This window comes from Notolepis coatsorum (assembly GCF_963971535.1).
Source record: "Notolepis coatsorum genome assembly, chromosome: 18".
NCBI classification, from domain to species: Eukaryota; Metazoa; Chordata; class Actinopteri; order Aulopiformes; family Paralepididae; genus Notolepis; species Notolepis coatsorum.
Genome location: NC_140182.1, coordinates 30,902,949 through 30,975,037, shown reverse-complemented (window position 1 = coordinate 30,975,037; position 72,089 = coordinate 30,902,949). Strand labels below are relative to the sequence as shown.

General features: G+C 46.3%; 1 protein-coding gene across 1 annotated transcript; it reads right to left on the bottom strand.

Moving 5' to 3' along the window:
• Nucleotides 1-41,508: 41,508 nt before the first annotated feature.
• LOC311244858 (olfactomedin-4) lies at nt 41,509-64,744 on the bottom strand. The gene is made up of 8 exons (XM_084334544.1): nt 64,689-64,744; nt 63,953-64,114; nt 63,337-63,459; nt 57,236-57,454; nt 56,561-56,708; nt 52,926-53,153; nt 52,482-52,644; nt 41,509-42,863 (listed from the first exon to the last, which is right to left on the bottom strand). The coding sequence occupies exons 1-8, from the start codon at nt 64,740-64,742 to the stop codon at nt 42,422-42,424; spliced, it is 1,539 nt and encodes a 512-aa protein (XP_084190670.1). The 5' UTR covers nt 64,743-64,744; the 3' UTR covers nt 41,509-42,421.
• Nucleotides 64,745-72,089: the final 7,345 nt, after the last annotated feature.

Below are 72,089 nucleotides of genomic sequence, written 5' to 3'. Positions count from 1 at the left end.
GTCATGAAGGAACTTGTGCCTGTAAAGAATGTCACTGTGTTGTTTACGTGCCTCTGCCCTCTGGTCAGGGCTCTATTTCCGTCTGTTTTCTGACTGAGGGAGAGCAGGTGCGGCACAATGAGCAGCGCTCAAGTCACTCACACACTACTGACTCATATGGAGAAGCTCCCTGCTCCAGCTCCCATATCAGCCGCTCTTAAGCAGATTCACTCAACAAACTGAAAGAAGAGAGGGAATGGTAGCATGGAAATCCCAAGTACATTGAATGAATTAATGAAAACGTTTATTTTTCAACATGTATTCTCCATATTCCTCCAAACAAATCACAATATCAAGCTCCGTCAACCAAAACAATCATAATGAAAAAGAAATTATAAACAAATTCAACATTAAATTCCAACACTGTGACTGGAGCTTTGAAACATGCCACCCAATTCACAGCACATAATTACATATACGAGTGTGGATCTCAGAACGTGTAATGGATCACTAGGAGAAAAAAAAGACATTCAAAAGGCAATTCAGGACAAATTATTTTGTTATAATTTGTAATAATTTGTTGCTATAGGCAGTTCCAGGTTTAAAACATAGTGTTGGAGATGTGGTCTGGCAGGGAAAGACAAGGTCAAAATAGGTACATAACGATCATTAAAAAATAATCCCTTCTCTCGTCAAGCTCACTTCCAATAGAGAAGATAGATAGCTCACTTCCAATAGATAAGATATATAAGCTCACTTCCAATAGAGAAGATATATAAGCTCACTTCCTACTTAAAGTGAGGAAGGCGCTTGCGTGGAGGGCTCTGAACGGCATGACCAGTGTGTGGAAATCCAACCTCCCCCGTCAAATCAAGCTCAACTTCTTTCATGCAACAGTTGAGTCTGTCCTTTTGTATGGCAGTGAATGCTGGACCTTGAAGCCCACCCTGCAGAAGTCCTTGGATGGGTGCTACACCAGAATGATGCGCATGGTGCTCAACATCAACAGGGATGAGCATGTCACTAATGCAATCTTGTATGGGGGGGTGCTAAAGGTGAGCGATAAAGTGGCAGTCAGGAGAATGAGGCTGGCAGGTCACTGCCAGAGACACCATGAGATGCCAACCAGCAAACTTGTGCTGTGGGAACCAACACACGGGCATCGATCACGAGGACGTCCCACATTAACCTACGTGGACGTACTCAGGAGAGATGCGCGAACAGAAAGCACCGGCGAGCTAGCCAGATGCATGGAGGATCGGGATGACTGGAAGCACCGATGGAGGGCCCGTCCGAGGACGACCTAGATAGATCCAATACATATACATAAGCTCCCTTCCAATAGAGAAGATAAAAAACAATGTTTTTATCAGACACTTCTCCAAAACAAATGATAAATGAACACATTTGACTTTCAATGTCTTCAAACTGACTCTTTATATGAACTGGAAACTGAAGTGGAAATCAAACCAATGTTGAACCTCTAGGCGGCAGTCAAACTCCTACCTTGGCATCAAAGCTACTCACTTCCTTAGTGCAGCCTTTGTTCTCTGGCTATAATGAAAGAAGCCATTGTGTTTTGAAAGTACAGTGTAGGCCGTTCTGAGGACTGTGAGGGTTAAGGAGGAAGTCTTCAGGATTCTTTGGTTGGTTCTGCTAGTTCCACAAGTTCTGGAGAAGGTCACAGCTCTGGAGGCTAGTGGGACAGGGACTATGGGGACACAAAGCACGAGTGACGGGTCCCGAGGCATGGCAACCCCAACTCCCTCACCATCTCACCCCCCGTCAGGAGAGCATGTGTGCGGCAGCTACATCTGTAGAAGGCATACTGGTGGGCTGACAAATTTAGAACGGTGCTTTCCCACTGCAGACACGCCAGGCCAGATCAATCAATGGTGAGAGACAGGAGTAGTGGCCGTCTGAGAGCAGATCAAAGAGGGGAACCAATGATTGAGGGACATGGATAAGGATATGAAGATGCTATAGAGAAGGTTCCCAGGCATGCTGCAACACACACACACTACACTGGAAGCATGTTTAGAAAAAAAGAAAAAAATCACAAAATGTAATGGTACATGCAACACCATTAGCACCATAATGTTTCCGCTGGGTCGCTACTTGCTAAATTATAACACTACTAGAGGGTTTTACTGAGTACGGGTCCAACTTCCAGGATAAGACTAAATGTACCAATTTGGGAGTACAGAGTTGAAAAGCTGACAGTTTTTGGTATTCCTGGTAAGTAACCTTGTACCCGGTATTCCAAGTGCTACGTGGGTCCCAGGTAGGGCTGAACGATTAATCGATTTTAAATCGAAATCGCGATTTTAAATGATGCAATTAGCAAATTGCAACAAAAGAAAATACGCAAAATTTTTATTAAATTTTTTTCTTTTTTAAATTTGTAACCAGGAAGTCCCATTGAGATACAAGATCTCCTTTGCAAGTTGTTGTTATTGTTGTAGGAACAGTTTGGGAGAGGGAGGTAAGGGGTTTTAGACAATAAACCTCTGTGGGGCTGCTTAAAAAATGTATTATTATAATCGCAAATGTTATCACAATCGCAATATCTGTCAGAAAAATCGCAATTAGATTATTTCCCAAAATCGTGCAGCCCTAGTCCCAGGGTGTGCTCCTATATTCCTGCCCTCCCCACATGTACCTGGGGGTCCGAAATGGAGCCCCGGGCACTTTAGGGAAAGGTGGCCCAAATGGGAGCCCTGTGGGTAACTAGACCCGGCGTGCAGAGGCCATTTAAGGCCCAGGACACCAGCGCTTTGATAGCCCTCGATCCCCTCAAAATATCCCCCCTGCGATTCCTCAGTGGGATCAAAACAGCTGCCGGGCAGACAATCCCTCTACTATGTGTACAGTATGCAAAACAAGACACGGACATATCAAAGCACCGATTGTCATCTGCAGACAAATCTCGATTGTGCAACATGTATTCTTTGCCTAGTCCACGAGGCTGGCATGTTTATTTTCCATTGGCACGTTGGATAGTGGAGCAGAGGTGACAATACCTTGTTGTGGGTCAAGGTTTCGCCGACAAGTAAAAGCAAAGTTCACTAGGAGGCTATTCGATGAGCCCCGTCATCACAACAACAAACCATAGGCTTAGATAGTTCTGTGGGATACATTGATTGATTGAAAATTGTATTAACAGATTGCAGAATGGTACAGTACGGCTCAATACACACAATTATTAAGGGGATGGAGACCAGATAAAGACTTTAGTCTTGTTTATATCAGGGTCCCCCATTTTCAATTCATAATGAATATATAAACTGCATATATAGGCTGTAATGTGAGCTACGGGGGCAGTAAGCTGTTGATGTGGTTATATCTAGTGGCCGATGGCCGTGGGCGATATTGCTCGGTGATGAGGAGGTTGGCAGTGTGCCCCCGAGAGTGTGCCGGGGCTTCAGAGCTGAGGTCATAATGGCTTTAGAGTTTTGACAGGCGCAGATCAAACCACATAACGATAGGTTATGTATATAACCTAGTTATATTAGTATTGGCTGAGCGTCCCGCTCTAGCCTAATGAGATACCCCTTATCTCCTAGTACCTACTGTACACCACCACGAACAACTTAATGCACCCATACCTGACCGGGCCCCGCCCCTATGGAGGCGTAGCTTATAAGACCATGGTCACCAAACACTCTTCCTCGCCAAATCTCGTTCCAGTAAAAGATCCCTCAAAAGGGAACTCAGGGCCGCGTAGAGCGGGACGCTCAGCCAATACTAATATAACTAGGTTATATACATAACCTATCGTTATATATCGTATGGCTATCGCGTCCCGCTCTAGCCTAATGAGATATGGATTAGAGCGGACGCGAGACCCGACAGATGTACCCCCTGAGGACCCGTAAGCCCACATCAAGGGGTGCGGGGAGCCCTGTCACCCCATCCTTCCTAATGAAGGGGGGGCGCAGTCAACTCCACCTGAATGGTAACTAGAACCCCTTGAACACACCGCACAGGCGGAACCACGTGTGACTCAACACACTGTGGCCCATACCCACACACTCCTGCTACCCTACCAAAGGACGGGAAGCAGGAAAGGCCACAGACCCCAGAACCGCCTGAGAGACAGAACCCCCGGTCATGTCCATGAGGTAAAACCTTACAAAGGGGCCCGGGGAGGACCATGAAGCTGCAGCACAGATGTCCTCCACCGAGGCCCCACCCAGGAGAGCGGCAGAGGCAGCCACCCCACGAGTGGAGTGCGCCCTGACGCCCCCAGGGGAATCCTGCCCAGCCAACGTGTAGCAGAGGGCAATGCCCTCGCACAACCAATGGGACAGGCGTTGTTCGATAGTGCCTTACCGGCATGAGAACCACCGTGACAGACAAAAAGCCGAACGGTGACCCCAAGGTCCTTAGTACGGCTGAGGCAATTCCCAAAGCACGGACCGGACATGACAGGTGAAGGCCAGCATCTAACTCACCACCGTGAGGAGGCGGATGAAACGCCTGAACCACAATATCCCTGGAGCGGAAGAACTCCGGATATTTACAGGCACGAAGGCAGGATTAGGCCGCAGAGTGGCACCGCAATCGGAACGAAAGACAGGCACTCTGGTCGTACCGAGAGAGCACAAAGCACACCCACGTGTCAGCGGAGGTGACGGCCAGCAAGAACGCGGTCTTGAACGACAGCTGTTCCAACGGCGCCTGCTCGAGCGGCTCAAACGGGGCCAAGGACAACCAACGAGGACCAGTTGAAGATCCCAAGTCGGAGCCCAGGAGCGTTGCACCGGCTTAACGCGTCGAGCGCCAAGCAGGAAACGCTTCACAAGAGGGTGGCTGAACAAGACATCCCCTCAAACCCCTCATGATAGGAGGATATAGCTGCTGCATATACCCTCACCGTCGAAGCCGACAGTCTATCAAGGAGAGACTGGAGGTAACTAAGGACAGCATCCAGGGGGCAGGAGACTGAGTCCCGGCCCCCCGCCTTACACCACACTTGGAACATACGTCATCTGCCCGCGTAAGCGCGACAGTGGAGGGAGCATGCACATTCCGGATGGTAACACCATCAGGATCAAGAACCTGCGCCCCTCAACGTACCCGTCCCAACAACTGACCTAACAGATGTATGGGGAAGAATCCCAGGCGGCACGGCATCGGTCCCAGACCTGCCTGGCTATGTCCGGACGCAATCCCCACCCGTCAGGATGAGGACTGCCCCGCGACAGTACACCTGTACCCACATTCTCCCTGCCGGGGATGTGGGGAGCCCTCAGGCTGCCCAGATGGAGGACGCCCATAGCCAGCCGCCCGCCGCCTGGTGCAGACGGGAGGAGCGTACCCCTCCCGGTCTGTCGATACACGACACTGACGTCGTATCGTCCGTCCTGATCAACACCATTTGTGGACCAGAAGGACCGCTTTCAACACCAACACATTGAACGTAGCGCAGACCGGGCAGCATGGTTTGCCAGCTGCCCCCTACTGCGTTGGCCCGATGCGTCACCAGCGAGGGAGGCGTCTGTGAAAACGCGACGTGAGACAGTGCCGTAACCGTCCTAGGACGGAACCTCCAGAGCGTGTTGACAACACGCTCTGAGAGGGATGCCCATAGCCCTCCAACCGTTGACTGGGAAGAGGAGTACTCTACATCAAGTCTACAGCAACCCCAGGCTGGTAGAGACCTGCCTGGTACGAGACCTGACGATCCACCTTGACCGCGAAGGACCAGAACGTCGTCAGGGCAGAACACTCCGTAACCCCCGACGACGCAGAGGCCCCAGTGCGGCCTCCACGCACTTGGTGAAGATGCGGGGAGCCAGAGAAAACCGAACGGCAGCCTCTGGTACTCATACGCTAACCCTGCAAAGGAAGCGTAGGTAAGCCCTAGGATGGAAGATCGGAGATGCGCATACGCATCCTACAGGTCTATGGAGGAGAACCAGACCCCCACCTGACAGTGTTCAACAGGTAGGAGACGATCCAAAAAATGCTGAACCTTCCCATGGGACAGGTCCAGCCTGGGTCTGACACCCCCCCCTCCCGATTTCTCAGGCAGAGAACACCGGGAGGACGATGGCTTGCTTCGTCCACAGAGATTGGATCTCGTTGACCAGAGCTGTCACTGCTGGAGACCCTGACAATAGGGTCTGTACCAAACCTGAAAACGTGTGGGGTTGTGTAAACACAAGTCCCCGCCTCAGCGTTCTCTCCATCCACCTCGACATATGGTACTGCCGTAGTCATATGTGATGACACTCCCAACGCACCCGCCGCCATGTGGCGCAGGTCCGCCAGGAACTGTAGATAGTTGGCCCGGTCCCCCCGCTGTGCGTAGTCAACCCTGGAACCGTGCGAGCAGAGCGTTCCGTGTCGGGACATCTGACCCTGACACCACCCACGAGGCAATCGCACCCAAGGGGGGACCCAGACAGAAAGGGCCGGTTTGATACGGGGGGCTTCCTAGGTGAAAAAAGCCCCCCCACTGAACACCCCTCCAGAACATGCTGAGGAGTTGTTCTGCAGCCGGACATGCAAGGTGTAAGGACCCCATGGGTTCCTACACACCGTAGCCCTGCAGTGATATTACTACCACCCCAAATCACACGTGCCTGCGAGACCACTGCCAATTTTTCAGGAGTGGGAGGCACCAACATGCTACCTGGCCTGGCGAAGGCGAGGCCGGGGAAGCCCGCACTGTGTGCCTCAAAAGGTTTCGAGCCCCCCTGCTGACAACACTTAAGTTGACAGACGTAACACCAGGCTCAACCAACACAGCTTATGGTGTGGGAGCCGCTTGACAGCACAACATTCTCACGGACAGACCCAGGCTCAGCCATCAACTGGGTGTCAGCCCCTGTCCCCATGAGAAGCGAAAAGTGGGGCCACCCGCGCTTCAACGAAGGCACGCGGCCCGCAGCCAAAGGAAACAATCAGAGCCTACTTTTTCCGCTGGTGTTGGGGAAGGGAGTGATCGGAGAGCGGGCTGCTCGCGGCAGGACGGTGACGGCTTGTTTGTTCAAGCCGAACCCATCCAACATGGCCGATCCCTCGGCCGCCAAGGCTGTCTGCCTTGTGGACACCTGTCGAATCAACGCCCAGGATACCTCCGGCGGGGGAAAACATGGCCGCCTGTCGAGGGCCTCATCATCGCCGCTGATGAGGCCGTGCTCTCTATTCTTCTGGCTGCGCGGTGTGAGGCGGTGTGGGGCCTAGGACAATACCGCCCGCGCTCCAGCAGAAGACCAAAATCCCCTGCGGAGAGGGGAACCCTGAGCGGTTATAGCTTGCGGCTGGGTCAAAGCTAATAACGTCAACAACCTTGCGCGATGTGTCGACGTCGGCTGGCCCTCAAGGCCCCGCCACCAGACACCATTTTTTTAATAGAAAAAAACAGCAATTCGAACACAGTTCTAATCGCTGCCAATTCCATACCGTGGCGGTACAGGCTTTAGCAGCCCACAAGCCACTCGCCAGGCCGACCCACCCATGGCGTCGGCCGGGCGGGGCACTGTTTCAATATGTCAAAAACAAAGGACTGATGTTAACACGGAGCACCAGTGGTGGTTGCAAACAGCAACCTCCACTGTGGTGTGCACCATGAAAGGGTTAAATAAATAAAAGAACTAACCCACAAAATACTGTAGAATGAGCAAACCCATATACACAACGTTAAGGGGAGGCGGACCAGAGCGAACTAGTCCCGCCTTCATTCAAAATATTCACAATCAGCACACCAGCCCTAGCTTAGCCCATTTACCAAAAAAGGTAAACAAAGCCCCCCCCCGCACTACTCCCCCAGTAGACACCGATTGACCGTCAGCATAAATGGTTGAGAGGAGAGAAAGCTGTAGCAAAGACAGACCTTCTCATAGCAGAGTGACGGAACGAAACAGTAGCCCCCTACACTACTACAGCCTAGCGTGAGGCGATGTGGGACCCAGATCAACAACCGCCTGCGCACAGACACGCAACATGTTTACCATGTCGGCTGGACCCATAGCCCCACTACCTGACGCCAATGTGGATAGGAACTAGCCAGCTGAGCCATAACCCGCCGTTAAGTCCCATCCTGCAGTAGTATAGCTCTACTGCTACACCGCCGAGCTCACGCATCGGCCCCAGATGGGGACACCGTTCCACAGACCCCGCTGGAACACAAAGGTAACGTACCTGGCTAGGCTACCTAGCCACGGCCTACCCTGTTGTCAACCCATTTACCCGTAAAAAAGGTAAATAGGACTCAGCAAAACCCCCACAACAGCTACCGACTGACCTTCATTGATGAACCGGGCAAGAGGAGGGAGAAGTGACAACATCTCATGGCGGAGACATTAGAACAGCGTAGCAGTTAGCATGTAGCAGTAGTGTTAGCATGTAGCATTAGCATTAGCATGTAGCATAGCATTAGATGTTTAACAGCACGCCCAAGACCGTTTGGAAACCGTTCACTGCAGTGAAACGTTCACCAAACCATCCTGCCCCCGGCGCCAACACACAACATGGTTGTGTAACAAAACAAACCAGCATTACTAACACTAATACCCATGCCTGAAGACACAGGGCCTACCTGGGTACAAGCTGGCCCGACAGCCAATCTTGCACAGCTGAACCTTGGTCTGCTGCCATCAGACGAGGAAACATCAACATAGGCCCGTCGTGTCGCTGAAAACATGCTTCGAAGATGCCAGGGGCCAGCAACCTCCGCTTTCAACATTACACAATTCCTCCAATCTTTTTCATACTACTAGTTACATACGGTGCACGCAGCCGATATGATGGAACGAAAATAGAGGAAGAGTGTTTGGTGACCATGACCATGGTCTTATAGGCTACGCCTCCATAGGGGCGGGGCCCGGTCAGGTATGGGTGCATTAAGTTGTTTGTGGTGGTGTACAGTAGGTACTAGGAGATAAGGGGTATCTCATCAGGGCTGTACAGTGCGACGAGATTATCGCAAATTGCCCCTTTAATTGGCCGTTGCGATTGGTAAATAATATTTGGGGGCAGGCTTGCGAGTAGTGATTTCAAGCCTTGCATTCGCATTTCACTCCTAAATGATCCAAGGCGTGTGATGACGCTGAGCACTCAGGTATGATCAGCGGGGAAAATCAACTGAGCACTCACTCTGATAGACTGGCTGACTGTCTGATTTAGCTATGAAGAAAAGTAAAGTTAGTAGTAGGGATGGGAATCGATGGTTCCTAACTGGGTTTTGGTCATATGCTCCCGAAATTCTCCCGCTGTTTGGCTGCTTCTATGTGCAGTGAAAACTACTCGAAATGCTTTAGAACCTAGTCATTGATTTAGTTCAGGGTTAGCCGCGGAGCTAACGCTAGCTAACGTGAGCTAATCAAGCTCACAGAGAGAGATAAACAGCTGACAGCAGGTAGTACAGGTACAAATACAATAAAACAAGGGGTGGGGGCTGTTGTGTAAACCTTGTGTCGCGTCAATCTGGTCCACACGTTACTCGTTCATATCTCAGCCCGTGCTGAGATATGCCCATTCCGCGGTCTGTTAATAAAGTTTTCAATCAGACAGATGTATGGAAAGGCTTTTATTATAACATTCGTTGAGGTAAAATCATTATGCCTCATTTAGTCATCCTGCGGAGCACTGGTCTGTGGTCTCCTACTCGTCGGCCGCGGGGAGCTAATGTTAGTAGCTTTGATGTTGTCAGTCAGCACACAGGGCATTCAGGAAGTCAAAAACTAATAGCGCTTGCCGATTGGTGCTAAGAACAGCAGGGCGGGTGCAAGCGTGTGACGTAATTGGCAGACTCGACTGTCAATCAAAATTATTCTGTTTTCCGTCAGAGTGAATGAATGAAAACTTTATTAACAGATTGCATAATGGGTGCAATACAGTACAGGAGGATGAAGACCAGAAAAAGACTTTCGGCTTTTTTACATAAGGGTCCTCCATTTTCAATTCATCAAAACATTTAGAGACGTACAAATATACAGTAGTTTCATAAAAATGCTAAAATGCTATTGATTGATTGATTTATAACTTTATTAACATATTTCAGAATGGGTACAGTACAGCTCAATACATACAATTGTTAAGGGGATGCAGACCAGAGAAAGACTTTTGTCTTGTTTACATCAGGGTCCCCCATTTTCAATTCATCATATTTCATATCTAAATCATTATCTCATTGCTAAATATATGCAATATATAATCTAATAATCTAAATCTAATATAAAAATGCTAAATGCATGGGTATTTTATTTTGTCTTTAATGTTAGCTTGCAAACTCAAATACTGTCTTGGTAAGCCTCATAATGAATTGTTTGGGGTAAAAAAGAAAAACATTACAGTGATGTGTATCGCCGAAAGGTCAGAAAATATCATGATATCATATTTAGGCCATATCGCCCAGCCCTAGTTGGTTCATTATAAAAGATACAAACCTGACAACAAAAGCACTTAAATGTTAAATAAAATGACCACAGTAATGAGGCAGGAGGAACATATTTGTTTGCACTATAATGGTAAAATTGTTGTTTAAAAATTTGCCCCTAAAACATATTTTTTGCCCCTAAATTTCTAATTTCTAGTGAAAAAGCTTAGCGTACAGCCCTGCTCATTAGGCTAGAGCGGGACGCGATAGCCATACGATATATAACAGCCAAACACCTCATCACCTACTAGCTTAGAGATTGGAGACCAAATAACTGTTTACGAGGGGTGTGGATGTGCTGCCTGCTATTGTGCTGGTGGCAGATCATCGGAAAGGCCTTTCTGGGAGAACGAGGTGAACGGGGGGACATTTCTCACAGTATATTTGACTTCCGACTCTGAAGAAGGAGAACGAGGTTCACGGGGGGACATTTCTCACAGTATATCTGTGAAGGAGATACTTGAATAACGAGCAATCAGTTATCCTTGCAAACAAACCGCTCATTCATCATAGTGGTGCAACATTACAAAAAAGAAAAAGGCCCAAACTCTAGTGGAGGAGGAGAACAGCCAGACGGAGAGGAAGGAAGGGAATCGAACACGAACACGAACACACACACACACACACAAGGCTCTATTTCAGCTTGCCAAAGAACAAAGGACACACTGGTCATGAGGGAAGGCACTGAGAGGGACAGAAACGGTGTGGGGAGACGAGGGAAGCGAGTGCATTCATTTTATTTTCCTTGGGTGGGAGTTTGCCATCGAGTATGGGGTTTTGTGGACTGCATTCAATTATCAGTACTAGACCTACCACCCTACCTGCATTCAAGGCACAACAAACCACTGACGGCCTTTGGCTCTCCAGAGAGAGTTTCATAACAAATAGCACCCTCTTGTGCTGGCAAACGGACACAGCCACATAATCCACCCCCTCCTCGGAACAGACTAAACTCACCCGACTTCCAGGTCAAGCGAATTAAAGTCTTCACAGTCTCTTGTAATGCCATGACTCATCTGACACGTCACCCTGATCTGATTTGTTTATCGCCGTGTGGAAAAAAGTAAACCCCCAAAGTTGACTTACTGCTTTTTCGGCTGGGTGAGAATTGGAGCCCGGGCACGGGGCCAAGCTTTTGAGGTTCTTGAGTGGAGTCAAGGCAAAGGGGGTTCACGTTGTGCTTTTTGCCAACCGGGAGACGGGGAAGAGGGGGGGGGGGGGGGTGTGATTTCAATTCAGCCCCTTGTTAAGATGAGCGGTGAATGTTGATTGCTAACATGCCATGGGCCGCACTGTACTGTCAGCATGACTGAGAAAGCTAAGGGCAAAGCAACTCGCCTCCTGTTTTTCCATAAACAGCTGAAAATAGACTACAACAATGTCAACAATTCCAGGCAAAATGGAAATATTGGACTTTTAAACTCCCTTCCCCTCCTCACTTTGAAAGTCAGCCAAGCAGGCAATTTCACACTCGCGAGGTTGTTATATTGGAACATTCTATTAGGATTGAACAGAAAACGCTCCACTTGAAGTGTTCTTGAAGAGTCAAAAACTGTTCTCTTGGCTTTGTTTTGTTCATAGTAGTAACGCTCATGTCATGATAAATCTGGTTAGGTCAAAACTACAGGAATATAAATTAAAAAAAAATATATTATAATACAATAAATATATATATATATTATCGGTTATCGGTATCGACCTTGAGGAGCATAAAGTTATCGGTATCGATATCAAAAAATCTATATCGTGCACCCCTAGTTGTATTAGTTCGGTACACTACACAGCTGTTCGGTACGGTACACACTGAAACGGTTCGGTTCGGATACGTGTACCTTTACACCCCTACCGCGTCACATATCTCTTCAATCAAGGCCTGACACAGGTTGAAATAGCTTTATGCCTTGCTGTTACAGATAATATATATATATACACATTAGTGTGCGTCAAAGTGCAATCAAAGTGAGCTCTCAAAGAGCACCTGGCTACGGGAGGCTGCAACTCAAAACTGGCCCCCGTATGTCCAAACCCCTCCCACCCCCTCCCAATGTACAGTTTCCTCCCCCCTCGTATGTATATATTTTCTGTTAGGATCTGTTTTAACAGTACTGTATATTTGCATATCTTGTATGTCACAAATGTAACAGTACTGTGTATACCTGTATGTCATGTACCCCCCTGAAATAAATTAATCCGTTATCACGAGAAAACGGACTTAGTTTTCTCGAGATAAATTAATCCGTTATCACGAGAAAACGGACTTCGTTATGTCGAGATAACGAGAAAATTATCCCGTTATCACGAGAAAACAAATTAAATTAACTCGTTATCACGGGAAAACGGAGTAAATAAAATGTATGAATGTACGAGCTCTTAGGGCTTCCGTAGGTTACTAATAATTATTTAATAAATATTAATTAACCCAAATCTTATATATATTTTTTTAACAATATAACGAAACCAAAAACGATCTGTATCGGCAGTGTATCGGCCGATATGGCTCATAGACAATCGGTAATGTTTTGCACAAACCCTCATTTTTGGCTAAAGTGGATAGAAAACACAGTACTGTGCAAAAGTCTTAGGCACCAAAGAGTTTTTATCTAAATTGAAAATGCGGGGTACTCGCTCTGGGCCACGCTACCGCAGCCTCCCAGGCAGAACCAACAAGACCACAAATTTGGTTTCTTCCCCTCAGCTGTCAGACATCTGAATCAAAACTCTACTTAGCCCACTGCACCTCACTGTATACCTGTGTATATAGCCATAACTTATGTAGACTTTATTTGAATGATTATTTGAATGATTATTTTGTATTCTCACCATTGCACATTGTGCCATTGCACCTTACTGTACAGTTTTATTTATATGTCTTATATTGCAACCGACTGTTGATTGTCACATCCTGGTTAGACATACACAATCTCGTTGCACTGTCTTGTACTGTGTAATGAAAATAAAGTTAATCTAATCTAATCTAAAAAAATTCCCCCTTGTGTACTGATCCTGGACTGGACGACTACCCTGAATTGTGAACAATCCCTTTTTCTATCGGCGAGCCTGCTCTGTGTTTATTGACCCCCGGACCGGACCACTCTATTGCGTTTTCCCTCTGGATTCAACCTTAAATTCAATAAATACGTGTATTTATTGATATTGCTCGTGTGAACATTCGCATTTGTTTGTATTTGAACCGTGGCGAGCCTGTATCCTATCAGGTTCGTCACAACATATATATACTAGCGGTGTAACGATTCGACCTCACAACGATTAGATTCGATTACGATTCTTCAGGCAACGATTCAATGCATCATGAAATCTCTTCATTTGACCACGATTCGATTAGATTCATTTTCTATCAGTTAATTCCCCAAACATTTTCGAATACACAAATGTGGCTGGGGGAACTGATTCACTCAGCATGAATCAATAAAAACAATACACCAAAAAAAAAACATACGATTTTTTTTTTAATCTTTTTTATTTATTATTATTATTGTTTTATTCTAATCGATTCTAATAGATTCTAACATTTTCAAATCGATGCAGTTGAATCGTCACATTAGGATCGATGCATTTCGATGCATCACACCCCTAATATATACATCCTGCCAGTTATCAAACTCCGTCTTCATCTCTGTACCTCTGGAAAACCATTTGACTGTATTTTATTTGAAACCTTTTTATGTTTTGACATTGCTTTAACTCCACAATCAGACCGTTCCATATTTTTACTCCGCAGATTGAGATACAAAGACTTTTCATGGTCGTTCGGAAACAGTTTATTTTCTAATTAAATGTTCCCCTTAAATTGTAACCCCCATCTTGCACGTTGAATAATCTTTGAATATTTCCTGGGAGTTTATAATTTTTTGCTTTGTACATTATTTGTGCGGTTTGATACATTACAATATCAGTCAGTTTTAATAATTTTGACTGTAAGAATAGTGAATGAGTATGTTCCAGATATCGAACCTTGTGAATGATGCACACAGCTCTTTTTTGTAGGATGGTTAATGGGTGTAATGAGCATTTATAATTATTTCCCCAGACTTCAACGCAAGTTCAAGTTAAATATGGTGAAACTAGTGAACAGTGGAGAATGTGAAGTGATTTGTGATCCAGGACCTGCTTTGCTTTGTTTATTACTGAAATGCTCCTTGCCAATTTGGTTTGAATATGTTTAATATGTGATTTCCAATTTCTTTTTTCATCATATATGTTGACTTATATGTTTTTATTTGATCATTGATTGAGTGTCATATGTTGACTTACAGTATATGTTTTTATATAATCATTGATTTGAGTGTCTTTATGTTTTTCGTATCGCTTCTTAACACTTATTGTGCCGGAAATGTAGATCTACGTTTCTGTTTCGGTATTTCTTTTATTCGCTATTGCCATTCATAATTCATCGGGGCAGCCTGTGCATGCTGTACTTACTGTAATGTGTCTGAGATCGCAGATGGTCAATACCGCCGCCTACCGCCTTGAGGCCGCTATTGCACTCCATTTGAAACAATGTAGTTTATTTTCTCTACCGAGCTGCGGCGTGGGGGCGGGTCCTAAACACTCTGGCAAAACAAGCGCTTGTAGGGATGGCTTGGACAACTGACCCCGCCCGCCCGTTCATGTGCAATGCCGGATAATGTCGGAGACAGGATCGCTGTGGATATCTGGAATGGCGATCAGATAATTGGATTATTCTTTTTGCAGTACACCAGAGACCAGGTAAGGACTCTAATTACCAATATTGCGTTGATTCGATATATTCCCCCACCATCGCTCTGTGTCTGTGTGTATATGTGTGTGCAGTGTCCCGTTGGCAGTGATCACAGCACGGAGGTGCGCCCCGCTCCAACCCCCCTTTCATGTATAATGCACAAGGAAACATAATACCAATAATCTAGCGTTGATTTCAGGATGATTAGATAATCAGGCAAAAAATGGCAACGTGATAAGTGGATTTGACTAAAGGGCTGTTTTGACGGAGTTCCCTGGAATTACACAGGATCACTCTATCACTATACTCATATTCACCACGGTATAAAACGGAAATGTATAGATGAAAAAATTATCTGTTTTTTGCACGTTGACCGGAAGAAACCCACTGACAATCGACGGCGTTATTAGATCCATAGCTATAATATAAAATATAGGTTTAGCTAAACAAGGTGAGCGTTTACATGGGGTTAATGGGCGGCAAGGCCTATGCACTTCCTGGAAGGGGGCGGGGCACCCAATGTGTTAATTGTATTTAGATATTTTAGATTGAATATTTTATATGCAGATACATTTTAGTTTCTATTTGATCCTTTCTTGTTGCACTGCTCTAGGCTGAGAGGAATGACAATAAACTAAATCTTGATTTGTAATTCTAAATGCTAAAGCCAGACATTACAGGAAAAATGCCAATTTGTCCAAAAAACGAATGGCCTCTAACAGCTGGTTCCATACAGTAGATGATTTGTTTTTTTTTATAAAAAAAATTAGGAAGTAGCCCAGTATATACGCTTAGGCCACAATGTCTAACCACCTGCCAGAAGCACCATGACCTGCTTATTGTGTCAAGACATGTTGCTTATTGTGTCAAGAAGGCGGTGCGACCAGACGCAGCAGCTACCCTCTGTCCCGATAATGCGTTGTTTACATGTTTTAATTGTTATTACTCGTCGTGTGAGTGTTCGTCATGCTTATCCACCTCAAGGCAAACATACAGCCATGAGAGCCTGATCGACATCGGCAGTACGGTATTTAGTGAATTAAATCCGGCGTATGTTGTTGAGGAGCTACGAGGCATTGGACTACTTTGGCAGCCAACCACTCCACCACCCCCCACCACTGAGCCGTGCCCGCTGAGGACGCGCCGCAGGCGGTGCGAGAGGAAGCAGAAGCAGGGGCAAGCGTGGAGGTATCCGAGCTAGGCTAGCGGCTAACCCAAACACACCAGCTATACCATCTATTCTACTCAGCAGGCGGCGAGAGAATGTTGTGCTTTCGTTTTTACGGAATCCTGGCTTAGCGACAGCATCCCGGACTCCACCATCCAGCTTGATGAGCTAACATGCTACCGGGCGGACAGGGTCCTCACGGAAGGAGGCAAGACTAATGAAATGCATGAAACATCCACACTCTCCACACTTATGGTCGGAAGATCACCTGGTGGTGTTGTTGTCCAGCAGGGAGCACTCTGTCCTCTGGACCTGGTGGCGTTGTTGTCCAGCAGGGAGCACTCTGTCCTCTCGACCTGGTGGTGTTGTTGTCCAGCAGGGAGCACTCTGTCCTCTGGACCTGGTGGTGTTATTGTCCAGCAGGGAGCACTCTGTCCTCTGGACCTGGTGGTGTTGTTGTCCAGCAGGGAACACTCTGTCCTCTCAACCTGGTGGTGTTGTTGTCCAGCAGGGAGCACTCTGTCCTCTGGACCTGGTGGTGTTGTTGTCCAGCAGGGAGCACTCTGTCCTCTGGACCTGGTGGTGTTGTTGTCCAGCAGGGAGCACTCTGTCCTCTGGACCTGGTGGTGTTGTTGTCCAGCAGGGAGCACTCTGTCCTCTGGACCTGGTGGTGTTGTTATCCAGCAGGGAGCACTCTGTCCTCTGGACCTGGTGGTGTTGTTGTCCAGTAGGGGGCACTCTGTCCTCTAGATAGTAACAATGCCCCTGTTATGGTGATTGGGACACCGTAGAACTGAGAATGTCATTCTTCGGATGAGACGTTAAACCGAGGTCCCGACTGAATTTGGTCGTAAAGACGGCCCAATAAGGTCTCTGACATCAAGACCACCTTATCATCCCTTCCCCTTAACTGGCTGGTATCAATCCCCGATTCCAGGGCCTTTCAGCCACTGTGTAGTGTGATGTGTACCCCTCTGATTTTCTAATTCTCTCTGACACACACACACACACACACACACCACTCCAGCTAACTGACTAATCGTCCAAGAATCAGGAATAATCCAACACCAATGTCTCTGAGCAGGGTTTCACTCACACTAGTCTGAGCAGGGTTTTGGTCTGAGATGTATTAGAAAAGGTACACATTATATGTACTACTGACCACAGACATGTAGGATAGTTCTATGTACTGACCAGTGACCACAGACATGTAGGATAGTTCTATGTACTGACCACAGACATGTAGGATAGTTCTATGTACTGACCACAGACATGTAGGTTAGTTCTATGTACTGATGATCACACACATGTAGGATAGCTATATGTACTGATCACAGACATGTAACTGTTAGGGTAGTTATGTACTGAATACTGATCACAGATATATAGGATAGTTAGTTAACATATGTACTTAATTACTTATGTTAATTTACGTATCGTAAATGTCTATCGTCGCTTAGGCCCTAGGGTGGGGGAAACTGTACAAGCAAAACCGTACACCGTACAAAACCAAACAAGAATACCCTGAAGACTCTGGCAGGAGCACTCATTCAAGGGTACTATGACTATGCGTGCACCTCATGGTACCAAAGCACCTCAAAGGCGCTTAAAACAAAATTACAAACATCACAAAACAAACTGGTCAGACTACTACTTGACCTGAACCCCAGAACCCACCTCACCCCTGCCCACTTTGCCAACCTAGGATGGCTTAGAGTAGACGACAGAGTACAGCAACTTGCAATGGGCCTGGTCTACAAGATACACTATACGACCGGGGTGCCCATGTACATGTCAAAATACTTCCCAAAGGTCAGTGAATACCACAACCACTACACCAGAGGAAGCTCAACAAATCATGTTAAACCCAGATTCGGCTCAAACAAGGGACTAAACACGTTTCGCAATTATGCCACAACAATGTGGAACGCCCTACCCAAAGCTGTAAAGGAATGTGAATCCCTGCCCACATTCAAAACCATTCTTAAAGAGCACCTACGGGAGGCTGCAATTCGAAACTGGCCACCGTAAATGCCCAAAACCCCCACCACCTCCTAATAGACAGTCTCCTCACCACCGCATGTATATATTCCCTCCCCGCCGTATGTATATTTCCCTCCCACCCACCCACCCCCTCCTAATGTACAGTCCCCTCCCCATCATATGTATATACGCTGTCAGGATCTAGGGGTAACAGTACTGTATATTTGAATACCGTTATGTCACAAATGTATCCGTACTAAATACCTATATGTCCATATGCCATAAATGTCATGTATGTTGTGTATGTCATAAATGTCTATATGAATTGAAAATGGGGGACCCTGATGGAAACAAGACAAACGTCTTTCTCAGGTCTGCATCCCCTTAACAATTGTATGTATTGAGCCGTACTGTATTGTACCCATTCTGCAATCTGTTAAATAAAGTTTTCATTCATTCATTCATCGACAAAACCTTACTTTTGGGTTAGGACATTTACTGTACATTTACAGGGGCCAGTTTCGAATTGCAGTCTCCCATAGGTGCTCTTTGAGAGTGGTTTTGAAAGTGGGTAGTGATTCACATTCCTTTATAGCGTTGGGTAGGGCGTTCCACATTGATGTGGCATAATTGTGAAACGTGTTTAGTCCCTTGTCTGAGCCGAATCTGGGTTTAACATGATTTGTGGAGCTCCCTCTGGTGTTGTGGTCGTGATGAATACTGACCTTTGGGAAGTATTTTGACATGTGTTACATCCCAATGTATATATTCCCCAGTGTGTGTCTCCATGTGTGTGTGTTCTCCATTTTGTTTGTTTCCTCCCTCCAGCCATTGTTCCCTTCACCATTGGTCAATTCTTCCATTATTGCAATACAGCACCGATTGGTGGATGGCTTCAGACTCCAACACTCAATCCACACCACCCAATCATGGATCACCCCACACCTGTTAAAACATGGCTTCTCACTTCAGTCTCTCTCTCTTAGAGCCATATGAAATCCGTTTTATTTTTTCCCAAATTCCATTTAATTTTTTTCCAAATTCCGTTTTTTCCGTTTTAATATTTCAGAATTCTGTATTTTGCTTTGTACGCTCATTTTACCATCAGAAATAGTGTCTGATAAGTGGGAATGAATAAATGTCCACAATTTAATAAGATATAACAGTCCATTTAATAGGGCTGTCCTTCGAAGCTTCGTTCGATGGGCATGGGATTCAAATATGAAAATAAAATTATATTATTAAAAAAAAAAAAAAAAAAAAAAGTATATATATTTTTGCAAAATCAACTCTGCCTCTCTTTGTTAACTACAACAAGCAATGCTGTTTGTTATTTAAGATGAGGTCGGACTCGGCACTGACAGATTTGTGTTCATTGTGCTGCTTTTATAAAGCCTCAAATGACTGCTTACAATATTTCATGAAAGCAAAGTGTTTTGTTTGTCTAAGATTTAAAAAGGTTTAAACTTTACAGCACTGACAAAGTTGAACAAAGTGCTGTACAAGTCCCACAACATAAAAAAAAAAAAGTAAAAAAAAAAAAAAAAACGTTTTTTTTTTTAATAGTTGATTCCATTTTTATTGCTCAATTCCGCGATTCCGTCCGCGATTCCGTGATCGCGGATTCCATATGGCTCTACTCTCTCTCTCTGGCATGAGGCTAGGCATGTTGTGTTTTTGGTAAACCTGTAACTTTGACAGTATTGCATTTCGTTTATTGCCTTTGGTGCTTAGTAGTAATTTCCTTGTGTGTGTATGGCCACAGAGAGAGCATTGTCAGCCATAGTTTGTTTTTGTATATATTCTGCTTTAGTTTCTGTATAATTAATGTGTTTTTCTCTCTTTCTCAGGAAGCACAGATGGGGTGAGCTGCCATTTCCTTTGGACATTGTTTTCTCCTGTTTTGGTTAGGTAAGAGTAGTTTAGGTAATGTAATCTCTTTTACCATAGATTAGATTGTGTTTATTTGGAGTATAGTGGTGTTTGTTTGTTGTTTTGGCCTGGGCTCACCCCTGAGCTACATGTGCTTCCTTTGCCTCTATTCAATAAATATCATTGTTGTTTACAAACCTGGTCCATCTTTTCTGTCAACCAACTGTTATGTTACAGCCCTTTACCCTTAGACACACAGGGGTCGTAACACATGTAATTAGTCGTAGTGTATCTTGTAGACCTCCTCCAATGTACAGTTTCTTCGTCAAATGTATATAATCTCTTTTTTAGACTATTTTTGTATCACAAACAGTACTGTATTTGTAAATCGGTTAATAAAATGTTCAATCAATCAATCAATTGTATCGCAAGCTTCGTAATAGACCTACCCAAAGCTGTAAAGGAATGTGAATCTCTACCCACATTCAAAACCGCTCTTAAAGAGCACCTACGGGAGGCTGCAATTCGAAACTGGCCACCGTAAATGCCCAAAAACCCCACCACCTCCTAATAATAGACAGTCTCCTCCCCACCGCATGTACATATTCCCTCCCCGCCGTATGGATATTTCTCTCCCACCCACCCACCCCCTCCTAATGTACAGTCCCCTCCCCATCATATGTATCTAGGGGTAACAGTACTGTATATTTGAATACCGTTTATGTCACAAATGTATCAGTACTAAATACCTATGTCCCTATGCCATAAATGTCATGTATGTTGTGTATGTCATAAATGTCTATATGAATTGAAAATGGGGGACCCTGATGGAAACAAGACAAACGTCTTTTTCAGGTCTGCGTCCCCTTAACAATTGTATGTATTGAGCCGTACTGTATTGTACCCATTCTGCAATCTGTTAAATAAAGTTTTCATTCATTCATTCACCTGTGTCAAGCTAGCGACAACAACCGTTGTTTCCGTTAATATGGCCATTTGAACACCACCAACACGTAGTCCATAGTAAACTATAGCTCAATACAGCAGAAAGAGCAGTATACTATCACTTGTAAAAGGTGTAAGACATTTTAAAACATTGCCTACCTGGTGTTTGGGGCTCGCTATCAATGATGACCCACAGTCTCATTGTATTTCAGACTCGCATCATTACGTTGCGTGATTACGAAACCAAGCCGCATTTCTCGGAGACGCTCTCTGATTGGCCGACGCCTGTTTCTACACTGGTTAAGCTTAGGCACTTTCGAAGTTGGTTAAGGTTAGAGTTTGTTTTAGCGCATGGCGATAGAACGCCAGGTAGTTTGCAGGCTGTTTGGCGTGGAAATGGGCAAAGACACAGCTCGTCACGGATTGGGCAAACGCATCAGTGGCCAATCAGAGAGCGTCAGTCAGTGCCAATCAGAGAGCGTCTCCGAGAAATGCGGCTTGGTTTCGTAAGCACGCTGTCGAGCTCCGTGCATAATGAATGCTAGCCAGTCTGCTTCTACACTCTTGAGAGCGCCCTCTGCTGACCTGGAGGTATCGTAACATCTCTCTTCACATAAACTGAAAGCATAATGTTTCTTTTAGACTAACCACAACTGTGTAATGATGGCGCCGCCCCGTTCGGCTGCCTCTCTGTTTGCTCCGTCGAGACTGTGTTTACTTTTGTTAATATTTATAGTTTTTAGAGTTTTGTGCGTACCAACTGTTGGTGCATTTAATGTATATGACCGTCAGTCACTCATAGACATTGGATTACGGGAAACTTACCAACTGGATTACTCGCTGGATCAACTTTCCGAACCACATCAATGGCCGGAAGAAATCCTCCGGAGACTAGGACCAGATCCTTTGTTCCCAGAGCCCAGGAAAAGACGTCGAGGAAAAAGGGCTGGGATCCGAAACAGGCTGAGATCCAGACGACACCGTACACCACTTCCCAGTATATTGCTAGCCAATGTACAATCAATAGACAATAAACTGGATGACATCCGAGCAAGGATTCAATATCAAAGAGACGTTAGGGACTGCAATGTCCTTTGCTTCACCGAAACATGGCTAACACCGGAGGTTCCAGATCACGCGATTCAACCAGCGGATCACTTCTTTATCCATAGGAAGGATCGGACACAATCAGAGTCCGGTAAACAACGTGGTGGAGGTATTGCCTTCATGTTTAACAAAAATTGGAGTGATCCAACGAATGTGAAGGAATTATCCAACCACTGCTCCCCAGAACTGGAATATATAACCATCAAGTGTCGTCCTTTCTTCCTCCCGAGGGAGTTAACGGCGATCGTCCTGGTCGGAGTGTATATTCCACCGCAAGCCAACAACAACGCCGCGCTCTCCAGACTACACGACGAGGTAAATAATATACAAGCGACGAACGTTAACGCCGCCATTTTAGTACTGGGAGATTTCAATAGCGCCAATCTGAGAAAGGTATTGCCTGATTTCTACCAGCATGTGACTTGCAACACCAGAGGCGGTAACATCCTAGATCACTGTTACACGCAATTTAAAGGTGGCTATAAGGCTCATTCTGATAGTGGCTTTGGCAAGTCAGATCACGCATCCATTTTCCTTACACCAAAGTACAGACAAAGAATTAAAAGTACTCCCGTAGTCTCGCGAGAGGTGCAGAAATGGGATGTGACGTCAGAGGATACGATCCGGTCAGTGTTTCACAACACAGATTGGATTGTATTCCGCGACACAGATAACATTAATGCCTACACGGAGACAGTGCTGGACTATGTCTGTACTAGGGTGAAAGAAACAATCCCCACTACCAAAATGAAAGTTTACCCAAATCAAAAACCCTGGGTAGACAAATCCGTCCGTGAAGCTCTGAGAGAGCGCACCAAAGCATACAATGACGGCCTAGTGGCAGGCAACATGAATGACCACAAGGTGGCGCAACACAACGTAAGGAGGACAGTGTCAGAGGCCAAACGGCGCTACAGGGATAAAATTGAACTCCAGTTTGAACAAGCTGACTCTAGAGCTATGTGGCAGGGGCTCAAAACGATGACAGACTACAAAGGCGCCTCCCTCAAACTGAACAGTGACATCTCCTTAGCAAACGACCTCAATACCTTCTATGCGAGGTTTGATGCTGGTAATAACAACACCAGCTCACAAGCCTCGGCAATGGGGGGGGGGGGGTCGGCTGCTGATGGAGGCGCAGTGTTCAGGGTAACAGAGCATGAGGTGAGGCGGACCTTTAAAAAAGTGAATATCAGGAAGGCAGCAGGTCCGGACGGCATCCCCGGCCGCGTCCTAAAAGTCTGTGCCGACCAACTGGCCCCAGTATTCACTGACATATTTAACCTGTCCTTAGAACAGGCTGTCATCCCCACCTGCCTGAAGAAGTCCACTATTATCCCTGTACCCAAAAAATCCAAGCCTGCTTGCTTCAACGACTACCGCCCTGTAGCTCTCACCTCCATAGCCATGAAGTGCTTTGAGAAGCTAGTAAAGGGCTACATCTGCTCCTCCCTCCCCATCAACATGGACCCCCTGCAATTTGCATACCGCCCCAACAGGTCCACGGAGGACGCCATATCCCATGTGCTGCACACAGCAGCATCACACCTGGACAAGAGGCAGGGGAACTATGTGAGAATGCTATTCATCGACTACAGCTCGGCATTCAATACCATAGTCCCCTCCATACTCATAGCCAAGCTCAGGGACCTGGGCTTGGGCTATGACCTCTGCCAGTGGGTCTTGGACTTCCTGACTGGCAGACCCCAGGTGGTGAGAGCAGGCAACTGCACCTCCTCATCCATCACCCTCAACATAGGGGCCCCCCAGGGCTGTGTTCTGAGTCCCCTCCTCTACTCCCTGTACACACACGACTGTGTGGCTCAGCGGAGTAGCAATACAATCGTCAAATTTGCTGACGACACAGTGGTGGTGGGCCTGATCTCTGCCAACGACGAGAGGGCCTACCTGGAAGAGGTCAAGGTCCTGGCGGGATGGTGCCAGGAAAACAGCCTCTCCCTGAACGTCAGCAAAACAAAGGAGATGATTGTGGACTTCAGGAGGTCGGGGGTCAAGGACTACAGCCCCCTCAGCATCGACGGGGCACCGGTTGAGAGAGTCAACAGCTTCAAGTACCTCGGAGCCCACATATCCGAGGACTTGACATGGACCATACACATTAACAGTGTGGTGAAGAAGGCACGACAACGCCTCTACTTCCTCAGGCGCCTAAGGAAGTTCCAAGTCAGCCAGAAGATCCTTAAGAACTTCTACTCATGTACAATAGAGAGCATCTTGACCGGCAACATCACCTCCTGGTTTGGGAATAGCACTGCAAAAGACCAAAGCAGACTACAAAGAGTGACACGTTCAGCCGAACGCACAATTGGAGGGGGGCTCCCCACCCTCCAGAACATTTACTACAAGCGTTGCAAGGGGAAGGCTAAGAGAATTATTAAGGACTCGAGCCACCCGAACAACTGCCTCTTTGAACTGCTGCCGTCAGGCAAGCGATACAGGAGTCTCAAGGCGAGCACAGAAAGACTCAGAAGTAGCTTCTATCCCCAGGCCATCAGGCTGCTAAACGAACAATGAATGAACACTACACAACAACAACCACCAAACACACATAGCACACACATCCACACGCACACACTCACTTTAAACAAACACACTGTAGCACCCACTACACACACTTTATAGCACACACCCACTTTAAACAAACACACTGTAGCACCCACTCCCCACACTTTATATTTATGGATGAAGGATTGCACTACAACTCGTACACCTTACTGTAAATTGTACCTAAAATTGTACCTCATCCCATTTCTGCTTTGCACTAGATAGTACTGTACATTAGTACACTGCACAGTATTGTGTATTGTATATTATATGGTAACTCAGAACATTGTACATATGTCTATACCGAACAACTGTGACCTCATTTTCTTCTTCTAAATTCATGCTATATTATGTTATTATGTTATTTGATACTATCTTGTCTAGCACAGTCTCTGGAGCGTAACAGTAAGAAGCATTTTGTATGAAAGTATTCTGTACTTCTGTATGACAACTATTAAAGAACTTGAACTTGAACTTGTGTCTCTTGTATTCCTGGGTTATAATAACATCCCATAACCTTAACATCAACCTTAAGCTTACCCCAAATTTTTTATAAAACTAAATATTATACTGTGTATACTTATAGCCAGTGTTGGGCAAGTTACTAAAACAGTTACTAGTTACAGTTACTTCTTCCAAAAAGTAACTAAATTAGTTACTCATTTACCAATTATAAAAGTAACGAGTTACTTCAGAAAGTAACTATTGCGTTACTTTCAAGTAAATTCTTAACATTAACAACGTACACAAATCTAAACTATTTGAATGTTGCTGTGGGACAAAGTGAGACTAGCCTCCAATCAAATGCCATGTATGTAGATATTATAATTACTATGTTTATATAGTGGATCATACAAATACAAACACAATAGATGTTTTGGAACTTTTGACAGGCCACAACTGGGCAACATTAAATTATGCTTGTTAAGCACTATACCAAAAATAAATAACAAATATATACTGATTGATTGAAAATGTTAATTAACAGATTGCAGAATGGGTACAGTACAGTACAGCTCAATACACACAATTGTTAAGGGAATACAGACCACGGCCCTGTTCCTCGTACCTGGCTAACTGAGTTAGCCGGATAATTTTCAGCATAGCTTGACTTAAGCCAGACCTTTCCGTTCCCCGACGTCGAATTTTCTAAATCGCTATGGCAACAGATCATAAAGTTTGAACCTGGTCGAGGGCAGGGTTTAGTTCAGTTAGCTCGATAACCTGCATGGCCACACCCTCGCAAAGAAATGCAGCTCGCTTCCTGAAATAATTCTCACAGTCTAGATCCCATTATACCATTCTGAATTATGTTTTTGTGCTTCGTTTTTCTAGAGGGGGCTTTTGAAATGTAAAATAATAGACCTAAAATGGTGATAATAAATCATATTCAGCCTATAGATTTACTTTGTCCTAAATAATGCACGTCATATTTATATGATATGGCGCTCGCGCGTCGTGACACACAAGTGGTTATTTTAATAACGCGGAGCATTGCAAATGTGAATCCCGCAGGGATATTTTTAATGAACGAAACCTATCGGGCGTTTGGCTCTGATTAGTTTCATATTCTCGACTGTGGATGTATTTGCTTAACGGAGCGCCCGGATTGTGTTTCATTCAAGCATAAATTGAAGCATCTTTTCTTTATGCGTGGACTGTGGATTATGAATTATGAGGAATCTGAATCTGTCGATTGTTTAATTGTATCACTGTCACTCACACGTTATTGTGATATTGTAACTGGGATTAAAATGTCTGATGAGATGCGCTGTTTGACGGATTTGAGAAATTGAATGAGCCGTTGACATTAATGAATTTGAGAAAATGCTGTTCAAGCACTGTTAGTGTTATCTGATGATGAACATGAGGTGTCACTGGTATAAACCAAAGGTTAATCAATTAAATGCATGTATGGATGATGTCCGAAACAGATTAAAACCTAATAGTGAAACTGTATAGCCTCCCTCCAAGCCTCTCTGACACATTATTTCGGGGCGCGCCTTGAACATCATGTATTTATATATAAAGTACATGATACCGAAGCCGAGCGCATACAGTACAGATATCCAATTCGTATCAATTAGATACTCTTTGGGCTTATTTTTATCTACTTATTCTGAAAGAGTTGAACTAATAATTTTCGCTAGCAAGATCTCATTCGATTATTCATTCCATTAAGCCTACTGCCAGCAGGCACATTTAAATAAATATAATCTGATTGATTGGGGTAATGAGGGACTTAAAATTTGCCTATAGATATGCATTTAACTTGTCGGCGAGGCTATTGAGCCGTACTGTATATTGTACCCATTCTGCAATCTGTTAATAAAGTTTTCAATCAATCAATCAATCAATCAATGCCGTTAAAAAATCTGGATTTCTGCAATCGACACCTGCTGTCTTTTCAGGTGAGGCGGCCACTCGCAATTATCCTGAGTATCAAGTCTGGTTCGAATTAACGAGGGTGAATCAGCGTTCGAGGAACAGGGAAAGCCTGGATTCAAACATCGGGTTAATTGAATCTGACTAATGGGACTTTTGATCGACTTAGTTGAACCAGGTACGGGGAATAGGGCCCAGAGAAAGACTTTCGTCTTGTTTACATCAGGGTCTCCATTTTCAATTCATAATGACATTTATGACATACACAACATAAGAATCTAATCTAATCATCTAAACTAATCTAATCATGACATTTAAGACATACATGACATACAGATACAGTATACACTCTTTGTAGTGCAAATAAAACAAAAAAACAGATGTGTCGTGTGTGTCTCTCACTCTCTTTCTGTATCTCTCTAGTTCTCTCTCTCTCTCCCTCTCTCCCTCTCTCCCTCTCTCTCTCTCTCTCTCTCTCTCTCTCTCTCTCTCTCTCTCTCTCTCTCTCTCTCTCTCTCTGAGCACCTGAAGACTGTGCTATTAAACCAGGAAGTGCAGCAATATGTTGATAAGGCTGTCAGCAGTAGAGCCTCCACTACTGCAGCGCCCTGCGCTGCAACACAACAAACACAAGACTAAGAGCAAACAAAAAACGTACATGGACCCGTCTCTCGTTGACTGACTCGCTTGTGTTTTCGTTGTGTGTCCGACTCTGCATGTGTAACCCAGGTTTCAGATTCATAACTATTTAGTCATAAGAACATAAATAGTTAATGCCATTGAATAAGAACATAAACAGTTAATGTTATCGCGTATCGCTCTGCCATTATGAGATGTCATCTCATGCACCTATTGTGCGCGTGAAAAAATTGCACATGCACGTCACTTGCACATGACCACGCCTACTCCCGTGCGTGCCTACAAGACACAGGAAGTGGTCACGTCTACGCCCTTCCTTGTCTTTTTCCATCCGTGGATTTGTTCATATGCACTTCAACCAGGTGGAACGTTATTATGAAGCGAAAGGAGAAATTAAGTGATGTTGGATTTTCGCCGGTGGTTCGCCAGCCCCCGGACCCTCTTCGGCGCGTCCAGACGGAACGTCAGCCCTTTTCTGGTCTGTCCTCGATTCTGGCAGTGAACCGAGGGACTTCGTGCGGCATTCGGCGGTCGAGCTACGCCGCGCACAGGTAGGGGGGCACACGTTTTAGTACTAGCGTTTTCACTACTGCTGGTTGTCCCGTGTGACGACCGGGCGGTGTGATGGCGCGGGGGGCTGTGTATTTGGATGAATGTGACACGTTGTTAAATGTCTTTCCATTTATCATGGCGCGCGCAGCTACTACTAATTCTGTTGCCTTTCGGGACGCTGCTCCCACGTGTTGTCCCGCCGGGGCTGTGTTCAGTTCCCACCGTTTAACCATTACATTGCTGTAGGTCAAACGGTATCTGAGGCTTGTCTACCCTATGCATTTATGAATCTATGAATTGAAAATGGGGGACCCTGATGTAGACAAGACAAACGTTTTTCTCTGGTCTGCATCCCCTTAGCAGTTGTGTGTATTGGGCCATGGTAAGTGTGCCCATTCTGCAATGTGCTCATTCATTCATTCATTTATCCCTTACACGGGTGGATGGTCTGATGACGGGGCTCAGGACAGGTGTGCCGCAGTGGAGGTTATTGCATGACTACTAGTGAGGCAGTGCTTTACTAGTAAATAGAATTGGTCAGCAGCCGGGCACTGGTGTGCCGTGCTTTGAGAAGTCGGCCCGGCAGGTGGCTGAGTGGGCTGTTGAAGCTTATACCGCCGCAGTACAGAATTTAGCAGCAACTCAATTGGCTGTTTTTCGATAGAAAATGGTGTCGGGTGATGGGGTCTTAGGACTAGCCGACGTCAAAACCATCGCGCAAGGTTTTGAGGTTATTCAGGTTTTGACCCAGCCGCAGGCAATAACCGCAGGGAGGGCTAGGATGCTGTCGACTCTTGTTCACAGACATCTTTGGTTGGAGCAATCTCCCCTGGAGGAGGAGAGGAGGGTTCTCCTCCTCAGGGCTCCCCTCTCCGTGGATGGACTTTTGGTCTGTCCATGGAGGCGCGGGTGGTATTTGACCGAGGCCCCACGCCGCCCCACACTGTGCAGCCAGAGGTGAGAGCACGGTCTCGCCAGCGGCTGCGGCGAGACCCCCGACCGGCGGCCATGTGTCTCCCGCCTGGGATAACCTGGACACAAAGAGAACAGGTTATCACGGTGACGACAGCCTCGGCGGCCGTGGGATCGGCTGTATTAGATGGGCACGCCCTAAAAAAACGTTGCCATCTAGCTGTGTCTACCACGCTCTCCGGTCACTCTCCCCCGCTACACTACGAGATTCAAGGCTCTGATTTGTCCCCTCTGGCTGTGGGCCGCGTTCTTCCAGTGAAGCGCAAGCGGCCCCACATATCACTTCTCATGGAGACAGGGGCTGACACCCAGCTGCTAGCTAGGCCTGGGTCTGTCTATGAGAATGCTCTACTGTCAGGAGGCTCCGCACCACACGTCCTGCGTCTGTGTTGGTGAGCCTGGTGTTGTATCTGACGACGGAGCAGGGTTCCCTGTATCTAAAACATTTTGTCAGAGGGGGAACTCTAGGCCCAGGAGGTTGCAGCGTGGGTTCCCCCAGCCCCGCCCTCGCCAGGCCGGGTATTACGTTAGTGCCTCCCCCGTCCGGACTTCCGATCCCGCGGTGGTCAGTCAGGCACGCGTCATTTGGGTGGTAGTAATATCACTACAGGGACGGTGTGTAGGGACTCACCCTATCGGGCAGTGTGGGGACCACACACCATGCATGTCCAGCCGCAGAGCAGGCTGTCCCCAGCAAGCTAAGCCGGGAAGATGCTCAGCGGGGGAACTACCTCATTCACCGGGGGTGATGAGCGCTCCCCCCGTATCAGACCGCCCCCTTTTTGTCCGGGTCCCCCTTGGGTGCGATTGCCTCGTTGGTAGAGTCAGGGTGCGATATCCCGACTCCGCGAGACACCTTGCTCGCGCGGTTGGCGAAACCAGGGTTTGCAATGCACAGCGGGAGGGACCGGGCCACCTGTCTACGATTCTTAGCGAACCGGCGCCAGTTGGCGGCGGGGGTGCTTTGGGATTTTGGGATTTTTACCACGTATGGCTACAGTTGTGCCATATGTCGGTGTGGATGGAGAGAACGCTGAGGGCGGGGCTTGTGTTACAGTTTGCACACCCCCACCCTCCGTTTTTGGGTTTCTATTGTCAGAGTCCGCGGCAGTGAAAGCCCTGGCCAAAGAGATTTGTTCTCTGCGGCGAAGCAGGCCATCGTCGTGGTCCCATGGGAGGACGCGGTGAGTGGCTTTTACTCCCGATATTCTCTGATGCCCGAGAAGTCGGGGGGGGGGGGGTGTCAGACCCATACTGGACCTGTCCCATGGAAGGTTCAGAATGTTGACCGTCAAACACCTGTTAAGCGCTGTCAGAGTGGGAGACTGGTTCACCTCCACAGACCTGAAGGATGCGTATTTTCACATCCTGATCTTCCCTCCTCACAGGAGATACCTACGCTTTCAGGGCATAGCATACGAGTACCGGAGGCTGCTATTCGGCTACTCTCGCTGCACCAAGTGCGTGGAGACCGCGCTGGGGCCTCTGCGTCGTCGGGGGATACGAATTATATTCTACCCTAGATGATGTTCTGGTCCTCAGCCGGTCAGAGGAGATCGCCAGGTCTCATATCAGGCAGGTGGTGGAATTCCTCACCAGCCTGGGTTTTGCTGTGAACTGGAAGAAGAGTACTCCTCTTCCCAGTCAACAGGTGGAGTACTTGGGCTTACTTCTAAGCTCAAGGTCTATGTGGGCATCCCTCTCAGAGCGGCGGCGAGAGGATATTCTCGGCACGCTTTTGAGGTTCCGTCCTGGCAGGATGGTTACGGCGCTGTCCGTGATGCGCCTGCTTGGTATGATGGCATCTGCTCAAGCTGTGGTCCCTCTTGGCCTCTTCTTCATGAGGAGGATACAGAGGTGGGTTTTTCAGTATGAAAATAGACCCTGTGAGAGTCAAGTGGAAGCGGCTGAAGGTTCCCATGTCAGTACTGGGGGACCTCGCCCACTGGGGGGGCCTGGGGCCCTCATGGGCAGCAGGCTGTCACACGTCATGGTCTTCACCGACGCCTCCCTCACGGGATGGGGGGGGACGTGTCGGACCGGCGCAGTAGGGGGCAGCTGGCAAAGACCATCCTGCCCGGTCTGCACTACATATCAATGTGTTGGAATTAAAGCCAGTGCTTCTAGTCCTCAGACAGCTCGGCCATCATGTGATGGGCGAGCATGGTCTGATCAGGACGGACAGCACAACGTCGGCATCGTATACTGTATCTACAGACAGGGAGGAGTACGCTCCCCCCGTCTCCACTGGGCAGCGGCTGATTCGGTCCGTGGCCACCCGGGATTCTGTACGCGTTCCCCCCCATACACCTGATAGCTCAGCTGTTGGAGTGGGTACGTCAGGAGCACAGGACTTTGATCCTGGTCACGCCAGACCGGGGCACAGCTGTGTGGTTCCCGGCCCTGATTCAGCTCTTGGTGGCCCCGCCGTGGCCGGTTCCGTGGTCACCGCGGGCCCTCTCTCAGGCACGCGGAACACTGTTTCTGCTTCCTGTTCTGGGGCAGCCTCTAATGGCTTGGCTGCTGAAAGGGTGAATCTGGAGGGGATGCGTCTGAACTCTACTGTGGTTAACACCATCCAGAACGCGTTCGCTCCGTCCACTACCGCGGTTTACGCAGGGAAGTGGTGTATGGTTCGAGAGTGGTGTGAGGTTGGGGGCCTGGACCCGGTGTTATGCCCCCTGGACTCGGTTCTGTCCTTCCTCCAGTCTATCCTGGATAGGCGGTCGGCCTCGACAGTGAAGGTATACGCCGCAGCCATATCTTCTTGTCATGTGGGCTTTGAGGGCAGAACACTGTTCAGCAACCCTCTCGTGAGACGTTTCCTGCTTGGCGCACGACGTCTCAAGCCTGTGGAACGTGCTGTGTCTCCAAGTCAGGACCTCCAACTGTTCCTGGAAAGGCTGTTGGGGGCCCCGTTTGAGCCTCTTGAGCAGGCGCCATTGGATCGTCTGTCTTTAAGACCGCGTTCCTTTTGGCCATCACCTCCGCTAAATGCGTGGGTGAACTGTGTGCTCTCTCGGTGCGGTCAGAGGGCCTGTCTATTCGGGCAGATAGCAGTGCGACTCTGAGGCCTAATCCGGCCTTCGTGCCAAAGAATATCCGGAGCTCTTCACCTGTTGTGTCTTGTCCATGTGCTGAAGGTTTACCTTAGTCGCACGCAGGATCTCAGGGCTACTGATCAACTGGTTTTTGTTACGGTGGCTCTCACGCAGGTGAGGCGCTGTCCAAGCAACGCCTGTCACATTGGTTGTGCGAGGGCATTGCCCTCTGCTACACTTTGGCTGGACAGGTTCCCCCCGCAGGCGTCAGGGCACACTCCACTCGTGGAGTGGCGGCCTCCGCTGCCCTGTTGGGGGGGGCCTCGGTGGAGGACATCTGTGCTGCGGCCTCCTGGTCCTCCACGGGTCCTTTTGTTAGGTTTTACCTCATGGACATGACTGGGGGCGCTGTCTCCCAGGCAGTCCAGAGGTCCGGGACCTCTCCTGCATCCCGCCATCAGGTGGGCTAGCAGGTGTGTGTGGGTGTGGACCGCGGAGTGCTGTGTCACACGTGGTCCCGCTTGCACTGTGCGTTCTAGGGTGACTGGTTCCCTTTTTTGCACATTGGTTGTAGTTGACTGCCTCCCCCCCTTCGTTAGGATGGGCGGGTGGACGGGACTCCCCTCCTCCTTGGCAGGGGCTTATGGGCCCTCAAGAGGTGCATTTGACATGACCACGCGTCCGCTCTGCCCCTTTTGATCTCATAATGGCGATAAACGCGATTGGCCAGTATGAATATATAACGAAGGTTATCCTATAACCCTAGTTATATGAATACTGGCTGAGCATCTCGCTCTTCAGCGCCCTGAGGTCCCTTGGATGGTTTTCACGTATGGAATTCAGACTTGGAAGGGCGTAGACGTGACCACTTCCTGTGTCTTGTAGGCACGCACGGGAGTAGGCGTGGTCACGTGCATGTGCAATTTTTTCCCGCACACAATAGGTGCATGAGATGACATCTCATAATGGCAGAGCGAGACGCTCAGACAGTATTCATATAACTAAGGTTATAGGATAACCTTCGTTATATGTATATTCATGTGAGGTTAACAACGTTCTGACCAAATCCTTTGAATTGCCTCACTGCCCCTTTAAGTTACCTCAGAACGTGAGTTAGATGAGCAGTTCGCGCCTCGCCTTAGAAGGAGATTATAGATTGACGGAGACTGACGCAGATACTGAATGCTGATAGAACCGGAATGAAGTAGCACCACGAAATAGTTATCAAACAGTCATAAAAGATTCACCCAGTTACAAAACCGAAGAGGTTGTTGCTGTTAAAGAACATACCACTTCCAAAGACGGTTTTGGTGAGTTTCATCAATATTGTGCTGTTTCATTGTCGAATGTGTAATATCGCTAGCTCAATGCTAATTGACTATCCACATGACACAAGCTACGTCGGCAAACTGTATTGCTAGCTAACAATGTAGCTTCACCCTGAGTCATGCTAGCGAAGCTCCAAGCTCAATTTGGTTAAATGAAAACTAGAAAGAAACCATTTCAGAAGTACTTATAATTGTATTGATATGCTGTATGATAAGACCATGGTCTATATACATTTCGGTTGCTTTTGAGAGTTTAATGTAGAATGTGTGGAATGTTTCCATGTGCTAGTGCACTTTAGCCTAATTTAGCATAAGTCAAATGGATGTTCCCACGTGCTGTGACATTGTAGCCTACTTTAGCTTAGCATAGCCAAAAGTAGCCTAATTGATTATCCATTCTAAAAGCAATGAAAGATGATGAATATGAATTTTATTTTCTGCATGGCCTGTTATGCACGCGGGACGAGGCAGTGTGCCGGACTGACACAAGATGGCGAGCCAACCCAAAGAACCTCAGATATAGATCAGGGCTATACCCAGGAGCCTGATCTGTTAACCCTGTTGCCTCAACAATCGGGTAGGATTGTGAATTGCCTTCCTCACTCCCAGTGAGGAAGTGGATCAGGAATTAACGAACTAATTGAACTTGGGTCACAAGAATTTCGAAGGATATGAAGGTCATACTATCCTTTTCTTTTTTGATCAACTTTTTCTCCCATTTTTCTATATTTTCTCCCATCCCAATTTCGTATCATCCAATTCAACCCTCCCCTGTCACGAACGCTGTTTCTTGCCTCCCACAAGCTAGCTGCAATGTGGACTAAGTCATACATAGCACAAGTCCCCTCCGGTACTTGAGGTAACAGCAGTCGCATCTTTTCACCTGCGCAGCTCGATCTCTCAGTGGCGAGGAGTAACGCGTGGGAGGCTCACGCTGCCCCCGACACTTCCTGATTCCACTGCGCAGGCGCACCAACCGACCTGTAGGAGTCGCTGTCCACAACGCCCGATCCCCACCCATCAGTTTCCCACCCCCTAATACGGCTAATGTGTATTAGTACGGACAACCAGCTAAACTGAAAGCAAATGTGGAGCGCTGGGCTCGAACAGGCAAGCCCAGCGTCTCCAGATTTCGTGGCGAGCGCCTTGCCCACTACGCCACGTAGCCGCCCTCGTCATACTATCCTTTTCTATGATACGAACTGATTGAACTTGAACAGAAGGACTTCCAAGGGCTTTTGACCCCGTTTCACCTTTTGTATTTTGATATTGTATTTTGTATTTGATTGATGCACATTGTATATATGGGTACTGATACCTCTCCTGTATAGAGTGAGAGTTAAAGGGTCAATGCACCCGATAAGATACTTGAATACTGATACCTCTCCTGTATAGAGTGAGAGTTAAAGGGTCAATGCACCCAATAAGATACTTGAATCTCATTGATAACACATTGATTATAGTTGAATCGCTGATGGTTCTCCTGTAAAGAAAGATAGTCTAAAGGGTAATTTCACCCAATAAGATACTTGAATCTCATTGATAACACATTGATTATAGTTGAATCGCTGACGGTTCTCCTGTAAAGAAAGATAGTTTTAAAGGGTAATTTCACCTAATAAGGTACTTGCATTCCTATAACATTGAAAGATTTCTATTGGTACAGGTATTACACCTGCAAAGGAAGAGTTTAAAGGGTTGTTGCACCTAATAAGGTACTTGCATTCCCTGCACACTTAAAGGTTTAAATTAATATGTTTAAATACTTACCTAGCGAACTGAAAATGATAAACTGATATAGTTTACTGATCTGCATTTGCAGAAGAAAAGATAACGAGTTAACTAAAAAGGGATACATCTAATGTCCAACCTTAAACCTAGCTTTTAGCTAGTGATAACTTCAGAGACGTCTGAACTGAACCAAATGTGTTGATCCAATCAACCTAGAACTTGATACCGAACTAATCTTCTTGAGAAAAGGAGTCGTTCAGAACCAAATGTGTTGATCCAATCAACCTATAACTTGATATCGAACTAACCCACCTGAAAGAAGGAATGGTTAGAGAAAGAACCTAAAAAGGGATATTTCACACTACCTCACGTTACTCATTGTATGCAGTGGCGGACTGGGACACAAATTCAGCCCGGGACATTCAGACGCGCCAGCCCACACACCGGCCCACGCACCGGCCCACACACCGGCCCCGAAACCGGCCCACACAACGGGCGTTATGAAACACTTGTCCAGTATTAAACAACCCAAGGCTGTGGCTAAGGAGTCAACATCAGGGAGACCAAATCTACACACCGCCCCTAGATGTGCACTCATGCACAGTGCACACACACACACACACACACAGACACACACATACATATACCGTTACTTCCCGTCATTGGCATATGTTTTTTTTTTACTAACATCTTAGTGCCTCATTAGCCTAGGGATTAAGGATACATGAAGTATTAACTACACCATAATAATATTGAGGTTTTGATCCATAGAAAGTAGGGATGTCCGATATTATCGGCCTACCGATATTATCGGCCGATATCGGCATTAAAATGTGATATCGAAAAATATCTGTATCGGTTTTAAAGAAATAATATTTTATTTACATTTCTATAACCTTTATTTACCCAGGCAAGCAAGTAAGAACCAATTCTGATTTTATTTATTGTCAAAAGTATGCATAATGTTGTGTTAATTCCACAACAAGAGATATGTAATGTTAATTACCTGAAATTATTCCATTTCTTGGGGCGGGAAACCCTGCATATATCGGTATCGGTTGATATCGGTATCGGATATTAAGAGTTGGACAATATCGGTATATCGGTATCGGTAAAAAAGCCAATATCCAGCATCCCTAATAGAAAGGTCTGTGCTACACAATTTCAGTTAGATTGGATTTATTGTCCTTTAATTTGGCACTCATGACATTAGTTGCTTGCCGTTTAATCAACATTGAAAGACCCCCCACTTCCTCCCAGACACCCATTCCAAGAGCCTGTTTTCTCTCTCTCTCTCTCTCTCTCTCTCTCTCTCTCTCTCTCTCTCTCTCTCTCTCTCTCTCTCTCTCTCTCTCTCTCTCTCTCTCTCTCTCTCTCTCTCTCTCTATGTATGTGTCTCTCTGTGTGTGTGTGTCTCTCTCTCTCTGTCTCTCCCTCTCTCTGTGTGTCTCTCTCTCTGTGTCTCTCTCTCTCTGTCTCTCTCTCTGTGTGTCTGTCTGTCTGTCTGTCTGTCTGGACTGGGCTCTCTCTCTCCCCTCAGGGTCAGCTGTGCTGGACTGGGCGCTCTCTCTCCCCTCAGGGTCAGCTGTGCTGGATTGGGCGCTCTCTCTTTCCTCAGAGTCAACTGCATAAGAAGAACATCAGCAATCAATAATAATGGCTTGAATTCATACAGCGTTTTTCAGCCTTTTGAAAACACCCAAGGTAGTAGTAGTAGTAGTAGTGTAGTAGTAGTAGTAGTAGTAGTAGTAGTAGTAGTAGTAGTAGTAGTAGTAGTAGTAGTAGTAGTAGTAGTAGTAGTAGTAGTAGTAGTAGTAGTAGTAGTAGTAGTAGTAGTAGTAGTAGTAGTAGTAGTAGTAGTAGTAGTAGTAGTAGTAGTAGTAGTTTATTCAGTCATCATCTCACACAATACAATATACCCCATCATTTAACAATATTTGATTTTACAGTGACTGAAAAGGTACAGACTGAAGCATAATGCTTATATATGCCTGTCCTATATTCTTAACAAAAATTTAAAAAATTGGCGGCTACGTGGCGTAGTGGGCAAGGCGCTCGCCACAAATACTGGAGACGCTGGGCTCGCCTGTTCGAGCCCAGCGCTCCACATTGCTTTCAGTTTAGCTGGTCGTTCATACTAATACACATTGGCCGTATTAGGGGGTGGGAAACTGATGGGTGGGGATTGGGCGTTGTGGACAGCGACTCCTACAGGTCGGTTGGTGTGCCTGCGCAGTAGAATCAGGAAGTGTCGGGGGCAGCGTGAGCCTCCCACGCGTTACTCCTCGCCACTGAGAGATCGAGCTGTGCAGGTGAAAAGATGCGACTGCTGTTACCTCAAGTACCGGAGGGGACTTGTGCTATGTATGACTTAGTCCACATTGCAGCCGGCTTGTGGGAGGCAAGAAACAGCGTTCGTGACAGGGGAGGGTTGAATTGGATGATACGAAATTGGGATGGGAGAAAATGTAGAAAATGGGAGAAAAAGTGGATAAAAAAAAACAAAAATTTAAAAAATTAAGACTCCAAAACAGTATTCTAAAAGAAAATAGCAAAAGAAAACAGTATTATTCACCCCTGTAGTTTTCAAAAATAGCTTTACAAATTTTTCTTAAAAACCAAAAGCGAATTACTCATTCTTAACTGTATATCAGCATTGTTCCACAAAGCGCTTCACAGAAACCATCAAGCATTCACACTCACACAGTCATACACTACTGGTGGTTGTGAGCAGCATCAGCAAACACAGCTGCCCTGTGGCAGACTGACGGAATCATGTCTGCTAATCAGCGCCAACCACCATCAACAACCTTCATAAATACATTCAACATTAATGGAATAGGCTAACTACCAACTTAGCTGTAGCAGTTAGCTGTTATATGCAATCACATATGTTTAACTACGGGGTAGTAGTTGACCTAGTTGTTAGCTTAAGCTAGTTAGCTGTGGTTATTTACAAACATGTAGATGAGACTAATCATATACAGATCGAGAACATGGCTAACAGTTGGGAATTCTAAGGTACATCTTATTTAAGCATGTAAAATGGCAACTAATCAATTCAATCAATTAGATTACCAATATTATATCAACATGAAAATTTGGAAGGGAACATAATAGTATTTTATTTTAGTATTTACTATTATAATATTAGTAGCCGATTAATTTGCAGCCCGTCCTAGGTTCTGATTGGCTCTCTAGGTTAGCACTTTAGCTTCTGATGCTGTGGTGGGCACTAGTCCTAACATTGCTAACTAAACTTTTAGTCAGAGAAAAAACGTCACGAGTCACAACTATTTACGTCCACGTGCTGTAAGGAATCAGGTATACGGAAAGCACATTGTCTTGTAATAGAATGACTGAAATCACTGCAAGAGCTAGTATAGGCTAGCTAGCCCTCATGAACCGGCAGACACCAACAGTAGAATATGCACTAGGCTACTGCATGCACCTGTCATGTTACTGTTGGTTCCTTCCACTTGAACTTCATCATCATTAGCAGCAGCAGCGGGTAAACATGTCTGTAATTTTAGAATATTGTTCTGCGTCTTTTACTAGCAATTTTAGTTTTTTAATTCTAGCTTTTTCAGCTCCACCCTTTCTTTTTTTGCATTCTCCATTTCTGCGCTTCTAGGCCTACTCGCGGTTGGGAGGAAACGTGAATCTCATTCACTGATGTCTCATGTCTCATTCAAGGCTAACAAAAGCATGTCTTTCACTTAACACCAAGAAAACAGTGTGTATGATGTTCACAAAGTCACCAGTAGAGGTCACTCACTCTAATGTGTTTCTGGGAGAGGCGGAGCTGGACATTGTACATTAATTCAAGTATCTTGGGGTCACATTGGACTCTACATTGACCTTCAAAAAGTCACGTGAAGAAAGTGACAAACAGTCAAGTTTAACATCGAAAACTTCAGGCAAATCAGGCCCTGCCTGCCAGTTAATGCTGCAAGGATGTTTCTGCATTCAATGATTTTATCACACATCGAGTAGGCCTACTGTTTTATCAACTGGTCTCTTTTATATGTCACTACTCTTACACCAATATAATTACTCTACAAAAAAGCCATAAAAGTATTTGATAGGAAACCAATTTAATTTCATCACTGTAATGTTTTAGAAAAACATAACATGCTAAGTTTCGAGAATTTCCAAGTTTTCAAATATACTTGCTTCATGTACAAGGTTCTGCATGGACTTGCCCCTCCCCCATTGAATGAGTTCATCCAACAGAAAGCAGACACTGGCATTACCACCAGGGCCATCAGTAGAGGGGACTGTAAGGTGCCTTTTCGGTATACTACCATTGCAAAAACTGTGTTCTCTGTTAAAAGTGGTAACTACTGGAATAGCCTTCCAGTTGTGATTATAGAGTGCCCTACATACTCCATGTTCAAGACCCATCTTAAACTGCATCTTAAGGCAAACCAGAACTGTGATCATTTTTAATCTGATTTAGTTTATGCAACTTGTTTATTGTTTTATTGCCGGCCCACACACTGGCCCACACACCGGCCCACATATGGCCCACACACTGGCCCACACACTACACCGGCCCACACACTACACCGGCCCACACACCGGCCCACATTAGTGGCCCACACACTGGCCCACACACTGGCCCACACACCGGCCCCCACACTGGCCCACATACTGGCCCACACACCGGCCCACACACCGGCCCACATACTGGCCCACACACCGGCCCACACACTGGCCCACATTAGTGGCCCACATACCGACTCACACACTGGCCCACACACCGGCCCACAGACTGGCCCACATACTGGCCCACACACCGGCCCACACACCGGCCCACATACTGGCCCACACACCGGCCCACACACTGGCCCACACACTGGCCCACATTAGTGGCCCACACACCGACTCACACACTGGCCCACACACCGGCCCACACACTGGCCCACATTAGTGGCCCACACACCGACTCACACACTGGCCCACACACTGGCCCACACACTGGCCCACACATCGGCCCACATTAGTGGCCCACACACTGGCCCACACACTGGCCCAAAAAAAAAAAAGTTAAAAAGTTAAAAAAAAAAAAAAAAAAAAAGGGATAGTTTTTTTATTTTTATTTTTTTGGACCAGCCCACTTTGGTCCCGGCCCATCGGGATTCGTCCCGAACGTCCCGATGGCCAGTCCGCCACTGATTGTATGTATTGCAATTGTCTAGCTAGTGCTGCTGTTAAGAATAAATACCGGTCACTGTTATAACCTTGTCTCTGGTCTACTATTCCTTTTACTGGGTATATCACTCCTCTCCTCATTCGAATCTAGAACTGGTCCGTGGCGAACAGCTGTTACTGTTTGTGACACAAGTGCTACACGTTTCGAACACCCGCCCAACTCTACGTCTGATTGGCTTACCATGACATTTTACTCAACCTCAGCCAATCGTCAGCATGTATGCGCTTGTCTCGGGCACTGCCCATTAACAAAAAAAGTATTGCCTCTCGGCGCAGAGATCTAGTTGGTCTGATGGGAAAAAAAACGGCTTCAATCATAGTAACGCGCCGCATTTTTTGGCAGTAACGGTAACAGCCAAATCCGTTAGATTACTCGTTACTGAAAAAAGTAACGCCGTTATTCCCATCACTGGTCATGATATAACCTATATCCGCATGCGCTCATTGTTTAAAGGTATATACTATACAATAGAATATTTACATATCCTCATTATATTTCTGTTTCTCGTAGTTGACATAATGACATTACATTTGCATTTAGTCATTTAGCTGTGTTTCTATCCAAAGCGACTTACAAATTGTGTACAAGTCAGCAGGAGGGGTACATCTCTGGTGGTTAAGGGTAAGTGGTGTTGTTTATCTAGCGGTGTCGAACATGAGCACTATACACTCTGAGTGCATAGTAGTATAGACACATAACATTAGCATAGTACATTGTACATAGTAGGTAGTAGTATAGACGTAGTAGCATAATAGTACACAAGATAAAAGACAGTAAGAAGATTTTCCTTTCTTTTTTATTATTCTGATATTGATTGAAATTATTTTCAATTGTAGCTAAATAGGATAGACAGTATCATTTAAATGCAGCAACCCATAAATAGAGCTATCAAGTATCCGTAATAATATAAATGTTCATGTAAAAGTACTCAATACAGTAAGTGTTTTTTTTTTTTTTTTTTTACCTTGCCTTGATTATTTTGTCATGTGCACAACAATCTGTTGTGAGACATTTTTTAATCACTGTATTATTTCTTAATACCTTTATGGAATTAAATCATTCAATGGAGATGAGCTCTTTGTGTGAACTGGTGGTTTGAATCCAGCTGATTGGTACAATGCATGGCTGTCGTAGGTGTTGAACCAAACACCACACTGTAAGACATCATGTATGAATCACTGTAGTCTTTAACCAAACACCACACTGTAAGACATCATGTATGAATCACTGTAGTCTTTAACCAAACACCACACTGTAAGACATCATGTATGAATCACTGTAGTCTTTAACCAAACACCACACTGTAAGACATCATGTATGGATCACTGTAGTCTTTAACCAAACACCACACTGTAAGACATCATGTATGGATCACTGTAGTCTTTAACCAAACACCACACTGTAAGACATCATGTATGGATCACTGTAGTCTTTAACCAAACACCACACTGTAAGACATCATGTATAAATCACTGTAGTCTTTAACGAAACACCACACTGTAAGACATCATGTATGGATCACTGTAGTCTTTAACCAAACACCACACTGTAAGACATCATGTATGGATCACTGTAGTCTTTAACCAAACACCACACTGTAAGACATCATGTATGGATCACTGTAGTCTTTAACCAAACACCACACTGTAAGACATCATGTATGAATCACTGTAGACTTTAACCAAACACCACACTGTAAGACATCATGTATGGATCACTGTAGACTTTAACCAAACACCACACTGTAAGACATCATGTATGGATCACTGTGTAGTCTTTAACCAAACACCACACTGTAAGACATCATGTATGGATCACTGTAGTGTTTAACCAAACACCACACTGTAAGACATCATGTATGAATCACTGTAGACGTACAGCATCTGGTCCACTGGGTTGTAGTTCAGAGAGTTGATATTAGGCGACAACTTATTGATGTATATGCCCACATTAAACCTCTCCGCCCCCGTGGTGGTGTCTAACGAATAGAAGATCTCCTCTGTGTCTTTGCTGATGTACCGTGTGGCGTAGAGCACTCCGCAGGCCACAAACGTGTTGGTCACCCTTTTCTTGTAGACCGAGGTGGTCCAGTTTTGACCGAATGTTAGCTCCTCTTTGTCCAGCTCCACCTTAGATAACACCAGGTTGCCAAAGTTCTGGGAAGTGGTGTAGATCACCCAGACGCCACTCTCGTCTGTGGCCAGGTCCAGATCGGTGTAGGGGTAACAGGTATCGTCACGGGTACAGAAGTTTGCCATGGAGTTGAAGCTGTGTAGGAGGAGATAAAATAGAATATAATTTGCATAATGTTATTTGTGTAATATTGTACACCTCAGTATCGATTTGTGAATATGAACAAGTCTCTCCTTAAAGGAATGTCCTTCAGATTTGTCTAATTCTAGTCCCATTTCTTACTCACGATGTTGATTGGTAGAGTCCCCCCATCCCCCCTCCCCCATACTAGCTCTGGATAGGTAGCCACAAACCAATGTAAAGTCAGCGGGGTGGAGCTCCACTCTGTACAAGCTAACTGAACTGACATCTACTTTGAGTGCACTTGTGTGGAGTCATTTTCAGTGAGCCTCAGTCAGCTTGTACAGACAGGAGCTCAACCCCAATTCACTTTGCGGCTAACTCGCTGGGACTAGCATGAGGGGTGGCGTGGTTTGCGCTGAGAAAGGACTCTACCAATCAACATCATCATTGGTAAATAGCAAATAGGGCTAGGGCTCCAAGAACTATAACTATCCCTTTAAGCTGAGAAAACAAGTGATGATGTCACCAAGAGACAAACCCTGGAGATGCTCTATAGACAGTGAATAATGGAACGGCTAGGACACTATGACAGTAACCATGGCGATTACACTGGGATAATGTGTACAGTTTCTGATTCAGAGCTAAACGTTAATTACAACTCTATTGGATATAATAGCATTTTATGAGCCCAAAAACTGTAAACAAAATTTTTACTTGATGACATCACGACTTCAAGTGTTGAAGCTCTAAGTCCCAGCTTTGTCTATGTTTATAGATATTGCCATAACTCTCCAAAATCACTGGAATAACACAATGTAAACGATGGCACAGGGTGGATTTTCCCTTAAACATTCTACATGTTTGTTTGCATGCAGGCTCAGGGTCAATCCCATTTCAATTCAGTTGATTCACTAGAGTGGTTTTATTTAAAACCTTTTGAGATGAAAAGGTTGTCACGTCCAACCTCTTACAAATAACAAATGCTCAACAATAAGCAAATGAACAGCTATTAAATTGATAGAATTGAAAATTAACCGAGTCCAACCCTGTTCTTCTATGTGCTTCTTCAATAAAATAACCATAACGTGGCATTTCAGCAGTGTGGAAGGTATTTAGTGTTGAGCAGGGTGAACGAAGGTTATCCTATAACCCTAGTTATATGAATTATGGCGAGCGCTCTGCCTACTGGAACTATCCCTTTAATCATATACTATCATGAAAACGTTCACGCACGTGTACGCACCCACTTGCCTGACCACGCCCACATCCGCTCATATATAAGCGGGGTCATGGCCATACTACCAGCTCCTTCCCCAGTCTTTCACCGGAAACGGAAGACCGTGTGGTCCTCAGTGAGTCGAAGCAGAGCGCTCGCCATAATTTATATAACTAGGGTTATAGGATAACCTTCGTTATATTTCATTTATGGCTTTGCGCTCTGCCTACTGGAACACAAGAGTGGAGCAGAGCGGAAAGCTCGACAGATGTACCCGCTGAGGCCCCCTACAACCATCAGAATACCGGGGAGGATCCGGGCCCCCCGGCCCCCCCTAGTGAGGGACAGGAGGGAGACCAGACCCGACTGTGCGAAGAGGGTTTAGCACCTCAAACGCACAGGGTGAGCAGACCGTGGGACTTACCTTCGTATAGAAGGGCCCGCGACTACTCGGACGCACATCCCGCACGCCACCAGGGAACGGACGTGAAGCAAAAAAAAACTGTCACAGCCCCCAACATTGCGGGGTCGGGGTCAAAAAGCCCCAACCCCGTGGCAAGGCCATAGCAGCGGGGCGTTGAGGAGGTCCCAGCCCCAGCCCCAGGCCACATCCCGGGGGCTAGGACCCCCTGAAAAAGGGGCCTGGTGAGGTCAACGAGGCCGCGGCATCAGGACCCCACCAGACGGTCACTGGTGACACCACCCCCCACATCGCCAGCATATCGGACAGGGCCTAAAATAGGTGAAGGCCCTTCTCCCCCTGGCACGCCGCTTCGAAGCGCTCCCAAGGAGGCTTCCCCCCCACAATGCCATGGGGCCAGCTGGCGCGCCGCGGAGACAACCCTCCAAGGAGGTTGATCCCTCAATCCAGGTCGACAGGTCTTAAGAGCAGAACTTGACCTGCGCCCGGAGCACTGCGGACTAGACAGGCGCCTAAGGGGCCTACTGTAAGAACAGTATCCCGGTGGAAAGGGTGTTCGGTATGGCGTGCACCATGTCACAATCTCATGGGGCCACGAACCTCGCAGAGTCAGAGTTAGCCAACCCCGCCAGCGAACAGATTCCACCACGAACCCTGACCCTGCCAATTTATTAATCCCGCGGGGTTGAGGTTCAGAGAAAGAGTTTGACACAATTGGCAGACGTCATGAAAGATGCAGGGGCATACTCTCGGGCAGCCGGGGCCAGACCCGGGCTCAACCTGAGAGTCGACTCTGCTACCAACACACCGGAGAGACAACCACCCACCTATGTTTACTAACAGAGAGTGGTTGCTCCCTTAACCCACTAAGACACCCCGGAAACACAACTGCGCGTATACACAGGCTATACAATGCAGTTCAAGCGTTTCAGGTTTAAAAAGGGTTAACCCAGGCCACAGGTCATTGAGGGGGAGGCCCGACCTGGGCCTGGAGGACCGGGACCTACACAGGGATGCATAGAGGAGTTGACAGAAACAGCCTCCCCAACAGCCCCCTCCCATCCCCGGCTCAGCAGGGAGGGAGGGGTGAAATGAATGGAGAAGGACCACCCACCTAACATTGTGCAAAAAAGTACAGTATGGACCAATGCACACCACTGTTAAGGGCAACTCGTAGTGGCACCTATATGACACACACATTCATGACATCAACCTCTGTGACGTCCGGTCCGCCCTGGCATTTTCCCCCCGGAAAAGCTCAGGGTCCTTCGGGGTACCAGGAACTTGTCTGCGCCCCGGCGGACAATGGGTTAAACTGATCCGGTCCGGCGCGACCAGGACAAGTCCCGTGCCCTTGTCACACCGCCGCCTCCAGTCCTAAGAGGGGGGTAGGTACGCGTGTCGATCCAAAACATCACAGAGGGCGCCACCAAGAGGCTCTGACACCCTCTGAGGAGGCTCTGAAACTCCTTGAGCAGGCTCTGAAAACTCAAAACGGCCCAATATACACTACTGGTAGGGAGCAAAGCAGAAGAACCAATAGTCTTGACTGCATTGCATCCCCTCCTTTACAATGACAGCGGCCTGTAGCACAGGCCCTGTAACTCACGGACATGTCTCTTGGCCAACAAGAAAACGCGCCTGTGACATCTTCAAATGGCCGGGGGAATCCCGTGTCCCACCTACTAATTTGGTGTGGGAAACAGGGAAATCCCCGCCCCCCCCTCCCCGTGACGAGAGAGAGAAAAACACCCTCGTCAGGGAAACTGATAGGTAGAAAAGCACAACCTCCCGGCCAATCAGTTACGTAAAGGATATAACTATATCCGGGGGGGGGGGGGGGGTTATTCTGTCCACCCCCTCAACACCTCACCCCTGATAGGACGCCATAAAAAAGCAGAGCCGTGACACCAGTTTGCATAGCACGCTACATGAAAGCACATACTTACCTAGAGTACATCATGCTTACAGAAGAATCTTTTCAGAATCGGATCCCTTCTGCCACTCCAATGTCACTTCGATGTCAGTTTAGAACTAGCACTAGGTGTTAATTTTCTGCCGTAAACAAAGCAAGGGTACTTAACTTAAGTGCTGCCCCAGGGAGGGGGTCGGGGGCTACTGCCTTCAGACCCCCAAGATAATTTTTATATGGGCAGTCTGACTTGGGCTACTGTACCATATATTAGTGTTGCAATGCATGATAAATAAACAGTGAAAAAAGCTAAGAAATTGGATGGGGCTGGGACATTTGGGACGAATACAAATGTAAGATGAAAATCTTTCCAGCCTGTGGCAGGCAGTGGAGGTGTGAAATCCAGAACAATAGGAGTCACAAAGTGGAGTGGTGGAGTAGTGGTAGAGTAGCAGTAAAAGCTGGACTTCTAAGGGCTTCTACTGTACATCATGCACGCCAGCCACAACCTCGTTTGTGTAAAAAACAGGTTTTATTTCACGGCTCTGGCTTATGTGTGGAAAACTTGCCACCCGCTATTTTTATCATTACCCTTAACACTTTGAGTGCCAGCCACGAGAAATATCGATTTTCAGCCCGCTTCTATAGCGTGCATAAGTACACATATCGATAATCTAGCGAAATGAACCGATTAAAAAAACAATCCGTTTCGACAATGTTGACTGCAAACAAGTCATTGATAAGCGACGGGCGTATTAGACACATAGCCATAATTTAAGATATAGTTTATGCGTTCGCAAATATGATCGCCCTCCATTGACTACAGCGTTGGCACTCAAGCGCCTATTTCTGGCACCCCCTGCTGGCACGGAAAGTGTTAAGCAAAGAAAAAATATCAGACTAAAGAGAGAGGGACCAAAAGGTCCTCGGTTCATATGCCACATATGTACAACTCTGTGAGCTAACACCCATACCAGTTGTGGACTCAATGCTACGTTTACCTAAACGTATTACATGAAAACACACACAACTCTCATCATACAATAAACCCAAGTTTACTTAAGAACGCTGTCTTAAGTAGAGAGAAGGACATAAGCCTTGGCTAAGTGTTAGAACTACAGGCCTTGCCCAGTTATACACAATAGCAACCAATGCACATTTTCAGAGAAAACTGCACAAACTCCAAGCAAGAAGGCGCCCCCAGCATTTGTAGCTGTGGGTTCACATAGCACACGTCGTAACCCCCAAAATACAGTGAAGTAATCACACGTTTTGTTAAACAAATTGTTATTAACCAAAAACATTTGGGGGGAGGGGGAGAGTGGGGCATAGTGTAACGTGTCCGGGAGCATGTCTATGTTCCCCGGGTCCTATGTTCCCCGCTTGATTGATTGATTGAAAATTTTAGACCACCAGCCCTGATTCCAAACTCTAACCTTAACCAACTTCAAAATGGCGTAGCTGAGATTGTGCTCGTCACCAATGCAAGAGGCTGCGGTCTCGACTCCCGGAGAGTCAGCATTGCCTTGGCTTGGGCTGATCGCTATACTAACTCGTTTGGCTGAGTTATGGTGAGGGAAGCCGTGGGTGGGTCCTGGGCGTTGTGGACAGCGACCCCTACAGTTTGGTCGGGGCGCCTGCACAGTGAGGGTAGGATCTGGAGAAAGGTAGTGTGACCTTCCACACGTTACACTCTCCCGGTGAGAATCTGCGCTGCCAGGCTGGCTGCCGGCTGATGTGTCGGAGGAAAGCATGTGACAGTCTCCGGCCTCCCGGACCAACAGTAGGGGGGGGTGCGCAACAACCAGGAAGGGGGTTGGGAATTGGCATAACGACTAACAGTGGGATGGGAGAAAAAATCGGAAAAAGGAGGGGGGAAAAGATAATAACAAATAAAAAAAAAAAAACTTCGAAAGAGGGCCTAAGCTTAACCAGTTCGAAACAAGGCGGACATTAATAATTAATAAAATAAACATTTATAAAAATGTCAATCAATTAATCAATCAAGCGGGGAACATAGGACCCGGGGAACATAGGACACGGGGAACATAGGGATGATCCCACATGTCCTACCTGACCCCCGGACGCAGGATGAATGGCCGCAACAAATGGCTGGTCCACCACGTTGACGAGGCCTCTTGCTGGCGGGGCCAGAAGTGGCGACGGCTGGAGCCTCGCTCCGGCGCTTCGCCCACATCCTGCGGCCGGCCCGCTACCTCCCCACGGCTAACGCCAACAGTTAGCACAAGCTAACGGCTAACTCCAGGCTGACGGTTAGCACCAAGCTAACAGCTAGCCTTTACAGGCCCACCGTCGGCTCTGACCAATGGCCAGCTACCGGCTAACAGCTAGCTCTTACCGGCCTACCGACAGCCACCGGCTAACGCAGCAGCAAGCTAACGGTTAGCTCTCACTGTTAGCTAACGGCTACTACTGAAGCTGTGTAACGTGAGGAATAACGATGCAGGCCTGATCACTTCAGACAGCCGACTGCCTCTTCTTTAGTCCAAAGAAAAAAGGGGCAGACAACAACCGTCTCTCTCACAGGACGGCGTTACCAGAGATACAGTGGCGTTGGCAGCAAGCCCCATCTTATGCGGGCTGCTGCCGCCTTGAGTTTGGGCAAAAAAAAACGCAAACCCGCACCCCTCGCGCCAGGAGGCTGCACTCTCTGTCTCCATAGGATAGGCGGGAGCCAGCATCAGGTGCGGCTAGCAGAGGGCATCCCTCCTCAGAGACTCGGGACTCGAACCCAGACACGGGGCTCCCAGGAAAACAAAGCCTCTGTTTTCGTGGGGCGTCAAACAAGAACCCCCCGTCCCCTCCATCCCGCGATAGAGAGGCAATCCCCGCTTGGATGCGGCTGTTCTGCGGGGCCGCAAGCCTGCGCAGCCGACCCCGCACAACTGACACACCTGAGGCCCGCGTCGCAGTATCCAGCTGCACAGCCGTAGCCAGACCCGGCGGCATGGGCGGGCATTTGGGGGCCGGGCCCGCCCACTGAGTCAGCTGTGCCCGCCCTGGTAAAAAAAAATATATATATATTTTTTTGCCAATCAAAGTCGACTATCCAAATCCTTAGTCGGGGACAGCCCTAGTGGGCACTGATGTCAACAACAACACTACTGAAGCTAGCACGGCACTCTGTGAGAATTCGTTTTCTACCCTCAAGAAGTTGAACGTCTTTACAGAGCATTGCCTTAGTATGCTTCATCAACGCAAGGCCAATTTAATTCAGTTGGCATTTGAGAAGGACTTAACAAAAAAGTTCAGGAATGAGTGGAGGGACAGTGTTTTAAGAAGATTTCACTCTGTCCCCAAATGCTGCTTGCCGCTCTACTAATGAGTATTTTTTTTTTTTTTTTTTTTATGCACCTTATTTTTGTCAGTTCAGTTCAGTTTGTCAGTGAATTCAGAAGTGTTGAATAAATGGAGACTTTTCAAAGATATAGAATAGAATAGAAATGTATTATCCTGAGGGAAATTTGACACTGCAAATCACTCAACATTAAACATTTAGACAGAACAAGTCACGAATAAGAATAACAAAACAAATGGCCTAAGAATAGAACAAAATGAAATAGAATAAAAATTGAATAAAAGATACAGTAAATAAATACAGTAAAAATATACTGAAGTCTACAGTAGGTGTAATATTGCACAGTGATGTTTAAAAAGTAAGAGTCCAGGAAGATGGTAACTGTCACTCTGTGCTCAGTGATGCAGTGAGGCACAGTGATGCATTGTATAGTCTGATGGCTGTCGGAATGAAGGACTTCCTGTGCCGTTCAGTGCTGCATTTAGGTAGTGTGAGCCTGGCAATGAACATGCTCCTCCTGTCAGCCAAGTCTGTGTATAGTGGGTGGGAGGGGTTTTCCCTGATGGCCTGGAGCTTAGCAAGGTTCCTCCTCTCCGCCACCCTCGCTAGAGTCCAGCTCCACCCCAACCACGCTACTGGCCTTCCTGACCATCTTATCCAGCCTGTTTGTGTCCCCTGCTCTCAGTCCGCTGCCCCAGCAGGTCTGTTATATATATCCGTTCAGTCTGTTTTTGTATAAGTGAATGTTCTTAAGATAGAGAGAAATTAGATTTTTCAATTGCCTCTCTGCTGTTTAGTTCAGCACCGTGGGCAGCGCCAAGCAAGCCACAGCGCCGCTGTCCCAGCTCAAACGTATAAAAGGGAACCTGTGTTGAAAAACCATTGTGCCCCCCCGAGAACATTTTATGCCCCCCCACTCATTTGTTTCTGCAGCCTGGTCTGGCCGGAGCGCAATGCTGGCGGGGGAACTGCCCAGCGACGCGCACTCCCCAAATGTGAAACGCCGGTGGAGGTCAGAATAATCCTCTAGACTCTCCGGTGGTGACGACATTATACTTTCTTTCTCCCGTAAATTAGTGAGAGAGGGAAAAACAAAAGACAACGCCAACACAGCTCCTATAACTAACTAACTACTTTAAGCACTAAACTGGAAGCGGTGCTATACACAGACTTCATGCTGGTGAAAGTAGGGAAGGAGCTGGTAGTATGGCCATGACCCCACTTATATATGAGCGGATGTGGGCGTGGTCAGGCAGGTGGGTGCGTACACGTGGGTGAACGTTTTCATGATAGTATATGATTAAAGGGATAGTTCCAGTAGGCAGAGCGCAAAGCCATAAATGAAATATAACAGGCCTTACGCATGTGGGGTGTTTTATTGCCCACTGCCTAAATTGGGGACTGCTGATGGGTTCACAGCCATTTGGGGTAAATAATGGTAAATGGTGCATTTCTATAGCACTTTTATCCAAAGCACTTTACAATGCTCCTCACATTCACCCATTCACTCACACATTCACACACCGACGGCGGAGGCAGCCATGCAAGGTGCCAACCTGCTCATCGGGAGGAGTTAGAGGTTAGGTGTCTTGCTCAAGGACATTTCGACACGCTGCCCGGGAGGAGCGGGAATCGAACCGGGAACCTCCGGATTACCAGACGAGCCACTGTCGCCCATAAATCAGTGAGTAAGAGTTGCAGGTGCGTTGAAGCAGTGTTGTAGTTTCGAGTCCGAGTTGAGTCTCGAGTCCCCAGTGTTCAAGTCCGAGTCCAAGTCTGAGTCACAAAAGAAGAGCCTGAGTCGAGTCCGAGTCGAGTCCCCATTACCCTAGTCCCAGTCCGAGTCCAAGTCATCAAGGTTGAGTCCACTCTGGCAGTCAAAGAGGTGACATAGAAATAGAAAAAGGTCTACATACATAAATTATGTTATAAATGTAACATAAATTACACAGCGGTCACCATTTCAAAGGGAGTTTAATTACTTTGCCATTAATATAGCCATCAATATCTTAGCCTTTTACAAAAAAATTCTAAAGAAATAACTGTATTTATCAATTAACAAGTCTGAGTCCTCGTCTGCATCTTCCGAGTCTGAATGCAGTCAATGCTCGAGTCCAAGTCCAAGTCATCAGTGCTCAAGTCCAAGTTGAGTCCCGAGTCCTGAAAATCAGTCGAGGACTTGAGTACTACAACACTGCATTGAAGCATGTAACAGAGCAGAATAGAGGATGTTCTGCTTGACGAGAAATAAAGCCGCCATAACCGACTGCCCTTTTTCCTTCATCTGTTGAGAACAAGGACGTCTCTGGATCTTTTAGAAGATGGGGCTTGTTTAGTGATCCACACAACAGACCTCTAAAGATCCATAATCTTCCCTTTAAGTTATGGTTTATCTTTTTTTATTAGAAGAATTTATGCAAATGTATACATTAAAATTATAGGCTACATCTTCCATTTCATTCCCCATTCCTATCCCCTAACCCCACCCCATCCCACCCAAGGAGAGCGACAACAAACATACATATAGTAATACACATAAATATTTTTTTTTATAATTAAACATAAATACAGATGTGACAGAAAAAATAATAATAATAATAATATATAATATAAGTAATACTCTCCATTCTGGTAGCATGTTTTCCAGATAGTTATATATAAAAAAAATATATATAGAAAGTTAATTTAACACCCTCAGCGGTATAGTAAGACCACCACAATGCCACATCTTCCCTTTAAGTTGACACAGAAAAGTGTCCCACCTAGTGCCTGTGGGAAGCTCCATGCTGGTGGCCTCCTTGGTCTCGAGGTTGAAGCGGCAGATGGCGTCCCGGTTGTAACAGCCGTAGTAGAGTGCCTCTCCGTAGAGCACCACGTTGGGCCCCTGGATGTAGATCTTCGAGGTGGCGGCGATCACCGTGTTACCTGAGGAGAACAAGACCGACATGAGGAACAACCATCACCAGCTATTACTGTATGATGAGAATCATGAGACATGATGAGACGGACAGACGGCGGACGGACGGACGGACGGACGGACGGACGGACGGACAGATAGATAGATAGATAGATAGATAGATAGATAGATAGATAGATAGATAGATAGATAGATAGATAGATAGATAGATAGATAGATAGATAGATAGATAGATAGATAGATAGATAGATAGATAGATAGATAGATAGATAGATAGATAGATAGATACCTGGGACGCTCTCCCCGACGACAAGGGAGCTGAGACTGGAGTAACGGCGTACGTAATTGGTCCATCTACCCTTGTTGTTAATTTGCACCATCCAATACCAGCTCTCCTTCCCTGGGGCAGGTTTAGGGTCACGACCCCAGGCTCCAAAAGTGTGTTTGCGAGGGTATTCCCCTGCTGTGAAGACCTTGGAGTCAGACACATTCAGGAATCGACCGTGAGGACAGAAGGCTACAAACACAACCAGGATGGAAATGGAGAAGAGCAGAGGAGAGAAGACACTGTCAAACTGCAATTTACAAATACAAGCTAAAGACAACTATCAAATCGAGACTTGTGTAAATTAACTGCTTGAATAAATCATATATTTTACACGAGAGCTACACGCTCAAATCAAATCTTTGTTCCTGTTGTTCCCTTGACCTCCACCCCTCAACAGTGGTGGGCTGTATAAGTATAATATTACTTTTCCCAGTAACAAGTAGTGTAAGGAATTACTACTGTACCTCAAATTCGGTAATAATATTACAGTTACCCCATCAAAAGGCAACATGTTACTTTCACTTTGATTTTGATCGGTCCAAACTGTGCTCAAGGCTTGGGTACTTATTGTACGAAATTCCAATGTCCAAAACTCTCAAAAAGGACCAGACAGCGCTGATGTGTCTTCTTCAGTTACGGGGTGAAATGAAAGTTTGCAGAGTAAATCCTTAGCACTGTTTCATTATCTTGGAGTGCGAGATGAGGCCTGACCATTTTTCCTAAAAATACAACCTCAAATCTCTATGCTCTCCTACAACAGTGGACAGACCAGAACATCGCTCCCTGCGATCCATCACAAACAGTGTCTGAGGAAGGCACGCAGCATTGTCAAGGACACCTCTCAGTCTCATCCCAATCACAGAGTGTGTGCCCTCCTCCCCTCCGGGAGGCGCTACAGGAACCTCCGCTCCAAGTCAAGCGGACTCAGGAACAGCTTCTTTTCCTCAGCTGTCATCTCACTGAACTCTGTACCACGATGACAGCCCGCCCCCTCCATACAAACGCTGAACTCCATTGCCTATACCCTAGGCTCTGTTACCCATACTGTGTGAACTTTAAACTCTTGCCTATACTCAATTTATACCTGCCTATTGCTTTCACAGTCTACTGCCTTACACTGTAATCATAATATATATACTGTATATATATATATATATATATATATATATATATATATATATATATATATATATATATATATATATATATATATATATACAGAAGTACATATCTGTAGATACTATACCTACAGTATATCTGTACATATCCCTTACCTACTCTTACTAGCTGCTGCTGGCCAGTATGACTACCATTGTGTCTTATACCTGTATCACTGTACACAATAATACTACAAATCTGTACTGTACATACATCTGATTAGCACTATTACTCAGTAGTACTAATTTATTATGTTATATCCAGTTGAATCACCTGTACATTGTATACTACTATTGCACTTTACTGTTACATTTGCACTCTTTTGGTTGTGCTGTATAATGATAATACATTTTAATCTAGTCTAATAGAGTGAGCACTCCCTATCTACACAGTACAGTGTCCCCACGGCTGCGTTTTCTACCCAGAAGACAACACTGCTGCCATCAGAGGCACATTCTGTTTTCTACCCAGAAGACAACACTGCTGCCATCAGAGGCACATTCTGTTTTCTACCCAGAAGACAACACTGCTGCCATCAGAGGCACATTCTGTTTTCTACCCAGAAGACAACACTGCTGCCGTGCCAACATTTACATTTAGTCATTTAGCTGACGCTTTTATCCAAAGCGAATGACAAGTTCTGTACGACAAGTCATCAGGAAGGGTACAACTCTAGCAGCTGAGTAACAATGTTCATCCTACAGTGTAGGTTAGTTTATTAGGACAAGTGCATGACAGTAAGGTTAGTTAGGGTTAGATTTTTTATTTTATTTATTATTATTTTTGTTTCAGATAATGAGGCACATTCTGTTTTCTACCCAGAAGACAACACTGCTGCCGTCAGAGGCACATTCTGTTTTCTACCCAGAAGACAACACTGTTGCCGTGCCAACAGAGGCACATTCTGTTTTCTACCCGAAGACAACACTGTTGCCGTCAGAGGCACATTCTGTTTTCTACCCAGAAGACAACACTGTTGCCGTGCCAACAGAGGCACATTCTGTTTTCTACCCAGAAGACAACACTGCTGCCGTCAGAGGCACATTCTGTTTTCTACCCAGAAGACAACACTGCTGCCATCAGAGGCACATTCTGTTTTCTACCCAGAAGACAACACTGCTGCCATCAGAGGCACATTCTGTTTTCTACCCAGAAGACAACACTGCAGTGCTGCCGTGTTTTCTACCCAGAAGACAACACGGCTTGTTCCTTTGAGAAGTGGTTGGAACGCGTGTATGCTTTCTACAACGCAGTTGGGCGATTTGCGATTCTGATTGGCCACTGACGTTTCTGGTCATGTGACATGTGCGCCCAATAGCGTAATGATTTGTGATGAGGGTCAACAGCTGCGACAACTTTGTTCATCATTGTGTTTATGAGATTAGTATATTGAACAAAAACAATTCTGACTGTCTATTCTTCTGATAGCAGGACGGTGTTTAATCAAAGGGTTCTAGTCTTGCACAGGGGCCAATCAGCATGGGTATGGGCGGGTTCATTTTCTATTGATGGGGATTTGATTGGCTGTTTTTAAATAAAGTGCGGCCACAGGATTATTAACGTTAACGTTAGTTCGGCCAGAGAAACAAATATACTATTTAAAATGGTTGGACCTGCGAGATTTGTACTTTGTACTTTGTTACATTTTAACACTAGCACAGCCGACAAGGGGTCACATAACCCCTAGGCATTTTCAATAAATGTATCCTCGTCACTCTGTCGAGCTTATCTGGCACGGTTTCTGAAATTTCAAAATTACTTCAGGAAAATGGAATTAGAACGTTATGTCAGCTATTTCTGCTGAGCGGCCACCTCCCTCCCTCCTTGACCCTCCATCCCTTTCACTCTCTCCCTCCCTTTCACTCTCTCCCTCCCTTTCTCTCTCTCCCTTTCTCTCCCCCCTCCCTTTCTCTCCCTCCCTCCCTCTCTCTCCCTCCCTCTCTGCCCCTATCTCTTTCTCCCTCTCTTTCCCTCTCTCTATACCTCCCTCTCCCTCCTTCTCATTTCCTCTCCCTCCCTCCCTTCCTCTCTCCCTCCCTCTCTCCCTCTCTCTCTCTCTCTCCCTCCCTCCCTCCCTCCCTCCCTTTCTCCTTCTCCCTCCCTCCCTCCCTCATTGACCCTCCCTCCCTTCTCTCTCTCCCATCTCCATTCTAAAGGCTGTCAGGTCTTCTGACCCGTTCCCGGCGGGAATTAGTGTCATTTTCTCCATGGCTGTGCTAGTGTTAAATGTAAGGAGTAAAAAAGTATGTATTTTGTCTATGAAATGTAATTGAGTAAAAGTACAAGTATACAAACCTAATAATACTTGTGTAAAGTACAAATCCCCAAAAACAGTACTTACGTATTGTAACAAAGTACAATTACTCAAGTACTTTACCCCTGATGGTTACTGAGGACCTGAAGGAACCAGCTTCCTGTCACCTGTGTTCAGGACGTACCGTGTGCAGGGGTGGGCAGGGGAGCGGGGGGTTTGTTCTTGCACTGATCCAGCTCTTTCCTCAGGCGCTGGTTGGCCTGCTCTCTCTTGATGACATTCATGGTGTCAAAGACCTCCAGAACCTGCATCTCCCGTCTCAGAAACTGGACCTGAGTGGTATTGGAATGCATGTTGATAATAATAATAATAATAATAATGGATTGGATTTATATAGCGCTCTTCATGACACCCCAGTGACCCCAGAGCGCTTACAGAGTCCATTATTCGTTCATACACAGTCATACCGGTGGTGGTAAGCTGCAATTGCAGCCAGAGCTGCCCTGAGGCAGACTCACAGAAGCGTGGCGAATAATCATCGCCTACGGCCCCTCCGACCACCACCAACATTCATTCACATGCATACACATTCATACGAGGCAAGTAGGTTAAGTGTCTTGCCCAAGGACACAACGGCAGTGGGATGGACATGGGCTTGAGCGGGATTCGAACCACCAACCCTTCGATCATTGGACGACCTGCTCTACCACTGAGCCACGCCGCCCCTGAATGATACATAATGTGTGTGTGTGTGTGTGTGCGTGCGTGCGTGCGTGCGTGCGTGCGTGCGTGTGTGTGTGTGTTGGGTAGGGGTTTTGTATTGTGAAAACCTTTAATATTGCAAATAGTCTTATGACACCTTTTGAGCAGTGCTGGTGCTGATGCTATAGTGCCCCCTGGTGGTGGTGTTGAGCTTGTAGATGAGCTGCAGGATCTCAGTCATTTCATTCTCGATGACCTGCAGGCTGATGGCCCCAATCAGGTCCCCGCCATCCTCCCTCTCCAGCTGCGACACGTCCACCTCTAGGTGGCGCAAGCGACTCTCCAGCCCCAGCAATAGACTTTTTAACTCCCTGGCCTGCATGGGACACAGAGAGAGAGAGAGAGAGAGAGAGAGAGAGAGAGAGAGAGAGAGAGAGAGAGAGAGAGAGAGAGAGAGAGAGAGAGAGAGAGAGAGAGAGAGAGAGAGAGAGAGAGAGAGAGAGAGAGAGAAATCATCATCATTGTTCTGCCTCCCAGGCAGTGTATATGGGTTTGATTTGCTTTGGCACCACCTGTTGGTCGAACTTGGTATATACAGGAAGTGGGACCTCATGGTAAAACAGGAAGTGGTATCTCACAGATAAACAGGAAGTGGGACCTGCAGCTTCACCAGGAAGAGAGTTTTCATTAGGAACAACATGCTGTTCTTATCTATAGTAATCCTTTGATTTGCCCCATCGTAAGCATTGTCTGTAAGTAATCCTTTATTGTTTGTAATGTTATCTTTCAGTTTTGAAGTATATTGTCGTAGATGGGTCGCTGTTATGTTCGTATTCTATTACCTATGATACATGCTAATGGCAGATACAGTAGATGTGCATAATACTTGGAATGTTTAGTACAACATGTCTACATATAATCATTTAGTACACTTACTGTATATCTATACTTTTTACGTGCACTAGTAGTAACACTATGCACTTCATTCTGTTTCAGTTTTACTCCATCCTATCCTAGCAACAAGAACTGCATTAAACAAGGAAGTTAAGTTTGACTCGTGTTGCTTATTGGGGAGTTTGGCTGGCCGTCTACCTTTGATTGGGAACATCATCGGGAGGACAGCACAGTAAAAAGACAAGCGACCAGCTGGTGCAACGTCGATCCCTTCGACAGATCAGAATAGCATTATGGAACCCGCCAAAGAGAACGACACAACCTCTCAAGCCAGCACAAGCAGCGACCGCTCATCTACAGCTTCAGCCAGCACAGCAACAAGGGCCCGTGTAAGGGCAGAGGCAGCGCGCGTACGTGCATCATTTGCAGAGAAAGAGACTAAACTAAAACAGGAGCTAGCCGAGAGAGATGCCCAGGCGGCTCTGGAGAACACTAGACTGGCTCTGGAGAAGGCTAGACTGGACGCCGAATTGGGAGCTTTGGCTCTCCAAAGAGAGGCAGCCGTCGCCATAGCACAGGCAGAGGTATTGGAGGCAGCCGAACAGCAGGGTAGAACACCGCCCAGCAGAGGCAGGAGGACGCTCTCAGGGAGCGACATTGCCGACCGGACAAGTGCCTATGTAAACCAACAGAAAGAGTTACATAAAACTTCGCGTCGCGATGTCCCCGCCCCCTTGTCTATTCGACTCGATGGCAGTCTAATCCAATGGGGAACCGCATACGAGGATTCGCGACCTAACTCCCCTACCCAGGAGCCTGTCATGCTGCCCGGAGAGCACGTCACACCGTTCTACACGACCCCCTCCAAAACACGTCGTCATGCCGACGAGACCTATCGGGACGAATTTAAGCCACGTATCCAAAATATGAACCCTTCAGCTCGACCCTATACTCCTCATTACCACACCCCACCAGCTAACCCCGCCGAAACCCCTGAGATAACAGACTTTGTTAAATACTTAGCACGTCGGGAGCTAGTGACAACGGGACTCAACCAGTTCGACGACCAACCAGAGAGTTTTCGGGCATGGCAGTCGTCATTCCTCAACGCCATCAGAGGTCTCAACCTATCAGCCAGTGAAGAATTGGACCTCTTGACCAAGTGGCTAGGCAAGGAATCATCCCACCACGTCAGGAGAATGCGTCAGATACACGTCAACGATCCCGAAGCAGCACTGTGGAAGGCATGGGATAGACTAAGCAGGCGTTACGCCTCACCCGAGGTAATTGAAAATACTCTTTTCAAGAAACTGGATGCGTTTCCTAGGATCTCCAGTAAAGACTATATCAAACTCATGGAGCTTGGAGACCTCCTTATGGAGTTCCAGTCTGCAAAGGAGGATGGATACCTACCCGGGTTGGCCTTCCTGGACACCGCTCGCGGCATCAACCCTATAGTAGAGAAACTCCCATACGCCCTACAGGAGAAATGGATATCCCAAGGCTCCAGGTTCAAAGACGAAAACGACGGCCTCTTTCCCCCATTCTCCTACTTCACTAGATTTATTTGCTATGAAGCACGCATCAGGAACGACCCAAGCTTTGCTCTCCCCAGCAACAGTCCTCTTGTGAGAGATAGGCCAGCCTATCAGACAGGGAGAACCCCAGTGTCAGTCCACAAGACAGACGTCTCCCCAGACACCGAACAGGACACAAACATATTTCCAAGGCAAATCGAGAATCCAGGAAAGAACTGCCCTATCCATCGCGCACCACACCCATTAAGTAGGTGCTATGGTTTTAGAGCAAAACCACTCGACGAGAGAAGGGCCTTCCTCCGCGAAAATGGGATGTGTTACAGGTGTTGCGCATCATACTCCCATTTAGCCAGGGACTGTAAACTTTCCGTGAAATGCGATGAGTGTGAGAGTGACCGGCATATCGCAGCTATGCATCCTGGCCCAACATCGCAAGCAGTTCCAACGCCGGCACCAGAGGATAACGAGGAGGAGGAAGAAGATCTTATCGTCACCTCACACTGCACTGAGGTTTGCAGCGAAAGGCAGCCAGCAACGTCCTGCTCTAAAATATGTCTGGTTCAAGTCTTTCCCCAGGGGCAGCGTCACAGGGCGGTCAAGATGTACGCCGTACTCGATGAGCAGAGTAACCGCTCATTAGCAAGGCCAGAATTCTTCGAGCTATTTAATGTCAAGAGCTACTCCTCCCCCTACTCATTAAGAACATGTGCTGGGGTCGTCAACACGTCTGGAAGAAAGGCGGAAGGCTTCCAAATCGAGCCGGTGGATGGAGGAACTACCCTCACGTTACCACCACTGATCGAGTGCAAGCAAATCCTTACCAACAGGTCAGAAATACCGACTCCAAAGGCAGCTCGCTTCCATTCCCATCTGAAGTCCGTCGCAGGTCACCTCCCGGAGCTCGACCCAAACGCTCAAATCCTCCTTTTGCTAGGAAGAGACATCATACGAGTACATAAGGTGAGACAGCAGGTCAACGGCCCTCACGACGCCCCCTTTGCTCAGAGATTGGATTTGGGATGGGTCGTGGTTGGGGAAGTGTGCCTTGGGAACACACACAAGCCTAGCGTGAGCACCTTCAGGACCCACGTGCTAGAGAATGGATGCCCTTCCTACTTGACACCCTGCAACAACTTCATGGACCTGAAAGAGAGAACGTGGCATGGCGGGGATCAACAGAATGGCCTCATCAACACACACAGATCCAACTCGGAGAGAGTTACAGCGGATAACTCAGGACGAACCCCTGCCATATCAGGACACGTCCCCGCCGTCTCAGGACACGTCCCCGCTGTCTCAGGACACTTCCCTGCTGTCTCAGGACACGCCCCCGTCATCTCAGGACACGCCCCTGCGGTCTCCGGACACGCCCCTGCTGTCTCCGGACACGCCCCAGCTGTCTCCGGACACGCCCCCGCTGTCTCCGGACACTCCCCTGCTGTCTCCGGACACGCCCCTACTGTCCCCGGACACTCCCCTGCTGTCTCCGGACACGCCCCTGCTGTATCCGGACACTCCCCTGCTGTCTCTGGACACGCCCCTGCCATCCCCGGACACTCCCCTGCTGTCTCCGGACACGCCCCTGCTGTCTCCGGACACCCCCTTGCTGTCCCCGGACACTCCCCTGCTGTCTCCGGACACGCCCCTGCCGTCTCCGGACACTCCCTTGCTGTCTCCGGACACTCTCCTGCTGTCTCCGGACATGCCCCTGTCGTCTCCGGACACTCCCCTGCCTCCTCCGGACACGCCCCTGCTGTCTCAGGACACTCCCCCTCCCCTGCTTCAGGACACCCTTCCAACTTCACAGACCTGAAAGAGAGAACGCGGCACTGCGGGGAGCAACAGAACGGCCTGATCAGTGCACACAAATCCAGCTCGGAGAGAGTTACAGGGGACAACCTGGGTCGCAGTGTGTGCCAAACAACTGCTAACGACAACAGGCTTGCCTTATCCATAGAGGATACCGTCATTTTAAATATTATGGTTATTATTATATTATCAGAGACGTACAGGGATGAGAGGAACAGCTGGGTTCCCCCACTACCCTTCAAGATGCCACGAAGACGACTCCCAAACAACCGCAAGCAGGCACTCAATCGCCCTACTTCACTGTGTCGAACCTTCGACAGGAAACCTGGAGATTTCTCAGACAAGGACCTCCACCGAAGCCAATGGAGACAGGTGCAAGCCCTTGCCAGCACATTCTTGACCCGCTGGAGACATGAGTACCTCCGGACACTGCAGAGTCGTCGCAAGTGGGTCGAAGATCACCGCAACTTACGGCGACATTGTGCCGTTGAAAGACAGCCAAGCTGCAAGGAACGAGTGGCCTATGGCACTGGTAACTTCCACCTTCCCAAGCCAGGACGGAAAGGTGCGTAAGGTCGAAGTAAAGACCACAGCTCAAGGAAGTCCAAAGACATTCCTGAGACCCGTTTCAGAAATCGTGCTTATTTTGCCTAAAGAGGACTAAAGTTATGTGTTGAGTTAATGTGTACTATAGCGTACACGTTTAATGTGGGGAGTGTTCTGCCTCCCAGGCAGTGTATATGGGTTTGATTTGCTTTGGCACCACCTGTTGGTCGAACTTGGTATATACAGGAAGTGGGACCTCATGGTAAAACAGGAAGTGGTATCTCACAGATAAACAGGAAGTGGGACCTGCAGCTTCACCAGGAAGAGAGTTTTCATTAGGAACAACATGCTGTTCTTATCTATAGTAATCCTTTGATTTGCCCCATCGTAAGCATTGTCTGTAAGTAATCCTTTATTGTTTGTAATGTTATCTTTCAGTTTTGAAGTATATTGTCGTAGATGGGTCGCTGTTATGTTCGTATTCTATTACCTATGATACATGCTAATGGCAGATACAGTAGATGTGCATAATACTTGGAATGTTTAGTACAACATGTCTACATATAATCATTTAGTACACTTACTGTATATCTATACTTTTTACGTGCACTAGTAGTAACACTATGCACTTCATTCTGTTTCAGTTTTACTCCATCCTATCCTAGCAACAAGAACTGCATTAAACAAGGAAGTTAAGTTTGACTCGTGTTGCTTATTGGGGAGTTTGGCTGGCCGTCTACCTTTGATTGGGAACATCATCGGGAGGACAGCACAATCATCATTATCATCGTCGTCATTATTTCATCATTATCACAAATATTTTCATCATTACAGTCATCATCATCATCATTATTATCATCGTCATCATTATTTCATCATTATATCATCACACCCATAATACTGGTCATTTGTACAAACTAATAATACACTAGTTAACTAATTAATGGTGAATATGTATATCTTTTAAGAATTTGCATTATGTTCTTTCTGTGCCCCAGGACAGTTCAGTCAGTATTTAGTTTTTTGGAGTGGCTACTGGCTACCCATTTGTTTAGCTGTGGATCACTGTTACTTTGGGCCTTTACTAATTACCATGTGCAGTACTACCAAAACATGAGCTTTACCTACACATATTGCTGATATTTGGGCCATAAAGAGAAACACCACTCTGTGTTTGAATTCATATGTCGATCTGGGACACATCAATATGTTACTAGAGAATCATGACATTAACCAGTTACCATGTCTGGGGTGAAGTAACCAGTTACCATGTCCATGTCTGGGGTGAAGTAACCAGTTACCATGTCTGGGGTCAAGTAACCAGTTACCATGTCTGGGGTGATGTAACCAGTTACCATGTCTGGGGTGATGTAACAACCAGTTACCATGTCTGGGGTGAAGTTAACCAGTTACCATGTCTGGGGTGATGTAACAACCAGTTACCATGTCTGGGGTGAAGTTAACCAGTTACCATGTCTGGGGTGACGTCCTGGATGCATTTTGAGGCGCTCTCCTCCACCTTCCTCAGCTTGTCGTGAGGGAACGGCTGCTGCACATTCTCCAGCTCACACACACAGTCACCAGAGGACATAGCCTGTTCAAAGTACATAAACATTATCATTGATGCAATATTGGATACATTTGTCATTTAGCTTGAAAATGGAGGACCCTACGTAAACAAGATGAAAGTATTTTTTCTGGTCTTCATCCTCTTAGCAGCTGTTGTTATATTGAGCTGTACTGTATTGTACCCATTCTGCAATCTGTTAATAACATTTTCAATCAATCAATCAATCAATCAATCAATCAATCAATCAAGCTGACGCTTATATCCAAAGGGTACAACTCTTACAGCTGAGTAACAATGTTCATCAAACAGTGCTGAAACGTGGGTGCTGCAGTGTTGAGTGCACAGTAGTAAAGACATATTTATTAGTAGTAGTAGTAGGAAGAGTGCATGATAGTATAAGACAGTAAGGTTAGTGTTTTTTATTTATTTTATTTATATATATTAATTTCAGATATTGATTGAAGAAGTGTGCTTTTAGTCGACGGCGAAAGATTGGTGGGGTTTGGGCTGTCCTAACTGTGGTGGGAAGTTCCTTCCACCATTGAGGAATGAAACCCGAGCGGCTTCTCCTCCCTCCCGGAGCCAGAGTGGGTCTGAGGCGGCCAGAGGATGTAGAGAGCAGGGGTCCTGAGGGTGTGGAGCTAGAGACCGTCGACCGGAGGTAGGCGGGAGCCGTTCCCTTCGAAGTATATATATAATATACATTTGAGCTGGTGTTCAATATACTAATCTCATAAACAATGACAACAAAGTTGTCGCAGCTGTTGACCCTCATCACAAATCATTATTTTATATCACAAGTAGGGATGCTCGATATTGGCTTTTTTACCGATACCGATATACTGATATTGTCCAACTCTTAATTTCCGATACCGATATCAACCGATACCGATATATGCAGAATTAACACAACATTATGCATACTTTTGACAATAAATAAAATCAGAATGTGTTCTTACTTGTTTGCCTGGGTAAATAAGGGTTATAGAAATGTAAATATATATATTTTTTTTAAACCAATACCGATATTTTTCGATATCACATTTTAATGCCGATATCGGCCGATAATATCGGACATCCCTAATCACAAGGCAATGTCCATTTGGCAAAATGAGAAACAAAATATTTGTATCTCCAACAATTAAAAAGTAAATACATTATAAATAAATAGATAAATAATAAGCCTTAATAAATACATAAATACTAATAATAAATACATAACGATGCACTAAATAGCAGTTGTTGTTTCTTACCTGGTGGGCGATGGTGAGAACAGCAAACAGCTGTAGAGTTACACAGAGCTTCATGATGGAAGAGAAACCAGAGGCAAGTGACACTACTCCTCTGAGCGCAGCGAGGATATACAAATACTGCTGGTATTTAGGTATGTGTTTTTTGTGTATGTGTGTGTGCGCATGTATGCACTCGTGTGTGTACTCCCATACCGCTTTGCGTAATGTTCTATAATAGGATGAACTAATTGTAGATCAGAATAACAAGCGGTTACTTCACCCCGGTATGTTCCTATGTTGCCTAACCACCAGGAGGAAGCTACACAATCAGCAGTGGTGCAAAATCTCTTACACACTGCTGGTGTTTTCATTTAGGGCACAGGTGTCAAACTCAACATCCTTAATATTATTTTATTGCCGTTTTCTCGTGATGACATAATTATTTTGTTATCTCTATATAACAAAGTCCGTTTTCTTGTGATAACGACTTATTATTTTGTTATCTTGATATAAGTCAGTTTTCTCCACTTTTTCTCCTTATTTTTCTCCCATCGCAATTTCGCCTCGCAATTCTCCCTTCAATTCTCCCCTCCCCTGTCTCGAACGTCGCTATAGACTATGCCTCCCACTGGTCGGCTGCAGTGAGGACGAAGACTTGCATCACATGTCCCCTCCGGTACACGAGGAGGCAGCTGTCGCATCTTTTCACCTAAACAGCGCAATCTCTCGGTGGCGAGGAGTAACGCGTGGGAGGCTCACGCTGCCCCCGTTACTTCCTGATTCTGCTGTACAGGCGCACCAACCGACCTGTAGGAGTCGCTGTCCACAGCGTCCAATCCCCACCCACCGGCTTTCCCACCCCTAACACTGCCAATTGTGTTAGTATGAACGACCAGCCAAGCCGGTAGCAACGCCGAGAGCTGGGCTCGAACCCAGCATCTCCTGCGTTAGTGGCGAGCGCCTTGCCCACTGCGCCACTTAGCCGCCCTAACAAAAGTCTTCTGTAAATGAATCCGTTATCACGAGAAAACGAACGTTGTTATATCGAGATAATGAAATAAATTAATCCGTTATCATCAGAAAACAGCAATAAAATAATAAATAAAGCCGCTCTCAGCCGTTCTTATCACAAAAACAACAGCAGTTTTAATTTTGCAGCACCATAACCATAGTATCATATCATCAGCATCAGACCATAGCATCTGTCAATATCGCATGACAAGTTCCTGTTAAGCTGTAGCCCTATTTTCAGAAATGTTGCCTAAAAGTACATGCCCAAGTAAATGGAAGATTGCTACACTTCTACAAGGTCAATGTGCATGTTCTTGGTATCAAGGAACATCTATGGACCTTGGGGAATGTATTTCCAGTGTCAGAAATATTGTGTCTGTTACTAGGCTTGAGTAAATTGTGATGAAACAGAGGAGAATATAAATTATGATTTTGTTTTGCATCTTTGCCGTTGAATAACACCATGCTAACATTAAGGTTCTTCTGATTACATTCACTGAGCTCATTCAGCATCTTCTTGAGATCAAGTGTACAAAAAATCGAAGCAAATGAATAAAGGGAAGATGATTAAAGAGAAGGATTTGTAGATACAGTAATAATTATAATCCATTTGAATTATACATTCAAAATGTAATTATGAACTATAAATTACATTATTATGGCCAAGTAAAATCTGGATGTAGTCATTTCCTCATGGTTTAACGATAAAAGAGAGATAGAATTCGCATTATTCCGATAAATTCTTATTTTCGGAACATTTTTAAAACATCGGTAAACAAACGTAGTGCTGAAAATATACATTTTGACTGCTGTTTTGATAGGGTTAGGGACTTTACTCTTGGCTAGATTTGAAAAAGAAACACAACATTAATTAATACGGTCTGTATTGATCGATTTATGATAAAACAGCAGGGTCCCCCAATTGGCAGTTATTCCAAACAATCACATTATCTTACTGACCTTTAACCTACAAATGTTTACAGCACAACAGTGATGTAACTAAGAGATTACATGGCTGGGCCCCGTTCCATGTACCGGGATAACCGAGTTAGCCGGATAACTTTAGCTGGATAACTGTGTTAGCCTGACTTTCCGATTTCATGTACGTGGATTTCCCAAATCACCATGACAACATATCCAAAAGTTTGAGCCTGCTCGAAAGCAGAGTTCAAGTTCAAGTTAGCCTGAACTATCGCCACGCCCCCGCAAAGAAGTGACAGCCCGTTTCCTGAAACTATTCCCACAGTCTACGATCTGCATTATACCATTCTGAATTACGTTTTTGTGCTCCATTCTTCCAGAGGGGGCTTTTGAAATGTAAAATAGACCCAAAATGCTGATATTAAATTCACTTTGTCCTAAATAATGCACGTTATATATACCGTGGCGACGGTGGCGCTCGCTCGTGCGATGTACACATGATGTGGTTATTTTAATTGTAACTGGGATTAAGATGTCTGATGAGATGCGCTGTTTGACGGATTTGAGAAATTGAATGAGCCGTTGACGTCACATTAATGAATGAGGATAAAGAGATAAACTTCATTCAAAACAACGGATATTCTAAACACGGGTCTCTCGTTCATTAATGTATAAACAATGAATTTATCCCATCTGGCCCAGTGGCCCAGCGGTAGTGCTCATGCCTGCCAATTCAGCGACCGGGGTTCAAATCCCCGTGTTTCCAATATGATTTTTTTGAATATAATATTAATGATTATACGCCAAAGTAGCCTGGTTTTAAGTTAAAATATTATAAATCTACATGCATTGAGGATGTCATTCTTTATATAGCTCTCAACGTGCACCAAATTGAATTATTCCTATATTGCAAAAAGAAGGAAAAGACTAGGGCCTTGAACCCCGGTCGTCCGTGTGAAAGTCAAAAGAAGAACCCGTTACACCACAGAGAAGATAAGTAAAAGATTGACTATACATCAATCAATGGGTAAGAGAGCCGTATCGTAATTCTGTATAACAGTTAACTAATAATTTTCGCTAGCAAGATCTCATTTGATTATTCAATCCAGCAGGCAAGTTTAAAGAAATATAATCTGATTGATTGAGGTAATGAGGGACTTAGAATTAGCCTATAGATAACGCATTTAACTTGTCGGCGAGGCGATTGAGCCTATTGCAATCTGTCAATAAAGTCTTAAATCAATTAATCAATCAATGCCGTTGAGAATCAGGGTCTCTGCCATCGATACGTGCTGGCTTTCCACCTAAAACGGGAGCGCGCATCTAGCCTGACTTGAGCCTGACTCTCAAGTCTGGCTTGAGTTAACGAGACTGAATCCTCCTTTGTGAAACAGGAAAATCCCGGCTTTGAACATCGGGTTAACTGAAGCTGGATAATGGACATGTTGATCGACTTAGTTGAACCACGTACATGAAACAGGGCCCTGGTGTACATGTTTTAGATTCAGATACAATTTTCTTCAGTTTTAAATATAAGGAAAATACCTGTTAATTTGTCAAGCTCCTATAAAGCGGTTAACTAAAGCTCACTCAAAGCAGTCTCACTATCAGGATTTGGTCAGTTCAAATCCCAGCAGGAACCTTGCCATCATAACCATATTTTTCTTTTGCCTTTTGCAGATAAAAAGAGTGTTAACCTACAAATATGACCGTTTTGACAGCACAATATTGATGCACAATATTGATGTAACTAAGAGATTGGCTGGTGTAAATGTTTTAACTAACAAGAAAGGCATTGAGATAATGGCAGCAGCAATTCAAATTAGATGAGGAGTGAGTGCTATTACTTCAGAATAACAAGGGGTTACTTCACCCCATAACACGCCAGAAGAAACTCCTATGTTGCCTAACCACCAGGAGGAAGCTACACAATCTGCAGTGGTGCAAATCTCTTACACACTGCTGTTTTTCCTCTAGGGTCAACCCACCCAAAATGATTTGAGTGAAATTCATAGTATATGTTATTGTGAGTGGTGCCAAGCATAATGCAAGTTACATGAAAATAGGGTATTTCTAAGGATATAGCACAAAATGTAATTAAATGTTCTCCTCCTAACGTACATTGGTCAAATTACAAGAGCATTCTGGACTAAGACATTTAAAAAAGTTGACAGATGCTTGATACAGCTTACTTCATCTTGGGGCACCCAAAAACAATGCTGAATTATTTTGCACATAATCTCACCAATCCCTATTGCTATTTTTTTTCCACCATTTAATTGAGTTGCAATTAACACAATGATTCAGTGTCCTCCAATTACCACTGGGGGACATACAATAGTATTCAATCTTAATAACTCAATAACTGTCAAAATAAATAAATGCGAGCAAAACGGGTTGCAGTTTTGGAATATGTGTGATATATATAACATGTCAAAATACAAGACCTGACTGAATACATTTTAGATCTGGATCGACAATACTCCAAGTACGACCTACTAGTTATATAAACATAGATTGGGCCTCCAGACAGAATTCCATTCACTATCTACTGCCAAAGCAGAACTTCTGTTGCACCGTACACACTGCACTTTTTATGAGTATGGAGACAAGACAAGTTGGCTCCTTGCTCATCAAATAAAATGTAAATCTGCCTCACACTTGATCTCCCAAATTGTGGATTCCTCTCATAATTTAACTGCCGATCCTGCTATAATTAATGCCACATTTTAAGATAAGATAAGATAAGATAAGATATTCCTTTATTGATCCCCTTGGGGAAATTCAGGCATCATAGCAGCATGGGGGGAGGGGGGAGGGGTACAGGTAGTAAAACAACACAGTATACAGGTAGTAAAAGACAACACAGGCAGTGTAAACAATTTGATCAATATGGTCAATATAATTTACTATCTGACTAGCTGAGGAATATTCACATTATTCACAGTGTCACATAAGGTGCAGTATGCATGAGGTAGTGTTATAATTTACTATCTACTGAGTATACATTAATCAAAGTACCAGGGTAGTCTACTTTGTCCCCCTTGGGTTCCTATAAGTCCCAGGTCAATGTCTGGTAGCAGTCGCTGTCGCTGCCCCCTGTTGTGGGGCCTGGAGGCTGCTAGTCGCTGCCCACTGTTGTGGAGCCTGATGGCCGCTGGTATGAAGGACTGTCCGAGGCGGTTAGTTGAGTGTCGGGGGGGATGAGTCTGTGGCTGAACGAGCTTCTCATCTTGACTAGCTCGTCGTAGAGGGGGTGGTAGGGGTTCTCCATGATGGCATCCAGCTTCCTTATCATCCCCCTCTCTACCATCACCTCAAGTCTAGGTAGCTCGACTCCCACCACGGAGCTAGCCTTCCTCACCAGCTTGTTGAGCTTGTTGGTGTCCCTTGAGTTGATGTAGCCTCCCCAGCATGCCACAGCATAGAAGAGGATGCTGGCCACAACAGACTGGTAAAAAGACTGCAGCAGTTTGTTGCACACATTGAAGGACCTGAGTCTCCTCAGGAAGAACAGCCTGCTCTGTCCCTTCCTGTAGAGGGCCTCTGTGTTGTCCGACCAGTCCAGTTTATTGTTCAGGTGTACCCCAAGGAACTTGTATGAGTCCACCATCTCCACATCCACCCCTCGGATGGAGATGGGAATCGGGGGGGGCCTCTTCTTGCCCGTCCGGAAGTCCACCACCAGCTCCTTGGTCTTACTGGTGTTGAGTTGGAGGTGGTTGCTGTCGCTCCACCCCACGAAGCTCTCCACCAGGGCTCTGTACTCCTCCTCATCATCGTCGGTGATGTAGCTTACGATGGAGGAGTCGTCTGAGAACTTCTGCAGGTGGCACCCGCTGGAGTTGCGGCAGAAGTCTGAGGTGTAGAGGGTGAAGAGGAAGGGTGACAGCACAGTTCCCTGGGGGGCGCCGGTGTTGCTCACCAGTACGTCAGACTGACTGTCCTTTAGTCTGACGTACTGTGGCCTCTCAGTGAGGTAGTCCTTGATCCAGGCCACCAAGCCGTGCTCCAGCTGCATCGCAGAGAGCTTCTCCGCTAGCAGTGACGGCTGGATGGTGTTGAAGGCGCTGGAGAAATCAAAGAACATAATCCTCACTGAGCTGCGCGGCTTCTCCAGGTGCGTGTACGCTCTGTGGAGCATGTAGATGATGGCATCCTCCCCCCGATGTTTGCCTGGTATGCAAACTGCAGGGGGTCGAGGGAGTCACGCACCAGGGGCTTGAGGTGTTGCAGGACCAGTCTCTCAAACGTCTTCATGACGTGTGACGTCAGAGCGACTGGCCTGTAGTCGTTGGGGGTGCTGGGACGTCCCTTCTTGGGCACCGGGACAATGCAGGAGGTCTTCCAGAGCTGGGGCACCCTCTCCAGCCTCAGGGAGAGGTTGAAAAGATGCTGGAGCGGTGCTGCCAGCTGCTCTGCACATACCTTGAGCACCCTGGGATTGGTGTTGTCCGGTCCTCTGGCCTTGTTTACGTTAATTCTGGAGAGCTGCCTACTGACCTGACTGGTTGTGATCGTCAGGGTTGGGGGTGGTGGGCAGTCTGCTGGTATTGGGGGTGTGGGTGGGTGGGGGGTGGGGGGGCTGCTTTGTAGGTGTGATCTGGTGCTGGTGTCGATGGGTGGGGGGAGGGGTGTGGGGAGGGGTGTGGGGAGGCCACTCTGGTCAAAGCGGTTGAAGAACGAGTTGAACTCGTTTGCACGCTCTGGAGGGCCCTCCACAGCTGTGCCCTGCTGTTTGAAACCAGTGATCTTCCTGACCCCCGCCCACACCTCCCTGGTGTTGTTGGCCTGTAGTCTGCCCTCCAGCCTGTCCTTGTAGCTGACCTTGGCTGCCCTTAGCTCTTTTTTGAGCTCCCTTTGGACAGCCCTGGCCTGCTCAGTGTCCCCTGCCATGAAGGCCCTCTTTTTCCTGTTTAGCAGGTGTTTAATGTCCTTGCTAATCCAGGGTTTATTGTTTGAGAAGCAGCGTACCCTCTTTGTGGGTACGATGCTCTCCTCACAGAACCTGATGTAGTCTGTGATGCAGTGGGATAGTCCATCAATGTCATCACCGTGGGCCCTCTCAAACATATCCCAGTCTGTCGACCTGAAACACTCCTGTAGCTCCTCCTCGACGTCGTCAGACCACTGTGGGACAGACATGGTGGTCGGAGGCTGTCTCTTAATGAGAGGCGTGTATGTGGATACAAGCCTCACAAGGTTGTGGTCTGACTGGCCGAGGGGGGGCAGGGAAGTCGCACTGAAAGCCTCCTTCACGTTAGCATACAGGAGGTCCAGAGTTTTGTCTCCCCTGGTTTTGCAGGTGACATACTGGGTGAAGTTTGTCAGGGTCTTGTTCAGTCTGACATGGTTGAAGTCCCCATTGATAAAAATAAATGCATCCGGGTGTTTTGTCTGAAGCGCCGCGACGGTGGAGTGTATGACGTCACTCGCCTGCGCCGCCGCCGCACTGGGTGGGATGTAAACAGTGAGAGCCAGGACGTGTGT

Bases quoted from the DNA above. Each gene is read 5' to 3' on its own strand.
- LOC311244858 (XM_084334544.1), bottom strand. From the start codon at position 64,742: ATGAAGCTCTGTGTAACTCTACAGCTGTTTGCTGTTCTCACCATCGCC. The intron at 53,154-56,560 runs GTACGTCCTGAA...TTGTGTTTGTAG, and splicing joins CCTGCCCACCCCTGCACACG to CCTTCTGTCCTCACGGTCGA. The intron at 52,645-52,925 runs GTATCTATCTAT...TGTTCTCCTCAG, and splicing joins CGTCGGGGAGAGCGTCCCAG to GTAACACGGTGATCGCCGCC.